This window comes from Sebastes fasciatus, chromosome 8 (genome assembly GCF_043250625.1).
Source record: "Sebastes fasciatus isolate fSebFas1 chromosome 8, fSebFas1.pri, whole genome shotgun sequence".
NCBI classification, from domain to species: Eukaryota; Metazoa; Chordata; class Actinopteri; order Perciformes; family Sebastidae; genus Sebastes; species Sebastes fasciatus.
In genome coordinates this window covers 1325796-1397884 of record NC_133802.1, presented here as the reverse complement: position 1 = coordinate 1397884, position 72089 = coordinate 1325796, and the positions used below count along the sequence as shown (strand labels likewise).

Genomic DNA, 72089 nt, shown 5'->3' with positions numbered 1-72089 from the left:
TTAGACAACAAGTACTGCAGCATGTGTCTCTGTTAAAAGAGGGGTGATGATATACTCACCCTCCTCTGTGGTGAGGATGAAGGACTCTGGGGTTCTGTCAGGAAGTGGAGGAGTCAGGCTCTCCTCAGCTGCACAACCAAAGATAATCAACTTCTATACTGGTTATGATTTTACACATTTGCACAACTTCCCTTGAAGTGGCATAGACAGAAATGTTTGTGGATTTTTCATTGAGTCTAGTGAGCTTACTCTGAAGAAGCAGCGGAGGAGTCGGTGGGTCCAGAGGTGGACAGTTAGAGGGGAGGTTTGAAGTTCGACTTGATGCAAGATCAGGGTGTGTTACTGCTACTGGAGATAGTACAAGAAAATACTATTGAAATTATCGCACACATTTAATAATTTCATAACTACTGGCAGACTGCCTGAGTCTCTCTAATTGGGTTAAAACAGGCACATAATATGGTAATGACATAAGTGTTACATCAGCAAATTTTAATACATCATCATGTAATTACTAGGGCTGTCAATCAATTGAAATATTTAATCGCGATTAATCGCACGATTGTCCATAGTTAATTTCAAAGAAATTAGTGGTGTTACTTTGACAGAGCTACATGTAGCAATCACATCATTTATCACATTGTTGGTTGGCTACATTATTAGCCAATGCATATATATATATTATCCCAGAACAGTGTGTTATAAATATCTTACCTGTGAAGGTCATTTTTGCTTTCAGACTCTGCAACAAAGAGAAAGATGTTGCTGTTACATAACTGATATGTTGAACTGTTTATTACAGGGAGACACCCCAGGTGAATAAGGTGACTAATAGATATCACCATGAAACTTCCCCAATTGATTACTGACATTAAGACAATTGTGAAAATGTATGTTTAAATATGCAAATGATGCATTTTATATAATTTGCATCAATTTAAATACATTTCCAAAAACATTAATCTGGACATCGGATAAAGCCAGGTTCAAAATTCTGGTTTCATTTTGTTGACAAATTAGAGTTTCACAGAGGGGATTTTGGATATCTCTTTTTATCACTCCATAAATCAGAAAATACTGTTAAAAGCCATAAAAAATATAAATTTTCGGCATGTTTTTAGGAATAAAATATTCTATAAATCAGGCTATGAATGATATATGAACAAACCCCTATGTAAAAATCTTTAGAATATAGAAAAGAATGAAACTGGAAAATGTGGTGGAGTGTTATTGAAGTGGAGATTTCTTTCTCAAAACTCATTTAGAGAAAACGGCCTATAAAGATATGGATTGTAAAATTCCATACATTTTGAAAACACTACAGGGTACAAAATGTTAACTGATAGATATCACCGTGAAACTCCCCCAGTTCATTACTTACATTAAGACAATTATTTTTCATATTACACTTTTTTAAAAATGTTAATGTGTGAGGCGTTATCTAATGCTAACTTTGGGTGAATTTAGGAGAAATCTACAGACGTAAATAGACAAAGTGTAGTAAAATAAACACCTAAATGTATATTTTGGATGTTTTCTTTCCACTAGTCTGAAAGAAGACATGTTATGGAACCAAAAGTTGCCCCAAATCTGAAAATTGACCAGTTCATGAAAAACTTATGTTTTTGCCTGGGTGGTCTCATCTTAAAGTATGTTTATCTTCAGAAACCCATCAGTTATGATGTAGTGAAAGAGGATTAAATCGCCTTTTATTTGAGCCACCACTGGTTCAGGTGACACATGTATCATCCACATTCATTGTTTGTCAAACAGATGCTGCAAAAAAAATGTGAATATGCATAATTCATCATTCAGTTTATCTTTCAAACTCTCATGGCACTAACTGACAGGAAGTCACACATCAGCCTTACCTTACTCCTCAGCCACGGTTTGGTCTCACTCTGAGACCCGGTGACAGCTGGCTTTGAGTCACCAGACCACTCTGAGGACATTCCTATTCTGTTCAGGTTCACTGCTGGTGTGACCTCTGACTTCTGCTCCACAGGAGCTGAAAGACAAACAAGAATAATCTATTTTGTTATTCAATTTTTATGTCAAACTTTTATACAGATTATTGTTTTTTGTTTAAAGGATTGTTGTTTATGATATTGTTAAGTCACCTTGATCAAGGGCCAACTCAAAGGATTCTGGTGTTCTCTCTGGAAGTGGGGGGACGGGTGAGGGAGGGCTGCCTGGGAAAAATTGAAAAAAGTATCATAGTTTGTTATAGATATTATACTCAACATTTCAACATCAAAGAGTCACTCCTACTTTAAAGGGTAACTTCAGTCTTTTTCAACCTGGATCCCTTTCCCCATTTAGTCCAAGTGACTAATAGAGACAACAATTTGTGAAACTGGTCCAGTTTTGAGGGAGAACGCTGAAGCCAGCAGCTGCTCACGGCCTACAGTGTGATCCTATTGGGGCAAGCTGGCACCGTCATTTACACTAAAAGCAGTGGTGGAATTAACGAATTACATTTACTCTCTTTATAGTAACAAAGTCATATGAGGAGCACAGTGGGACAAAGAGGCCGAGTCGACTGGTTAGCATATATTCTGCTTTAATAATGAAAGAGTAGAGAAGTTGAACCAGCCGCATATTGTGGAGGACTTCACAGTGCCGTTCAGACAGGTGGGTACCAACAACACACTGACTGAACTCTCCACGGGAGCGTCAACAACCAATTCATAACATAGTTGCGTGTGCTATTGGGGCAAGCTGGCACCGTCATTTACACTAAAAGCAGTGGTGGAATTAACAAATTACATTTACTCTGTTTCAGGCGCCGTGGTATCCATAGTTAGTTTTAGTTATTGTTGATCATTTTTGTTTAATTGTCTGAGTTTTGTCGCAGGTCAATTCAGTAGTACGCACAGACTGCATAGTGCTATCTCTTGGTTGGACATAAGGGGTCTTGTTGCTGATGTTGTCTGACTAGTGTAGCTTAAGATGACATTTAATACAATCTATTTCGTAGCCTAAAGATGTTAATTTAACATTAGTAAGCTATCATATATCATCATTCCCCCTCCTCCCCCTTTTAAAATGTTACGCAGTAACATTTACTCCAAATACATTTTAATTGACCTACTTTTTACTTTTACCTAAGTAAATTTTTTACACAAGTACTTTTACTTGAGTACAATATTCTAGTATTCTTTCCACCTCTGACTAAAAGTGCTTGTTTTTGCCATGACAGGCTCTGATTGTTATTATAAGTTTCTGACATTATGGAAAGAGTCAAGGACTCAAAGAGAAGTCTCGCTCTGAAATCTGGTGAGGTGACGAGTTGTGGGAAGACAACGGTGGAAAAATGGAATACATCCATGGTGGAAACGTGAGTGCCAGCCGGTCAGAGTTTGGTCAGATTTTCACCAGGCGCCGCCGTGTTGCGCACAATGGCTGCGACCGCTCTGTCCTCCGCACGGTGACCGCCTCATCAACAGTATGGTTCCCTTATAGCATTGGGGTTAAATCAGAAATATTGCCAAATTTGCAGCTCATTTCGCGGCTGCCGGTCTCAGTGCACTCCCTCAATACTGGACCAATTTAATAAATAATTTCCCCCATTAGTCCCTTAGACACACAAGCATGGAAAATAGGGTCCAGGTTGAAAAATACCAAAGTTACACTTGCAGACATTAAAATGTACATTGAAAAGATAATGGTATCAACCATCTTCAGAGATGTGGCACTGAAAGAAAAGCATAATTGAGTGTGCTATAAAAGATATTTAAGAGATTCAGATATTTTTCACTTACTTTTCTCACCTCCCAACTCCCTGACTGCCTCAGCAGCAGCATTGGGTGGAATGATAACCATTAATCTTTCACAGGGATCTGGGTGCTCTGAAAGACAAAAATCACACCATGTTATATAACATGTCTATCCTCTAAAGTCCAGGACACATTAGCACATAGCAAGATTAAAGGGATCATTTGGATGTTTTGAAGTGGGATTGTATGAGGTCAGTTTATAACCTACAGTAGATGATGGTATTTAGAATATTTTCCGACGGGGACCTGAACTGAAAGTGAAACTTATCTATACTGTTTTTGTCAACTGATTCTGGTGGCTTTAAAAAGAGAGCATAGATAATGATTGTGATTTCCCTTTCAGTTGAGTTTCCTGTCAGAAAGGGCTGTCTGATGGCAAGATAAAGTCGTAAAAATATTCTAAATATGGGTAGCTGATATCGTTTTTTTCAGGTAAGCCTTTCTTTTAGGTGGTTAAAATACGTTTTGCAGTACATTGCTTTGCTTGCTCAATGTAACTCCTATCTGCTTCTTTAAACTGGGGGCGTGCCGACCGTCATCTACTGTAGGTAATACTTCCACTTCAAAACACCTGAACTATCCCTTTAATATAATAGGAAAGCCATATGTGCTTAGTTCAATGTATACAGCACAATTGGACGATCAGAAACTGTGAAATAGGAATTAATACAACAAACGTAAGAAAGTGAGGAATATGCTCATAGAAACTAATGTTTTATGTTCCAGACTTTCTATCTACACTGAGAACACCAACCTGCATCCACCGCCATCACATAGGATTCAGGGGTTCGTTGAGGTAGGGGAGGAGGTACCTCCTCAGTTCCTACAAAATGCACATCAGTTAATGCAAATATCTACAAAATGAAATTCTACGACCCTGTAGTTTCTGTACTCTGGACTAGCATGTGCACAAATATGACCAGCTACCTGAGTTGAGCTCCAGAGTGTGGTCATTCAGACACAATGAGGGCATGCTGAAGATGGGACTAGCTGGCCATTGTTTTCCGTCTATGGTAGAGTCCATCGGTGCCTCCTCTGATGATGGGGAGCTCATTGGGGTGTCAAAGTAGGGGTCTTCCACCATCAGACAAATGGCTGCTGCCACAGCCGGTGAAGGCGGAGGGTTCAGTGACGGCACGTCGTCGCTCTCCTGTATCCTTCCCTCTACTGGAGGGGCTCTCTGGTTGGTGTGCACCAGTGTGAGGGAGGTCCTGGGTCCCTCCTGTGAGGCCTGGCTGGAGTCAGGAAGGGTCTGGAGTAGGAACCATTGCTCCTGGTCCCTCTGCACGTCCTTGGCTCTCGAGGTAATGGGATTTTCTGAAGGCAAGGGAGTGTGGAACTGAAGCAGAACATCCCTCTCCTCATCGAGCAGGTGCTGGAATTGTGGCTGCAAATCCGACTCCTCCCTCAGGTCAGAGAGCTCGCTTTCAGTGTCAGGCGTGATGGCGGACGGGACTGTCGTCACCTGGCCAGTTCAACAGGGGAGTGTGAGCCACAACAGCTTTTGATAAATGAAGAAAATGTGCATGCAAATGCATTCATGCTCGGCAAATATGTGCGTTTATTATCATGGTGTGTGCGATATTATACAGTATCTAAATAAATGATTAGGGCTGTCAAAGTTAGCGCGATAACGCAAATTCGTTTTAATGCCACTAATTTCTTTAACACAACATTTAATGCAACCATGTCATACTAGCTTGTCGGGAAGGTGGCTAAATAATTCCCCAAACTTACAATCAAAGGAGTCCCCTGACCTCTGACCTTAAGATATGTTAATGAATATGGACAGCTGTTGTTGCCTGTTGGGCTGCAGTTTGCCATGTTATGATTTGAGCATATGTTTTATGCTGAATGCAGTACCTGTGAGGGTTTCTGGACAATATCTGTCATTGTTTTGTGTTGTTAATTGATTTCCAATGATAAACATATACATACTGTACATTTACATAAAGCAGCATATTTTTCCACTCCCATGTTGATAAGAGTATTAAATACTTGACAAATCTCCCTTTAAGGTACATTTTCGACACATAAAAAAAATGTGTGATTCATTTTCGATCAATCACATTTAACTATGGACAATCATGTGATTAATCGCGATTAAATATTTTAATCGATTGGCAGCCCTTGTAAATACCGAGGAGCTTACAGTTGAACATATCACTAACTTCCTCTGTTTCGCTTCAAGTAAAGCAGTAGCCTTTTTGACACACCCTTCATAGTTCATTTGTCTGCAAATTTGATGATTTTCCACTCAGACGTGACTGCATTCTATATGATTGTTACTGAAACCACAAGCCTACCACAGCTGTTGTTGCTGATTGTGATGGTTGTGCTTGTCAGTAGGCATCGTGAAGCATGTATTATAGATTTCCACTGTATTCTTATGTACTCTGGCTCATTCACAAGGGAGGTTTCCCGGTCGCTCACCTCATTTCTGCGGCTCTGTGCATCCACGGACTGCAGATATCTCTCAAACAGCAACTTGATGGTTCTGTACACCAGCTCATATTGTTCCTGAGGTTACACAACAAAAACCTGCTCTGTTAGGTGACACAGCCCTGGAGCATGACGCACGAAAACACGAATCATCAAAAGATCTTTGATAGAAGGAAGCATGAAGAGTTTCCTGAAATGTGGTTCTGCTTGTTGGAAGATTTGTGATGCTTTGTTAAAAAAAAAACAGCAACTACCTTGGTTTGAACGATGGAGTGCCTCTGGGTTCTCATGTTTTGAACTAAGTCATAGATATTGAAATCCAGAGTGATCATCTAAAAACAAGCACACAAACAGCACAATACAGCTTGAATCTTTCCTGTTAGAATAATCTGGCTTTACATGGATAATGTGCAGAAGGTTTCGTGTAATTGCAGGAAAATCTCACCTGTTTCTTCAGGAGGTTCCAGGTATAATCAATGACACACAGGACTCCTGTTCTACCGCAGCCAGCACTACAATCACAGCAGCAAAAAGTCACATTTTAAACAATTATTAGTCGTTAGTATTTCTGGTACTCATTGTACTGCACTGTCCAAACCGCTCCCCTTCAGTACTAAGCAGGCTTAAGCAAACGCTGATTGTCATTTCTAACTCCTAATTCAACCATCTTAAAGGGGACATATCATTACTTTTTCAGTGCGTTTGGGTTATCTGGAGACCCACCAACCCACAAACTGTGAAATAAGACAACCCAGTCATTTTTTTGTGGGCTGCCTAGATCAGAAACACATGATTCAACAAGCCAATCAGATTTGGCTCCCATTCCTATGTCAATGCAGGCTCATTAGAATACACCGCCCCCATCTGAGTATCTCTACCATAGACTGTATATAAAGATGGACGACATGACAGCCCTCCAAAAGTGAAGCCAAAACATCTTGATCGCCCCGGATGGAACATGGGCCAAACTAAAGAGTCAAAGAACACGTCAAATCAATTTTTCCAGAAGATGGTTTCTGTCATTTTAAGTAGTTCTCATCACACTGATGTATGTAAATGTGTTAACTTTTCTTAAAGGTTTGGTTTTAATTAGTTATTTGATGCTATAAAAAGGGGGCTAGACATGATTGACAGCTGTGATTGACAGCTGCTCTGAGTGAAGTAGTTGAATTTGGAATTGTACGAGAGAGATGTAACTTTAACTTTCCATATCTGTCACGAGTCTGTGTCAAAGAATATTTGTCAATTTGATCGTAAATGTAGTCATAGAGATATTATAGTAAGTTTTTGTGTCTTTCTAGCCAAACGACTACCATGGTCATAATGTAGCAGCTAGGTGGCTCACGCTAACAAGCAGTGGCCGTGCTCACCTCCTGATTGGCTCGGGCGGTTGTGTGGGCGGGGCCTCGATAACGCGGCACCAGCACACCCTGATCATTATTTTCGCAGACTCTGGCTCCAAATGACGTCAAAATCTCAAGATGGCTTCTCCTGTATCCAGGATATTTTGGCTTCACTTTTGTACAGTGGGAGGAAGTGGTGACTTCTCGTCGATCTATACAGTCTATGATATCCACCCACGGCTTGAGAACTACCTTTGCAAAGGTGCACCATATTTTTCTCGCAAGCCAATCCTCTGGGCTTTTTTGGGAGGAGGGGCTTAAAGAGACTGGCATTAAAACGGAGCATTTCAGACAGAGGGTGAATACAGGTATATTGAGGCAAACAGTATTAGAAAAATAATGTGTTTTTTGAAGATTAAAGCATGTAAACATGTTCTAACAAAAACCCAGTATGAAGCTTATAATGAGCATGATATGTCCCCTTTAAAAAGGCTCATCTCAGTGGACTTCTTTGATAAATCAAAGATTTGACTCAAAACCTGATATTATACTGTATGGGTATAAGAAGTAATTTGTAGAAAAATCTAGAATTTGCTCATTCACAAAATCGCACAAGATTGTGCTCTATACAGTAATCAATGTCATCAACAAACCTGTGCCACTGTGTCAGACAGAAGTTGATTCAACTCAATGAGGCGGCAGTTAGTGGTAGGGTTGGATTGTACAATATGAGAGGTTTGTGATATGTCATTTTTCCTGTGAGTGTTGAGGAATAAAATCCCATTTTGTAGTGAAAGGTCTTTGACAGCTGTCTAATAAGTAATACAACTCAGAGGTGGGCTGATTTCCTGCTGTGTAGGTTGGATCTGCCACTGACTCAACATTCCATCTCTGACACATCATCCTCGAAGAGGTGTGGGCACGTCATGGTGTGGCATGCTTTCATACAGTGGCATGCTTTCATAATGCATTTTTCTACAGTATTTATATCCATAGTACACAGGAAAGTTAGTTAATTAGTCATCAAAACAAAAAATAACACATTTCTGGAACAGCCAGCTCAATCTATGTGTATCATCCGTATTTGCAAAATCAATTTCTGATTTTAATCCTGCTAAAAAAATATTGCATAGTTATAGTTTCCAATCAAAGGACACCAGCAAAGAAGATGAAACTCATTTTCTATATCGTTGAGATGGCACATTGAACAAATCCTTCTTCCTTTCTTCCTTTCAAGTAGCCGATTCCGTGACTAAGCTACACCTATCTTCCAGCGAACCATCCAATATCCCCCCTATAGCAACTTCATGTAAATTTGTGCACACCACAAAAATATCTAATAGCTCTGTTTGCACTGATTCACAGAAACGGAATATTTCCTTAATTTGTAAGTTTCGGTAAAAAGTAGATGTGGGTTTTAAATCAGCCAAAGTGTAAGTGCTGGAAACGCTGAGGGGAAATGATGCCCCCACATACACTTAGAAAAACCTAGTGGCTCGTTGGCTACCCGCCTACGCACACTTCCTGTCTCAAAGAAAAGGGAGGGGGTGCCTAACCTCTAAGGCCTAAAGTAGAGGACATATACATGCTGCCCACAGACAATATGTTCCCATAGTAACTACTCAGTCAGGCCCCAAAAGTGTGATCCTTCAGTGTGATCACTGCTTGCCTGCAATAAAATAAACCCTGTCCATCAGTAATAGTGATAATAGTCATTATAAACTTCTCTTAAGTCTGGAAATGTTTTTTTTTTTTATTTACAGAAGTATATTAAATATGAATTATGTAAAGGAGTGTAGAGGCAGAAACAGTCAAGTAAGTATGGAGGTGCTAAACCATTCAGGGCTTTGTAAAGGAGACAGGGAGCCAGGGAAAGATGCTAACATGGTTGTGAGGTGCTGTCTTTTAACAGCTGGGACGACCTACAGCTCACCCGGTAGAGTGAGTACTTGGCTACAGGCCAAGTACTCAGCATGTAGGCTGAGTACTTGGCCTGGGTTTGTTTCAGACCGGCAGCCCTTTGCTCAGTTAGTCCTTTAGTCCAGTTAAAAGAGCACAGCAGCCATTTTGACATAGCAGGGTAAACACAGGTGTAATTAATAACATTAATTATGGCCCAGTTCCATTTAGATGGGCCAGGCCTCTGGTATTGTGTATGCTGGCTCACTGGAATGGCTGTGACACACTAAATAGAACGGGACCATAATTCATTTCATCAATTACACCTGTGTTTACCCTGCTATGACGTGTCAAGGTGAGAGAGGGCCAAAGTGTGAATCAATGTCTTTGCATCAGAAATTGCTTTTGCTATATTTCTTAATTTGAAAGTAGTGTAAACTTAGTGACACGGAGTGCTTTCTTAAAGTTAAGTCATCATGATACTAATGATACCAAGCTTTTTGCATCTGAACCTGTAAAGTTCTGTCTTTCTTTGATTCAGCCCCAATAACTATAATCTCTCTTTGGTCCTTATTTAATTTCAGATAGTCGTTAGTCATCCAAGTTGCAAAACTCTTTAAGCAGTCAAACAACGTAGCCTGTTGGAGTTGTGAATGAACACCATTGTCTGTCGTACATTTTGTGTCATATTGTGTTGTTTTATAATTTGGCCCAGTGGAAGCATGTGAGAATAGAGGCCCAAGTATTGAGCCCTGTGGAACACCTTATAGCAGGGGTGTAAATATAGACAGTGCAGTCAGTGTGGTTGCACTGGACCCGTGGTGTGGGGGGTTGAGGGTCTAGAGAGAGTTATTCCCATCTAATTTGACTGCAAAATCCAACACATTGTTGGTAGAATATATATATACATCTAATGGTAAAGATTGCTTTTCTCAAGGAGAATTAAGTAGAGTTCCATAGGGAAGCCTGACCTGCAGTGGATGCAAAAGGGGAGGTCATCATTGGGTTCATAGGAACGCATCTCATGCAACATGTCCAGAATGGGAGGGATGGAGTCCGGTACGCCATGATCTGGCCAGTTGTAATAGTGCAGCTGTTTCAAAGTTCGGCTACACTAGAAAAAATAAAAGCATTGTAGACAATAACAATACAAGCCTCTTTCCAGAGAATAAAACATTTACCTTGCTTTTTGCTACTGTATCATTGTGAAAGCTAAAGATTAACAAATGATTTTAGTAGTCTCAAAAATGTAAAATATGACCACATTCATTTTGTGACTGCCTCTAGTCTTTGTAGCAGCTAACAACAATGTCAGCTGATAATCTTTTGCTTGTCTCAGGAGAATTAGCGGTCAGTTATTCTCACAGTCAGGGTACAATATAAACACTACTTACGTTGCGATAAGTCACCCTTAACGTCCTTGTCAGATAATCTCCTTTGTTTTCCTCAGAATCCTGTAAAAAGAAAAGCCAACAGTGCATCTTTAAGGTGAGTACTAGTTATTGCTGTTTAATAATGTGAGTTTCTTCTGTATTGTATTAATATTAGCAGAACCAAGTGTTGCATGAAACAGATGTTGTGTGAAGATAGTGTGAGATTATATTGTCAGCATGTGTTATAGAACAGTTCAACTACTGGAACCCGCTATTGAGGAAGTGCAAGAATAAAAATACTCACACAGTAAACTGTAAAAGGGTCACAAACAAATGGCGGCTCTTGTTTCTGTGGCCAGTAGCGCTCACACTTTTTCTACAAACAAAAAAAAATATACAGAGGCACATTTTACATTTCACACCTACACATCAAACCAACACAAGCAGTGACCTAGAGTAGTGGTTTATAAAACCACAGCAAGCTGACGGTAAACTGACACACAGCATGCAGAAGTAATGATGATTTACAAGCAATGGAACACAGTTTGTCTGTTGAGGAAACAATTGGAAATGTAGAAAATGGTGTTACCTTTCCCATCTCAAATTCTCGACAGGCCATCACTATGATCTAGATTCAAGGAGTTCAAAAGGGCAGTTCATGTAAGCAAGGTCAGAGCTCCTTTGATCATCTTACCTAATAGTTTTGAGAGCAACATTATGTGTTAAAAAACAGCTTGTTGTGTCCATGTGAAAGGCGGGTCATACCTTTACATTGTACTCCCAAAGCATCCTCAAGAAGTCCAGTACTGTGTGAGGCAGAGGACCCTGAGTAGCAATGTAGGCCCTTGAACCTGACGCTCCCTGGAGACAAAACACAGCTTATAGTCAAGAGTCACAGGATGTTAGTAACATCTGCACAAATTAGTTACCTACAGTATATGTACATATGCTGAAAATGCAATTTACAGGAATATAAATGATTCTCCTCTACAAGGACACTGTTAAATGTGCTAAATACCAGATTGGGAGCATTTCTATTGCCTCCGCACGGCTCTCAACATGGCGACGCCTGAGCCGGTGGCTCGCAGCTAACTGTGCTAACAGCACTAATGGTGCAGATACACCAAGTCCGGCCAGAAAAAGCAAAGACGTGACAAAACCCCAAACGGCCCAATCCGCTCAGGCCAATGGGCGGTGTTTGGTGTTGGTTTGACTGTTTTCAACATGACTAGTTTGACTGGTGGGGGAACTCGAGGGTGGGTGCTACGCTTCTGCAACGGCGCCGTTGGTCAGATTGGCGCTATGAACCTTTCACACAGAACGCGGTTTGAGCTGCGCTTGCTGCTAGGTTCAGCGCACGTCCCTGGTGAGCAGCACCATTGGTATTAATGTGTTTCAGAGCGCAGTGTTGTTTTTATCGTGTTCTGTGTGAAAGGCCCTTTATCAGCTGTAACCGTTGTATGAGCACAGTGCATTGCGGCTGCCGTGAGCTACCCAGTGGGGCACGCTCACATGCATGAACATGCACTGAAAGGCATGCACAGACAGCTGCAATGTCAACAAAGCACAGAGAAGCTCTGATTGCAACACAGGAAGAGCAACTTCATTCTCTACTTAGGTAGACATTACTCCTCTATATCTTTACAAAACAATTAGTTATTTGCTATATTAATGCTCTTTATATCGTATACAGCAGTGGTTCCCAACCTGGGCTCCAGGCCCCCCTTACAGGACACCAAAGATCTCAGGGGGTGCGCCAGGATTTGTCTGCTCTGAGGTTGTCAAAATTAGTTTTGCTCATGTATAACTAAAATCATAATAACACACTCACCAAGATATATATTTTACTACTTAGTAGCAAAATCTAAAGAAATATTCTGCTTCAATCCATATTTGTTGGCGTTTAGCCTTTCACTGCAGTCAAAAACCTATTTGCTCTCCCACTTGACACACACAAAAGGAGGCTTCAAGGGGCTTCAAGGAAAATGGGAACCACTGGTATAGAGCACCTTTAATTTACCTTGATGAAACTGGCGTTGATGTATTCCGAGTCATTTTTAGCTGTGGTGAGAGTGAGCTTTACTCTGGTGTGGTCAACTAAAAGGAGAGGAATATGTAGTTAGAATATCAATGTCGCACAACTCAGGAGTCATAACATAATTATTTATAACATTTTCTTAATTTCAGGTCGCCATACACATCAACATTAATTAATTTACGGACATAATTTGCATCGGTGTTTATGTATTTGCATCTAAATGTCATGCAACCCATAGTACTGTAAGCCTATGATTCTTTGATCCATCTACATTTAGTTTCGTCATTAATGTGTCAGAGGATTAAATATACGGAGGTTTAAAAAGTCATAGTGTCCTCGTCATATCTTATCTGAAATGCAGTGATACAGATTTTGTATATTAAGTATAAATGGCAAACCGCAATTTGCACAAATGTGCCTTGAGCAAAGCTTACAGGGAACAATGTCTTTGTATCGGTTCTTCTTGATGTTCTCCTGCTTCTCTGCTGTCTTGGTGGGGTAGGTCTTGTCAGTGCGGTACTTGGTTGACAGGCTTTTCAACCTCTGAAAAACAGGAAAGAAACTGAATCCTACTACTGTACATTCAACTACATGTAGTTCATTGTAGTCATAATTCCTTGAAGTCGTATGTGAATGTCAGAGGACTTTTTTCTCACGGTATAGCACATGAAGGGAAACGCTTTCCAGCCCAATTCTACATTTTTAAATGAAGTTTAAAAATGTGCCTGTGGTGGTTAAAATGCTGACTTTATGAAACTTAATGATCTATCTAGTTGACTATTAGATTTCTGCTGCATTAAGATTGCCTAGCATTCTAAACATGTCTGCAGCATTATGAACTTAAAACCTTGTTTTCTTTGCATGTAGTTTGGAGTCTGTTCTATTTCACAACGTCATGAAATAGAATTCAGCAGAAATAATAGTCACAGTCAAAAGCTGAGGTGGTGCTCATTGACAAAACATGACAGGTGCAAATGGGAGAAAACTGTTTCTTTAATGGAATATAATGTTGTAACATGTACTGTAACATGCTTTGGCTTATATTGAGGTATTGTATGCATGGATATAGTCAAGGGTCCAGTAAACACACCTAAATTAGGTTAACCCAACTCCTGATTAGCAAAACCAAGTTTCATAATAACTAGGGTTGTCAAAGCTAATGTGATAATAACAACTTGCGATTTTTAGGTTGTAGCGGGCTCAGTTTTAAAGCTAGAGTGAAGATACTGGCATCATATGAAACTAGAAACCCTATGGACCCTAGGAATCTGTTGGTACCAACCATGTCATACTAGCTTGTTGGAGGCTAAATAACGCTCCAAACTTGCGCTACATTTTGACGATGAAAATCTGGCATGTCCATTTTCAAAGGGGTCCCTTGACCTCTGACCTCCAGATATGTGAATGTAAATGGGTTCTGGGGGTGCCCACGAGTCTCCCCTTTACAGACATGCCCACTTTTTGATAATCACATGCAGTTTGGGGCAAGTCATAGTCAAGTTAGCACACTGACACACTGACACACTGACAGCTGTTGTTGCCTGTTGGGCTGCAGTTTGCCATGTTATGATTTGAGCATATTTTTTATGCTAAATGCAGTACCTGGACAATATCTGTCATTGTTTTGTGTTGTTAATTGATTTCCAATAATAAATATAAACATACATTTGCATAAAGCAGCATATTTGCCCACTCCCATGTTGATAAGAGTATTAAATACTTGACAAATCTCCCTTTTAGGTGCATTTTGAACAGATAAAAATCTGTGATTAATTTGCGATCTATCGCCCTATTTTTGGGGGAAGGGAGGTTACTGTACACAGTACTGTCCTTTGTTATTGTCATCTATAGTGTTTATTTGCATAAAAACACACAATTCAAATGATTATGATTATTTCAATATTTGCTTTGATTTTAAAAAATCTTGATAAGTGGTTATGAAGTTAAACAGGTCGTAATTCTCTCTAATATCTATTTTATATTGATGTGAAAACATCTCCTACAAAGAAATTGATTTATTCAAGTTTCTCGCCACAAACTTAATTTTACGAGATTACATTTGAACACATCATGATAAAGTTGTAATTTACCTTCACCCAATTGTCATTTTGCTGAGCAGACCATGAACGCCTCATAATTGTAACTCAATGGCACCTCCCTTAATGTTAATAGCTCCGCTATTTAACCAATCAGGACTGTGCTGCTAACGGCTGCTAACAGCTAACGTTACTAACTCTCCTCCTGTTGATTTAAACACAGATTTGTTGTTCACAGTGTCGCATTATCAGGGAAAAATAGGGTGCGCCACGCTGTTGAGTGCTTTTTTTAATTATTATTATTAGTAATATGAATGTAAATATATCTGGGCCAATTAGTAAATTAATGTTTTGTATTGAAAAATGTATATATCTTTTTTTATGCCTGCTGGCGACAGCCCGTGGCCAGAAGCATCATGTTTTCGGGTTGTCCGTCCGTCCGTCCCATCCATTCTCGTAAACACGATATCTCATGAACTCCTGGAGGGAATTTCTTCAAATTTGGCACAAACAGCCACTTGTACTCCAGGATGAACTGATTAGATTTTGGTGGTCAAAGGTCAAGGTCACTGTGACCTTACGTCCGTCCCATTCTTGTGATACCTTAGGAATGCCTTGAGCGAATTCCTTCAAATTTGGCACAAATGTCAACTTGGACTCAAGAATTAATTGATTAGATGTTGGTGGTCAAAGGTCACTGTGACCTCACAAAACACGTTTTTGGCCATTAATCAAGAATTCATATGCTAATTATGACAATTTTACACAAATGTCTCATAGGATAAAATGATGAAGTGATGACATTTTGGACAGACATGGATGTAAACTGCAACTTGACTGGTTGCCGGAGGTACACAACTGTAAGGAGGTAATGCTAGTTTCATATTGTTGCCTTGTGTACAATGCTTTACAGACATCTCACCACCTTACTGCTGTGACACAAATAGTGGTGGCGCATTTGTGTTATTAAAATTCAGAATTCTTTGCCTTTTTTGCAGTACTTTCATAGTTGTTCAGTCTTACAGCAGAGTCAGGAAAAAGAGGGGGCAAATGGCAAGCAGATTACATGTGACCAATCGCACATGGTCAGTTTTGATGTGATTCAACATCGGGTGACCAGAATCTATGACTCACTTTACTAGAAACTGGCACGTTTGCTCACAAACTGAGATGATTTCCATCCGGAATTTACTGTGCAGAAGGTCTGACGCTCAAATTAAAGACATGGCACGTCTGTGTTTTACAGGATTTGTTGAGACACTGCTCTTTTTGTTCGGAGGCCAGTTCCAAACAGTCTGTTAAAGGCCTCGCAGACCATCTGCGCTGCCGACACCACAGAGTGCTTTTTGTTCTTAGAGGAAGTGATGCAATAGACCCCTTCCTCTGGAGTGGTCGGGGTGGGAGCAGCATGTGAAGCACACGGTGCTGTCCTCAGGCACTGGCATGTCACTCATCACCATGGCAGCAGCCCACAGATGATGTCATCCTGGGTGTCAAGACTTCTGAAGAGGAGGTTATTTTTTTGTGTGTACATATGTGCTTCTGTGTGAATGTACACAAGACTGATAAATGAACCAATGATATGACCAACTGAATAATCTTTTGTTAGTTGTTGAGTGTTATAATGCATTTGCCTATGGGTCTTCCTTGTTCATGAGCCTTCAGCGACAAAGAGGAAGCACAAATGTGGCGTTACTATCGCAGCGTATTACTTCCCTGAACATGACTTCTTTTGTGACATTTTGGAAGCCTGGAAAACTATGAACTTTCCCTCTCACGGTACTTACTGTCAATTCATTCAGAGTAAACAATATAACACGGCTTCTGGTGATGTGATAATGAAAGCCACGGAATAAATAAGTCTACTATGTGGAGGCTTCGTCTATACTACTCACAACAGTACTTCAACAAGAGGAACATAACTGTTGACTCACCGCAAACTCCCCGGCAATGCCATTCGGTGCCTGCTCGTCCACAGCCTCCTGTCTCTCCAGCTGGGGCAGGAGGCTCCTCAGTATCCTGGCCTGCTGCTCCATGGCTGGCTGTACACTGCCTGAGATAGGGCACCTCTCACACCTGTCATGTCAGGACACCAAGGTCCTCATCCAGGGGTCATGGATTAGGGTCGCCGAGGCTTGGGTTCAGGGGTCGTGGCGCTTCTGTTTGCTGCTGCACAGAGCACTTCTCTATTGCAACTGTCACATCAAGGAACTATTGTGAGGGAACGTGTGAACTGTCTTAGAGGAAGCAAGAGTAAGCTAACAGGTTCTGTGGTCAGATTAAAAATATTGCCGCGCCCCCTGGGTGTCTCTCACTGGGTCCTAAAGTCACCCGGGTGTCTCACTGCATTGCATGACAGCGTCGCAGAGGGACTATAGGTGGGAAACACCCACAAACATAAGTGGGCCACACATTTATGCAAATAAACAATCACGAACAACTGTTGCTACCCAATGTCAGAGCGCAGTGAAGGCAGTCTAGCCTGTTGGACGACATTCAGGAGCAACAAGAGGAGTGGAGGAGGGACGTGGGTAGGGATGGAAGCAGAGGGAGTGGTGAAGAGAGAGGGTGTCTGAGAATCCTGAAAATCCTTTTGCTCTGAGTCAGCATTTATCAGCAATGCACTCAACTCTCTTCATTTATGCCTACTGTATGTCCACAGTAGCCATTTGTTTTGGTGAGGCGCCGCGCAGTGGATGAAACACTATCAAGTAAACTCTGCCATTTCTTGTAAAATGTACAGGGCCGGCTTAAGGCATAGGCCATATAGGCGGTCGCCTAGGGCACCACCCTCAGGGGGGATGCTAGCTCCCTCTAAAAAAAGAAAAAAAAAAGAATAAATCAATAGAAATATATTATAATTATATAATAATATTATATATCATAATAATATTATAATAATAATAAAATAATGTGTTGCGGTTTACGGGGCTAGAGTTAGGGTTCTGAACCCTAACTCTAACAGCCAGGACAGACAGGGAACGTCAGCAGCCTGTTTGGCGGCTGTGGAACCTGTCGTTTTTTATTTCAGCGTCCATGTTAACAGGTAAGAGCAGCTGCATGGCCCACGTGAGCAGCGCGGCTCACGCACAGCTCGGCTGCGTGTCAGCTGCGTCTCTTTTAGAGATTCGAGGTCTCGCCTATTTGAACCGCGAGTCATGCGGTTCACATCAACAACAGAGTGAAAATGTTCTTTTGACAGTATATTGACAACATACCAGCATCATTACTATAGTCTCAATGTCTGTAAGTAAAGTAAAGATTTATTTTTAACTCAAAACTTCCTGCATGTGTTTCAAAATAAAAGCCTTCAAGAGATTTTTTCTGTGGACAGAATTCCTTCTTTTGTTAACACAAGGCTTTTATTCTGAAATATTTACAGGTCAGTGTTATGCAGTGACTTGCAAGGCTCCATGAATGAATTAAGTACCAGGTTTTAATTGTGGATTATTACTACTATTTACAAATGAGCACACACTTCTTAACCTTTTCTTTCTAAAGTAAATATAAATGACATTTATAATGAAATGAAATGGCCATTATGAAAGGCAAACTCAATGTAGAAAGAAAGGGCTGACAGTGTGGACACCACACGAGTGAGAGACGCAGCAGGGGGTGGGGGGGCTCGGCATCCAAATTTCGCCTATAGGGCACCAAAAGGGCTAGAGCCGTGCCTGTGTAATTTGTTTAGTGGGTGAACAGTTTCTAATTTGACTAATGGGCTTTAAAGAGCAATTGGAGGAGCTCTGTTTGAAGGAACTATGGGCATTAAGTCACCCGTACAACTTCTCTTTTTTACACATAGCAAGCTGGATAAGAGTATGAATAAAAATGATGAAACGTATACTGTACATATATACGAATACCCTGTGCAGCTAGCATAATGATATAAAGATGCAAATACCAGTATCAAGACGTACTGAGAACATACTTACCAGAGTAACGGACATGCAGTTCATGTGAGAGGTAGTCTACTGTGCCTCAGTCGACAGGATGAAGGAAACATTGCACACTGCATTCAGCAGATGTTGCACACTACATCACTACCATGGTGACACCTAGTGGCTTTATACTAAACTAACATGGAACTAAGTGGTTCAATTTACACAGAGGTTTGTGGGATTTTATCATCATCGGATTGAATCAATCTGTTCCTGCAAATTGTGACGTCCCTCCACCTCTGCATGCTGCTGGTATGGTTGGTTTCACTTCCTGGCTCAGGAACCGATGAGCAGAGTAAGGAAGAACGTCAGGAAGCTGCCTGCATCTGAGTAAATTGGGCCTCAGTCTATTTAAGTGGCTTCATCTCTAACATCTCTCTTCTCTCTTCCTCCCACCAGCTGGTTTGGTGAAGGTTAATGAATTATTTGCAGCCATCATAGTTAGGTCCAGAACCTCAAATTAAAATCTTTTACCCCCAGGTCCCATCCAAACATCCTGGGATTTTTTGCCAGAGGGCCAAACAGCACTTAGAATCACGTATGAAGACCCTTTTTCGTGTAAATCGACCACGGGGATTACAATTTTAACATCAGTTTGACGTTATGACATACTTTTGACTCAGAAATCCAAGATGGCTGCCATCCAGTAGAGTGACTGTGTTGAATGGGAAGGGATGATGTTTTTCAGTGAAAATTGTCTACAGAAGACACCTTCTAATGTACATTTTACTTCTTAAACTACATTTGATCATTTATTCTGGTGGATCATGACGTTACATTAGTAGAATATGGCCAGATCTGGGTAAAAGATGGCTATCACACTACGCTGGATTAATTACTGACCTACCTGATTAACATAATTAGTGATATTTTACCTTAAGTTTACAATAAACTTAACTTATTTAAAGTTTATTTACTGCGTGAATCTGTGTTTTTGTCACTGACTTTAGGCTAGTTTGTGACAAAATAGAAACACAGTCTAACGACAATCTAAGTGACCGAGTGGAATGATTATCTCAAAGGTGGAAGAACGAGTAACACTGCAATGTGTGTTGCCGTATTCAAAATGCAGTTTTCCCAGTTATGAAACTAGTGTTTCAAGGGGCTTTTCAATGACACAACCTAATTTGTGCAGTATGACGTACAGTATGTGTGTTCAGGGCATACATAGCAGCACACGAAAGCATCTCTTTAAACCACAATGCACCTACAGGAAGCTGCAAGCACCACAGTCCACTTCTACAGCTTCCTGTGTGCCGATTACAGTCAGTGAGATTGCACAGACTTACTTTAAACATCAAAATGAGGACACTGTGTCTGATTTGGCTTTTTCATGGTGAGTGGGCTACTTGTATTAATAATTATAATACTCAAAATACTAAAAAGGAAACTAGTTTCTATGCATTTTGAATGAAAAACTGGATTAGAATGTCCATTTAATGGGCAGTTTTTTTTAAAAACATCTGTTTCAATAACAAAGTTATTAGTGACTGTAATTTTATTATTCATCCAATACCTGTGTATATATGTACATATTTGTATGTATATAAATACATACTGTATATATGTATGTATGTATGTATGTATATGTATGTATGTATATGTGTGTGTGTGTGTGTGTGTGTGTGTGTGTGTGTGTGTGTGTGTGTGTGTGTGTGTGTATATGTATATGTATGTATAGATGTATGCATGTATGTATGTATGTATATAAGTTCATGATTTTTGGATATGTTTATGATAACCATTTTATCATGTTATATTCTCACAACATGCAGTCTTCTTAATATGTGAAATTTGTGTGATCTGCCCAACGTGGAAATATTTTTTACACACAAAAAAAACCTTTCACATGCACAGAAAGTATTTATAAATGCAATTGTAATTTCACTTTTAACGTAACCACCTGAAAACCAACATGTGCTGCCAACCCACTTGAATTGACATTAGGAATTTTTGTGTGACCTATTGATGCTTTTGCATGTTTTTGCAAAATGAAAATGAAAATGTGGGCAAAAAAATGAAAATGAAATGAGTTAAAGCAGCAGTGGGTGGAAATGGAACAAATATGACAAAAAAATATATAAATACAAATATAAATAAAAATATCACTGTATCCTGACAGTAGTGCATGAGACAGGTAATTTGAAAAAATGTGTCTCTGTGTCCTACGGTGTCCTCCGGTGCTCCAAACGGCATCTGCAAGATTTCACAGACCGGAGGAAAACAACCAAACAGAGCCGAGCCTTGCCATCTCTGAGCAGCTGTCAATCACTCACCAACTCTGATCAAACGGTCAAACTAGGCAGCGCTGATCAAATATGAATCAATATTCTGTTACTGTAATGCCTATTTCTCTCCTCAGATGTTTTCAGAACCATCTTGTAGTGCACTGTTTAGCTGTAAAATGAGAAAGTTTGTGACCCGGCCGCCATGTTGAGATCAGTTGAGGAAATACCAAGCTATAAACTTTCTAATTTTACAGCTAAACAGTACACTACAAGATGTTTCTGAAAACATCTGAGGAGAGAAATAGGCATTACAGTAACAGAATATAGATTCATATTTGATCAGCACCGCCTAGTTTGACCATTTGATTGGAGTTTGTGTGTGATTGACAGCTGCCTTCGTTGAATGAACAGCCAATAGGAACGCTCTCTCTCTGAAATGACCTGTGATTGGCCAAAGTCTCCCATCACAGGAGCCTGTAAACAGAGCCATGAGGAGGTGCAGAAGTCTAGTTTTCTTTCAGAACACTTGAATTACAATATGCTGAAAGGTTATTATGGAATTTTTGCCCAAAGATGCCAAAAACGTTCTGCCTACTGCCACTTTAATATCAAAATTTGTGTCAAAAAGGAAATTAATTAAATAGAAAGCTGAATATATTGTGGAACAACCAGAAACAAGAGTATTTATCTGATTGCTGTGAGCAGTTTCAGTCTGATTGGACTTTTGTCTTTCAGCAAGTCTTCAGCTCAAGTGTGATAAAAGGGACATCAGAGCACATATTGGAGGTGAGCTCCTTCTTAAGTGCGAGTATGAAGCAAACCGATTCTTGTACAGTAAAAAGTACTGGTGCCGTGGGGACTCTAGAAGCACCTGTGAGATTTTGGTAGATTCGGATGGCAGTCCCAGAAAAACACACAGGTCTCAAATAGTAGATACAGGAAGAAGAGGCCTGTTTGTGAAAGTCACTAATCTCCAATTTGACGACGCTGGAGTGTACTGGGTTGGGATTGACAAAATATATGCTGACATCATGACTTCAGTTAAAGTGGTTATCACTGAAGGTAAGAATAAAACACAATGTTATAAACATTTATGGATTGCTTTTGGACATTTACTCCTATATACTATCAAGCTGAATTCCAATATATTGCTTTCTTCTTGTGCCAGTTCCAGTATCTAAACCCAGACTTTGGCCCTTGAGCTCTCTTGTGGACAGGCCGACATGTTGGGGTCAGCCAGTGACCGTGCGCTGTGGTTGTACAAAGGGCACTGGTGTCCGTTACGCCTGGTACCAACACACACACCATGAGGATTTTCTGCTTCACAACTCGTCAGACTTATACCTACACTGCGGCACTGTGCAAAAGGACGGCGATTATTACTGTATAGCCAGTAATGACATAAGCAGTCATGAGAGTGATATCCTCTCTGTGCGGGTTCTGACGCCTGCAGACCACAGCTGTATCTATGCCGTTTCTATGCAGGGTAAGAACGGATGTCATGTCGTATTCTCTCCAAAGCAAGAACACTTTATAAGAAGCCTGTGTTTAGAATGTTTTATATCGATACCTTCACAGAATGCTTCATAACACATGCAGAATTATTTATAAGAAATGCTATAATGCATCATAGTCAGCATCATTTTCTTTATAGCAGAAGTATTAATACAACAAAAGGACATCAGACATTACAAGTAAAGATTTTAAATAGGGCTGTCAATCGATTAAAATATTAAATTGCTATTAATCGTAAATTAATTGCACATTTTTTATCTGTTCAAAATGTACCGGAAAATGGAGATTTGTCAAGTATTTAATACTCTGATCAAGATGTGAGTGGGCAAATATGCTGCTTTATGCAAATGTATATATTTATTATTGGAAATCAATTAACAACACAAAACAATGACAGATATAAACCCCCACAGGTCCTGCATTTAGCATTAAAAATCATAACATGGCAAACTGCAGCCCAACAGGCAACAATAGCTGTCAGTGTGTCAGTGTGTCAGTGTGCTGACTTGACTATGACTTGCCCCAAACTGCATGTGATTATCATAAAGTGGGCATGTCTGTAAAGGGGAGACTCGTGGGTACACATAGAACTCATTTACATTCACATATCTTGGGTCAGAGGTCAAGGGACCCCTTTGAACATGGACATGCCAGTTCTTCCTCACCAAAATTTAGCGCAAGTTCAGAGTGTTATTTAGCCTCCTTCATGACAAGCTAGTATGACGTTGTTGGTACCGATGGATTGATTGATTTAAAGGAATTAGTGGTGTTAAAAGGAATTTGCGTTAACACGTTATTATCGCGTTAACTTTGACAGCCCTGGTTTTAAGACATTACCTCACGAGAATAATTCTCAGAATCTCTCATAATGCTTTGCTCTATCGGTTATGTATGAATGTTCATGAACTCTAAAGCAAAGTTGGTAAACTTAAGAAACTAGCAAGAGTAGGCTACGGTAGATTTTTAACATTATCCAACCAAAAACCCAGCCCAGTGTTGCCAATTCTTTTCCAATGAAAGTAGCTAGCAGCATTAGCTCCAAAAATCCCTAAATCTAGAGAGGAAGTCGGCAACACTGACAGCCCGTCCCTTCAGGCCTCCCTCAAAAGCCACTCCACTTGAATTATCATTATGAACGTAAACATCTCATAATGAACTTAAACCATGAACATGGCTATTGTTAGTACTCACAGCTGTCAAGCTAGCAGAAGACTCAGGCAGGCAGGCAGGCGATAGCCCGTCCAATCATTTCATTTGGGCCGAATTAAATTATTGTACGGGTTTATTACAGTCATGCGACAGTCACAGATACCGTTTTTTTTTTGTGAGAGCCAGTGGGCAACCTCTGGTTCTGAAAAGTGAAGCCAATGAGGAAGTGCCTTAAAATGTCATTCTTTCTAACAGCCAGCAGGGGGCGACTCCTCTGGTTGTATAGAAGTCTATGAGAAAATTAGCCTACTTCTCTCTTGATTTATCACCTCAGTAAACATTGTAAACATGAGTTTATGTTCTCAATCACTAGTTTCAAGTCTTCTTCAATACAGCATGATGTTCATTTAGTAAATGATGGTCCCATTTAGAGTCAGATAGACCATAAAGCAGGGGATGCTTTAGGGCGGGCTACCTTGTGATTGACAGGTCTCTACCACGGCATTGTCCGGTCTGGGAGTTGTCTGTGTTTTCCTCTTAAAACTTTAACCCTTGTCACAGTGTGTTTTCAGTTCATAAAAGTTAATTGTAACATATTGGTCGCCTAAAAATGTCTTGTTCAGCATTCAGTTGTACTTAGCTCCACCCTCGCGTATCACTTCTGGTAGCAAAAACACAAGATGGCTACGACCAAAATGCAGAACTCAAAGCTTCAAAACAGCAGTCCACAAAGCAATGAGTACCGTCACAGTGACTAAGGCCGCTTCTTATATCCAGTCTGGTCAGAGCATTTGATTTATTTATTGTTGTAGGGATGCTAAGAAAATTTCAACTAATATAACAAAAAATGTTTTTGAAGATTACCAACTCTAGCTTTAATGTGTTTTCTGCAACCATAATAAATGGTGAGTGTGGTTATGGCATATAATTATGCTTTTATGACACCTCGCGGTTTGTTTAAAGTAAAGTCAAAGGTGTATTGATATTAATAAGTGCATATATTGTAGGTGCTTTTATACAGTGCTTATCCAGTATGTACAATATAACCTTTTAATAAGGTTTGTGTCATTATGAATGCTTATTGCTTCCAGATAACATTTCATCAGCTGTTTTGAAGTTTTACTGTATAGTTTTATAGATCAAGGCTAAACAAAGCAACCTAGCTTTATGCTTTTCAACTTTAAAACTTTACATAGTACAAGTGGAGGATAAAAGTTAACAGGAAGCCAAGAATCAGTTATTTATGGGTCTATGAGTCAGTTTTGCTCTTCTGGTAAGGCTGTGGCTCTGCTTCCTCTGTGCTAACACACTTTTCACAATTTGTTCTTGCGGTTCTGATGTCAGGATCAACACATGGCAATGGTTGCCATCCAAATACATCCTTCATTTATAGAATAGGAAATCACTACCATGAAAGCATATTAAAAAACTCCACCTCATGAAAAATTGGTGATTGGGATATTGTAAATTATTGATATTGATATGCCTCATCATCATGAATATAGTTAACATTATTTTTATTATGACTATGGTTAGGCTATAATGGATTCAAGCCCTGGTGTGTAGGATTTGACTTTGGCGACTCCTAGTGGCCGTATTAAAAAAGAAACTTGCAAGGACACATACAGTATACTGCACCAGTTTTCAATTGGATTGTCTTATTTTTCTATAAACAAACATTCTATAAAAATCACACACAAAGGGGAATATGAATAGGAATATATAATACATTATAAACAATGGCTTTATAGAATGGACTGATAGGGTCTGATTTGTTTTGGGGCTGTTGTGAAATCCTTATTGCACAAAGTACAAGCTCATAAAAGAAGGCCATTGTAATGTCTTTCTTTTTAATCATCAGGCCAACCCTTTTATGACTGTGACAACAGAATGAGCACCTGCCAAACCACCGTGAAAATCCAGCAAACCACCGTGAAAATCCACTCTGACACAAGAAACCGGTCTTTACTAATCAATCAAACTGATCAAGATCTGTTTTTTAGCAGGTGACGATACTATATCATACTATACTACACTGTACTGTACTATACTATACTATACTATACTATACTATACTATACTATACTATACTATACTATACTATACTATACTATACTATACTGTACTGTACTATACTGTACTATACTATACTATACTATATCATACTATACTATACTGTACTGCACTATACTATACTATATCATACTATACTATACTATACTATACTATACTATACTATACTGTACTATACTATATCATACTATACTATACTATACTGCACTATACTATACTATATCATACTATACTATACTGTACTGTACTGTACTATACTATACTATACTATACTATATCATACTATACTATACTATACTATACTGTACTATACTATATCATACTATACTATACTGTACTGTACTGTACTGTACTGTACTATACTATACTATACTATACTGTATTGCACTATACTATACTATATCATACTATACTATACTATACGTACTATACTCTATCATACTATACTATACTGTACTATACTATATCATACTATAATATACTATACTATACTATACTGTACTGTACTATACTATATCATACTATACTATACTATATTATACTGTACTATACTATATCATACTATACTATACTGTACTGTACTGTACTGTACTGTACTATACTATACTATACTATACTGTACTATACTATAGCCTATTATAATATATCATACTATACTATACTGTACTATACTATAGCAGCATACTATACTATACTGTACAATGCTATACTATATCATACTATACTATACTATACTGTACTGTACTATACTATACTATACTATACTATACTATACTATACTATACTATACTATACTGTACTGTACTGTACTATACTATACTATACTATATCATACTATACTATACTGTACTGCACTATACTATACTATATCATACTATACTATACTGTACTATACTATATCATACTATACTATACTATACTGTACTGCACTATACTATACTATATCATACTATACTGTACTGTACTATACTATACTTTACTATACTATACTGTACTGTACTGTACTATACTATACTATACTATACTATACTATACTATACTATACTATACTGTACTATACTATATCATACTATACTATACTGTACTGCACTATACTATACTATATCATACTATACTATACTGTTCTGTACTGTACTATACTATACTATACTATATCATACTATACTATACTATACTATACTGTACTATACTATATCATACTATACTGTACTGTACTGTACTGTACTATACTATACTATACTGTATTGCACTATACTATACTATATCATACTATACTATACTATACTATACTATACTGTACTATACTCTATCATACTATACTATACTGTACTGTACTGTACTATACTATACTATACTGTACTGTACTGTACTGTACTGCACTATACTATACTATATCATATTATACTATACTATATCATATTATACTATACTATACTATACTATACTATACTATACTATACTATACTATACTGTACTGCACTATACTATATCATACTATACTATACTGTACTATACTATATCATACTATAATATACTATACTATACTGTACTGTACTATACTATATCATACTATACTATACTATACTATACTGTACTGCACTATACTATACTATATCATACTATACTATACTATACTGTACTATACTATATCATACTATACTATACTATACTATACTATACTGTACTGTACTGTACTATACTATACTATACTATACTATACTATACTATAGCCTATTATAATATATCATACTATACTATACTGTACTATACTATAGCAGCATACTATACTATACTGTACAATGCTATACTATATCATACTATACTATACTATACTGTACTATAGCCTACTATACTAAAGCATGCTATACTATACTATACTATACTATACTATACTATACTATACTATACTATACTTTTTAGATTCATTCATTAATATATCTAAAAATGGATCCACAAAGTGTTTGTTGTCTAAAAATCAGTCTTTTATCAAAAATCTTTGTCTTTACAGGGCATGGACAGGAGTGCCATTTTGGTATACATTGCTGCGTTGGGGTGCTTTTGCGGCCTTACTGATATTTCTGTGCATAGTACTCAAATGTACAAAAGCAAGACAGAAACGTGCCCAGAGGAAGAGGAGGGTTCGCGTCAGGCGACTGCCCCAGTTGGCTCACTGACCTGCAGTTTACAGTGGTAGTTCTTTGGAAGTCGTATGTTAATGATTTGTAAAGAGTCTGAGTCATAACGTACACGTCAGCGTGTTTATCAGTGTCTCATTGCAGCATTTATCAAACTGATCAGCGTTGTATTCTATTTCAAGTGATAGCTTTCCAATACCAACACATACACATACAAGTTATGTGAGGTATTTGCTTGCCTTACCAAGAGGTGAAAAAAAGAGGAATGATCTGTCACCATGTTTGCTAAAATAATAGGCTACTATAATAACATTGCATTTGTTACATTTTATATTAAAATGAAATAGTTTTAACCCTCTGAGACCTGCCGACTTTACTGTCTTTTAGAGGCTCCAGTAGGTTCATGTCATGTTAGCTTCTTGCGAAGGAGGCTAAATAACGCTCCAAAGTTAGGGTAATTTTTAGAGAGGAAAAACCGGCATGGCCATTTACAAAAGGGTCTCTTGACCTCTGACCTCAAGATATGTGAATGAATGGTTCTATGGGTACCCATGAGTCTCCCCTTGACAGACATGCCCACTTTATGATAATCACATGCAGTTTGGGACAGAAAACGTGCAGTTTTTTGAAAGTAGTATAAAAGTGTTATTTTTATTACCCATATACAATTTATTTTAAATAATTAATTAATTAATACATGTTTATTTCTGATTCATGACTAGAACAATTTGACACACACTGCATCTCAAATTAATCTTCAGGTTGCCAGCTTTCAGATGATGTACACCACTTCTATGAGATATCTACTGCTGACCTGCTATCTCCCCTATCACCATGACTAATGACTATTTCCATTCCATTCTTCCATGTAAACCGGTCATACAACAGAATATCAGGAAACAGTGGGCGTGTTTCAGGCCCTGGACTTAATTTTACAACAGAAAGCCGAACCCACGGATCCTGCCCACAAACAGCATGACTCTCATCTCCATCATGTTCCAAAAGATGCCTTAACGAAGCCCTCGCATTAGCACCGACTTCTAATACTGTATATTGGCTTTATTTTGATATATAAGTATGATTTGAGAGACAATTAAACAAAGGAGTGTGTGTAAATAAAACTAAATAAAGCTTGCTGTTGTTGCAGATTCTGTTTCAGTGAGTGTAAAGCAGTTACAGGTACAACTGTAAATTTTATGATGAGTGATGCAGGCCTATGTACACAAGGATAGTTTCTTCGGAACATAAAGAAATGCAAATACCTCATCCCACATATTTGGAAACTAATCTCTTGAACAAACAATGAATCAGCGGTGAGGTGTTTTATAGCATGGAAATATTGTCTATGTTGGTTTGATAAAAAATTCCAAGTGTTGGCAGAGGAATATGTTCAGTGCTCGATACAGAATACAACATCTATGACAGCATTCCCATCAGAAGCTAGAAAGCATGAGATCTAATCCTTGAACATCTGATGAACAGTAACTGCCGTGTAAAACTGGGCAGTGGTGTCGAGTCTCGACCCATGCTGTTCTCCATTTGTTCTCAGTGCGAGAAGCTGCTCCCTGATTCAGTACGACTCACATTAAAACATTGTCAAAATAATTAAAGAGGACCTATTATGCTTATTTTCAAGCAATGGGGAATTATTCCCAAGTCAATGAGGCAAACTTTCTAGTATTAACGTTACCAGTTAGCTAACGTTAGACTGTCTGATGTTAAAGGGACCGTTTCTAACTTCTTACACTCTTAGAAATCATTGCGGGTCGGTGTCTTATGCGCGCTCCCGTGTGGCTACGCTGTTCCAACACAAACTACACGGAAGCACCAAAACAGTTGTATCTAGTGAAGCCCGTCTGTTAAACAGTGTCAACTCTTCCTGCTCCACCCCCGACCACTGCCAGAAGACACAGGGGAGACCGTAGCTTTGGTCTCCAGGGCCGGAGTCTCTGCTGTACTCTGCTCCTCTGCTCCTCTGCATGCCTACATCACACACCGCGCTCGTTCTCACACGCTCTCTCGCTCCACCTCTCACGTGCATGCGCGCACACTCCACACTGCAGGAGAGTTAGTTTAGCTCTGAGAATATCTAGTGAATGGACGTTTGTGCAGAAATAATGCTGCAGCTCCTCCAGACCAACAGAGGTGTCCCGTGTCGTTTCCTGCTGCTGACTGAATAGACTGTGCACCGCAGCGAGTAACGTTATCGTCTCTGACCAAAACTCCGGTGTCTCCCCTGTTCCCTGCGGCCGCGGTCGGGAGTCTGAAGCAGGAAACACAGGATCAGCATCGATTCATGGAGAGACCTTTGTCTGGTTAGCTAACATTACTGCCAAGCAGGTGAAATATAAAGTGATATTGTGGTTTTAGCTGACGTGTGATGCCTCACTGTTTTGACCGATGTTCATTCATGTCTATGTAGAGCGAGCACAAGTGCGAGCAACAGGACGCTGACTTTAGTTAACTTAACAGCCACAGGTGTCGCTGTTAAGCAATTTCTGATTCTTAGATTGAGTCCCTTTAACGGTAACGTTACAGTTAACGCTCCCTAACGAGCCGGCAGCCGTCGTGAGCTGAAGATAACGTTACGTTAACGAGGAGTAAAAACTCCGCAACAGCTCAAATCATGTTACTAATGTTAACCACTTATTTATTTACTTCCTCCTCTCTTCGTCCTCAATGGATAATAAGGCTGCAATGAAGGAATTTAGTCCGTACCAACATGCTGCATCTCTCCCCATGACAGGAGCATCTCCAGCAGCTCCTCCAACTTTAGGAGCGCAGCTAGCAGGGCCGGTTCCAGCTAGCGGTTCCAAGCAGGGCCGGTCCTAACTTTTTGGGGGCCCTATGCAAAATCTTGTTTTTCGACCAAATGCTATTTTGTTCACAGCAATATAAAATAGATAATAGAAAGGGAATTATGACCTGATTATAAATATTATATTTAAATAATCATAATCTTTTTAATTGTGTGTTTTTATGCAAATAACCACAACAGATGGTAATAACAAAGTACAGCACTGTGTACAGTACCCTCCCGACCCCCAAAAACAGGGCTCCTCCGGAAGCTACGGTGTAATTTGAACACTGTAATTTACCATGTATATAATGTTTTTCATGTAAAATATATTAAACATTGAATTACATCAGATCTAAAATGTTATTCCTTCATTTAGCGCAGAGAGATTTCAAAAGTGGCAGATAAAATATCTGATTGGCAGACAAAAAAAAATACTTACCTGCCACAGTGGCAGGAAGTGAAAAAAGTTCATTTCGGACCCTGTTTGCAGACCTTTTACATCCACAAAAACTATATAACACACTAAAGGAAAGGGAAGAGGCACAAAAGCATAATAGGTCCCCTTTAAAAATAAAACTTTCCATTCCAAAAATTCCAAAAACTTCCTTACATAAGTCAACCTGTATTATTTTTAAGAGCTTGGAAGTGACATAAGAGGGAAATGGGCTATGTGATTCAGGGGCACGAGAGAAAAATAGTGAAAGAGGAACATTTCATATAAAAAGACCAATAGCTTGAGCTCAGTGGGAAGTACATCACTTCCTCATATTGACCCTGCCTGGGTTGGGTCCATTACATCACGCTCTATGAATGTCTTGTGTAATGGTCTCCATCGTTACCATTGAAATTATGGTAAATTGCGACTCGCCTCAAGGAGACACATCAGGCATCTAACCATGTGTGGTTTACAGGAGAGGTCAAAGGAGCAGCATTCACATTAGAGATCTGTACATTTTCTGTTTGTCCCCTCAGGTTTTCTATATGATGTTTAGGTCTAGTCCTCTGTATTGAACACATGGACCCTGCAGCTCTTGGGAGGGGGACTGCTAGGTACTGAGCCCAGTTGCCCATGGCCTCATAAACCCTATCTTGGAATATGGCCATACACAACAGCTAAAAAGGCTTTTCTTGGTGTAGCATTGATTTCATGTTTGTTTGGAAATAAGTTGGAGCATACAGGGCAGTTTTTACAGGCTTAAATGATGATTAGAATATTTTTTTTGCTTAAATCAGCAGTGGTGGAATGTTACTAAGTGGGCTGAATTTATTCAAATACTGTAGCTTACTTAAAGTTATATTGATAACATTTTATGTAGACCAATATTTAAAAAAAATACATCCACAGATCCTTGGCTTTACCTGAAAAAAACAAAACATTATGATTGTGAATTAATCATTTAAAAAATGTTGGCGGGTCCAAAACGAATGTTTTGTTTATTTCTGTGGAAGATATCTGACGTTTGGTTCACACTTCTAACAAGGCTTGTGAGCCAATAGTAAAACGACGTTGGTATCACGTGGTATCTCTGGGTCGTCAGTTAGTGTGGAAAAAACAGATAAACGGCAGAGGTTGGCGGTAAGTGCCTGGCAACAACTTACGGGGAGGGAGAATGCGACCTAATGGCTGAATGTTATCAATGTTATTAATAGCACCTTTAAGTACAATGTATTTCACTTGAGTAGGCTTCAATTTCATGCTATTTTCTACTTCGACTCCACATGTCAGAGGGAAATATTGTACTTTTTCTTACTACATTTTTTTATTATTATTTTAGTTACTAGTTACTTTGCAGATTTAGATTGAATACAAGCAATAAATTAACTAATATTATATTATATTATTATTAATGGTTAAGCTACCCAATAGTAGCCTATGGAAAGTAGGTCTAGGCTAGTTCATATTTGCATCACCTTTAGGTGTAACTTTAAATATACACATCAATGCATCAATAATATATATTTTCATAATAATTTATTGGGAGTAACATTAGGGGTACAGAAACATACAAAAAGAGCACACAATGATTGTTCTTCCATATTTTGGTATTTTTTCCTCTCCATTATTTATTTCATCCAAAGCCCCCTCCCACCCAACCCTCACCCATTGCAGATGCAAAAAGGATAAAGAACAATAAGCAAAGTTTAATTCATATTTTTTAAAAAGAAGAAAAAAAGAAAGAAAATAAGATTACAAAAATAATAAATGAAGATAAAATAAATAATGTACATATTGACAGTAACAATAATAGGATGAATCTCAAACTACAGATGAAAATAGGCTGATCAACTTTACCATGTTGAAATTAATTCAGTCATTTCTGTTTACATAAATCAAACTTGCATCAATAATTATAATCCAGTCATGTGATATACTATATAGCTTATTATTCAGAAATGGGCCATTCTGCATCATTTTTGGTGTTTGAATGAAGGACTTTTACTTGTAATCGAGTATTTTTACCCAGTAAACCAGTTATCATTTGATCAGTATTCAGGTTTCAGTGGTTAACAGCAGCATGGTTAACAGCATGTTGGACAGCATGGTTAACAGCAGCATGGCTAACAGCATGTTGGACAGTATGGTTAACAGCATAGTTAACAGCATGGTTAACAGCATGTTGGACAGTATGTTGGACAGTATGGTTGGACAGTATGTTGGACAGTATGGTTAACAGCATGGTTAACAGCATGTTGGACAGTATGTTGGACAGTATGGTTAACAGCATGGTTAACGGCATGTTGTACAGTATGTTGGACAGTATGGTTAACAGCATGGTTAACAGCATGGTTAACAGCATGTTGGACAGTATGTTGGACAGTATGGTTAACAGCATGGTTAACAGCATGTTGGACAGCATGTTGGACAGTATGGTTAACAGCATGGTTAACAGCATGTTGGACAGTATGTTGGACAGTATGGTTAACAGCATGTTGGACATTATGTTGGACAGTATGGTTGACAGCATAGTTAACAGCATGGTTAACAGCATGTTGGACAGTATGTTGGACAGTATGGTTAACAGCATGTTTAACAGCATGGTTAACATCATGGTTAACAGCATGTTGGACAGTATGGTTAACAGCATGTTGGACATTATGTTGGACAGTATGGTTGACAGCATGTTGGACAGTATGTTGGACAGTATGGTTGACAGCATAGTTAACAGCATGGTTAACCATGGATGTATGGTTAACAGTGTGTTGTAAAGTTGGTGATTTCAGGACAAGATGTGCGTCACTGACTAAAAGGCCACGCCTGTTTCTTGTTTCCTGTTTCCGGTAGAATTCAGGCATTAGTCAAGAACAAGAACAAAAAGCAACTCTCGTCACCTCTGTGGATCAGTGGATCAGCAGGGACCAAAGTGATTCTTCACATTAGTTTGGTAAGTCAAAAACCTGATCCGAACAAACTCCACTATCACAACTAACCGAGAACAGAAGGGTGACACCATAACCAACCTAACGGGACTAAAACTAGGTCTTATTGACGTGTGTTGATGTTTGGTTGGCTAACTGCTAGCTAGCTAGCTAGCTTCGCCCAGCCAGTGTTGACAGGCGACTTCACGGATTGAATCATGTGTTGATAATGAGCTCATTCAATTGAACACAATTGAACGCTCTCCCCCAGCCCGAGGATCTACTGGTACATTCGGCATATGTGGTGTAGAAGTGGAGGTTCGATTTCGGTTTCCAGCGTTAGTTGAAGCTGAGCAGCGTCACCGCCCACCCCGTGTTCTGATGGAGGGAGACGGAGGGAGCAACATGCGTGAGCTAGTAGTTTTACGCGCTGAAATTGTACTGCTAAATTGTCATATGTGTAATTCTCTTGTTGAAACATATGCCGAATTAGCTAGTCGAAGCTGTTGCTACAGAGAAGTTGTGAACTAGCTCGGTGAGATCAGGTACATCAGCAGTGTCACGCTAATCAGCTAATATTGATCTATTTTGAATGGAGTCTGGCGTGATGATTTCTTTATAAGGCAACAAAAGGACAATTCTAAGCAAATATGTATCAACATTTGTGATACTGGGCATTCTATATTGATATTTGAGTTCGATGTAAGTAGCCTACAGTCACTTGTTGTTAGATTGCATGTCTGTAATGTGATGTGTTCCTTAGAGACTGCTCTGCTTGACTGGAATCAGCACTAGTATGAACAATGTTAATCAAGTTAATAAGTTACTGTACTCTGATGGGTTTGCTTACATTTGCGTTTATCTTTGCCAGAAAGCTCATTGACTTCAGACAGACTGGCCAGATCCCGTCATGTGTGTCACTTCCCTCCTTCTGCTGAGCAGTCTTGGCCTTGCCATTACAGCTCAAGGTGAGTGGCAGAGCAGATAAGCTTGTGACTTACTGTATGTGTGATTATGCACAAGCTGGTGTTTGGTCTTAAGTTATCTTGTCCTCACGTCTGGTGTTCTTTCTCTGTCCGTCTTTTTCATTATAGCTCAAGACTGCTCCAGACCCGTTGGAGGAGGCAACATGACATTGAACGACGACTTACCAACATACCCAGATGGGACAAGAGTCACTTTTGCCTGTAATGCTGGCTACGTGCCAGCAGGGTCTGCGGCCATCACTTGCACTGCTGGCAGTTGGAGTACTCTGCGGCTGAGATGCGATAGTGAATATTTGCACTTCATTTTTACATTCAAATTTGTAATAGTAGCAGTATTTCACAACTAGTCTAAACTGGCAATATTCTCTGGTTTTTGCACCATTTAGTAAATGCTGAATGAATAGATGAGTGACTGATAATATCTAGTAACCAGTCTGGTGAATCATTTGTGTATAATAAAAACGTAAAATCCCGCCCCTTCCGGTGGACCACCATGGGACCTTATTTTGGAAGAAATATGATCAGTAGTCAACCATAGATGTATAAAGAGAACTGGATACAGCGTTGAATGTGGGCACCCGTTCATTCCTATGAGAGTTGCTCAGTTGAATCCAAAATGGCTCGACTGTCGTGTGATAAAGTACCCGGATCATCCGGTGATTTTCCGCATCCATTGGGCCCATAGAGCAGGAGCAGTAGTGTTTCCTGTAACTCTGCCCCCAGCCTTGGTCCGAGTCTCATTCACATAAACGGAGGAAGGAAAATAACTCTGGATTCAGCTATTAGTGCATTTTACACTTTTAGGACCTAATGATTTAAATAAGGGCTATTCATGTGTTCGTACTGGGAAGTTGGTTTACCTCAAAAAAAGATCCTCTGAGTTACAGACATCTCTTTCCCAATGTAAGTCTATGGGGAAAAGTCTTTTTTGGCCCAATGGCATCACGTGACCGACACAGAAGTTGTAGTAACGCCGTTTGGCCACTACGAAAATTTGCATCAACGCCTGCCGCTCTTCCTGGGGCTTATAGTCAACGGCGAGAAACAAATATTTTTTGATCCCGTTTGAACTGCGCATTGAATCACACATATAATGTTTGTCAATTTAAAAGATAATTTTGCAAGTCAAGAAAGTTGCAGTTTGATGTGAAACTGTTGAAGTATCAGACTGTGAAGATACGTAATTAGAAAGACTACTCGCCCAAAAGTCCCGTAGTGACGTCTCTGTCGCTGAAGCAATGATGCCGGTGTGTTTCCTACTGGGATGAACTCACACCAGCAATGGGTCTTGCTCGTTCTTTCTCTTCCCGTCTGATAAAAAGAGCAGGAGTCACTGACAAAATACATCAGGTCAAATAACGTTACAGTGTGCATGGAACATAGCTAAATTAGCTAGCTAGCTAGTGATGGTGACGTATATTGTGCGAGACGAGAGATGTAGTTCACTGAGCGGTTTCACACAAAATGAAATGATACTACCACAAACCTGCAAAAAACGGTGACTTTCTTGACTTGCAAAATGATGCTTTAAATTGACAAACATCGTATGTGTGATTCTTTGCGCAATTCAAACGGGATCAAATAAATATTTGTTTCTTGCCGTTGACTACTGTTCATATCTTTTCCGAAATAAGGTCCCATGGGGGTCCACTGGAAGGGACGGGACCTCGCCTCTCTATCATATCCAGACATTTTTAAGGGAGGAATTTAATCCGTACGAGGTTTTTTTTTTTTTCAGGGAGTAACTGTGGCTCTGCTGGAGATGTGGAATATGGGAATATCGATTACCCTGAAGGGACAGAGTTCGGCGATAGACTAAAGGTGACTTGCAGAACTGGGTAAGTAATTAACTGGTAACTCTGATGGTTAATGTTCCGAGATTTAGTTTTAAATATGTAATTGCCAGAAGCGTATTTAATTGTAAAATGTCAGCACCCAATATGTTCTAAATCAAAAAACTTATTCTAATCAATGTGGGTGTTCAGTAGGGCTAACCAGTCAGTGCTGTCATGTGAAATGAAAGGGCTAATACAGATCCTTCTTGAAATTTGTTGTCCCTTATTCTTGGAAAATCACCACCTGAGTTAACGCAGGAAACAGACCGGTATTTACCGGTAACTACTGGTTAAAACTCTTAAGTCCATCGATTCAAAGATGGAAGGAAACAATCCAGGAAATCTCAGAAATGGAGAGAATAATTTATAGAGTCAGAGGTTAAGAGACAATATAAGAGGTGTTGGTCAAAGTGGAGGAGTTATAACAAATCAAATCAAATCAAATCAATTTATTTTTGTATAGCGTCAAATCACAACAGAAGTTATCTCAAGACGCTTTATATGTAGAGCTGGTCTATGACCGTACACCATAGTTTTGAGACCCAACAGGATCCACCAAGCGCACTGTGGCCAGGAAAAACTCCCCGATTACTGGGAAGAAACCTGGAGCAGAACCGGGCGCATGGCGGGCGGCCATCTGCCGAGACCGGCTGGGGGGATAGATAGATAGAGTGAGAGAGAGAGAGAGAGAGATAGAGAGAGAGAGATATAGAAGCAGCCACAATAGCAGTCTAGCAGCTGTAATAAATAATACAAGTAGGGCTGATAACACAAAACCAATAGTGGTGGATGGAAAGAGTGATAATACAACTATCGGAAAGCCAGCACTGTCCAGCATCTCTCCTCATCTCTCCTCATAACACAATGATTTAATGTAGGAAATTACCCAGATTAAATAGAGTTAGAAATGAATAATCAAAGTACAAAAGACGCTGGTTTAAGTGGATGAAATATGAGGCCAGACACTTTTTTTATTACTATTATAGAAAAGAAAAGTCAAATAATTAATATCTTTTTGATCCCCTAAATAGTTACAGAAGGGTTGGCCAAGATCAACTCTATTGTGGAGCCCAAGGGTGGCTGGGCAGGTTGCCTGTATGTGAAGGTTGGTAATCTCTGTGTGTTAATACAAGGCACATGACTACATTTGTGTCTATTTCCATTTTAATAGATGTCACTTTTATTTTGCAGTGGTGAGTTGTAATCCGCCACCTGCGCCAAACAATGTCACTGTCAGGCCAAACAAAGAAACCTACACCTACGGAGAAGTTGTACAGTACACATGTCAAAACGATGTGACACTCTCTGGATCAAGTGAATCATCATGTTCAGTTAATGGGATGTTTGAGCCTGCTCCTCCAGCATGTATCTGTAAGTGTTTTTTTTCCAACCTTTCTCAACATTTTCCCAGTGTAAACTCAGCTGTGACAGATAGTCTCGCATACTCTGGACCGGAGAAGGACATTTTGGACAATTCTATTAATTTCCATTTTAAATGTTCTTTGCCTGCAGATGTTGAATGTCCAGAGCCTAATATTCCAGATGCGCACTGGGTTGGGGGTTCTCGACCCCCTTATAGATACCAGGCTACGGTGACGTACATGTGCAATTCCGGGTTTGCTATGATAGGACAGCCCACCCTGACATGTGGAATAGGCCGTCAGTGGTCACCTGAATTTCCAAAATGTCAAGGTAAGTCATAAATGAAAGTTACTACTTGGTTTAGGTCTGTAAAGAAAAGTCCACCTGTTATGTTTGAACATGATGAAAACATGATTTTATAATTATCCAGATACCATCGCATTCTTGCAAGTGATGAGCTTAATGGCATAACTTTCTATATATGTAGCTGTCTGTGGTTTCCCTTTTAGATTAAATTAGAACAGATATTTCCCCTTTGCTCTGTAGTTAAATTAAGTTTTATTTCCAAGATTTTTTTTTCTCACACTCAAATGCCCCTTTTACGTATGTTAGGAAATTACTACATAAAAAAACATAAAATAAAATGGCAAATTTAAAATGAATCCATAAAATGAACAGCAAGTCTTCTACCATACATCCTCTGATTGCTAAGATATGAAGGAGAAGGTTTGAAGTATCATTTAGAGCCATGGACTTAAAGGGTAACTTTGGTATTTTTCAACCTGGACCCTTATTTTCCCATGTTCTTGTGTCTAAGTGACAAATGGGGAAAAGAATGTTTGAAATTGGTCCAGTGTTGAGGGATAACGCTGTAACCGGCAACCGCTAAACGGGCTGTAATGTAATCGTTCGGGGCAACTCCTCATCGTCAATTTACAAAGCGTCTGACAACATTATTGAAAGGACCCGACAGAGAAATTAAAGGTTTTTCTTACCTTTTGCTTGATCCGGTCCGTTTGTTACGTTGTGTGATGAAGTCTTATCAATTCTCGTGTCAAATCCATATTGTTGAAATCAGCTAAACATTCAGCCATTTCATTGAAAATCTTTTAGATCGGTCTTTCCCAAACGTTTTTTCTGAGGTCCCACTTTTTATAAATGACAAACCATCCCGACCCAAATTCACAATAGGCCTTGTCTATAAATCGTGATAAGAGTGAATTTGTGGGTAAATGAATGTTCCTGATCACTTTTACTGCCATTTCTGTATCACCTCATATTATCTTGAATAGATAAACCAGCCAATTTGAAGCTGTGTATGTTTGAGAAATTACAACTTTGTTTCATGCACGTGTTATTGAAAACATATACACATGTTAAATACTTGAAATACTTAAATTAAACTAAATATATGCATTTAGGCAGTGTTAACAGGCCCTTGTGTTTTTCCTTTCATTAGTAAAACAAACAGAATGTACGCTGCCTTTCACACTAGATTCAATGTTATAAGTAGGCTACAATTATCAGAAAATACGAATATTCAGGTTCCCTCATGTGACTCAAAGGCGTACGGAAATTCTGCAAATTGATTTGACGACCCAACTAAAATCTTCTCTTTGGGAATCATTGTTTTAGATAACACTAAGCTACACTTTCTGTACTCCAACACAACAAACTCTGACAACACCGGTGTGCCATGGCACTCCTCTCTCCACTCTTAATCACGTTTCCACCGTTGTCTTCCTGCAACAAGTCACATGACACCGTAACAAACAGAAAGAGAAAGGTAAGAAAAAGGTTTAATTTCTCTGTAGGGTCCTTTTAATAATGTTGTCAGACACTTTTAATGAAAATCTGAGCCCATCAGTGGCAAAAACAAGCACTTTTAGTGGAAGTATATAGAGTGCTAACGGAATGAGTCCTAAAACCCAGAAATGAGTTATCATTTTAGCACTTCTGGTTCCGTCGTCTGGAAGTCAATGGGTTTTTAGTTAGATGCCTGAAATAAGGTCTGTGGTTAACACAAGCTGAAGAGACTTTAACGTTTTGTTCTACAGTATAAAATAAGTCAGTAAATATTCCACTCAGGAATTTTGAAGCCTTTATGTGTCTTTATAAAAGGCGGTTCCTAACAAGTGGCTAAATGAGACTACCAAACGTCATCACGCCGACTCGTCCGTCTTTACAGTCTCGTTGCTTATAATCGCGCTCATGCGACCGTGGTGTTGTTTTTTTTTATAGCTGAACGTTAGCTTTTTACTTCTCTCGATTGCATTTATGCTCCAAAAATCATAAAAGTGGTGTGCATTTATTTTAAGAATCATAAACGTGTGTTTGCCACAGAGCTTATTTTCTGCAATAATCCAAAAGCCAATGGAAAAATTCCATTGGCTTTTTGTCGAGGGATACCAGGCAGATGCTAACTTCCTGGTTGGCCTACTAAACTCCGTCATCCCTGCAGCGCTCTATTGACGGTGAGGAGTTGCCCCGAGCGATTACATTCCAGTTCAATTAGCAGCTGTCGTTTGCAACGTTCTCCCTCAATACTGGACCAATTTAAAAAATGGTTGTCCCCATTATTCACTTACACACAAAAACATGGGAAAATAAGGTCCAGGTTGAAAAATACCAAAATGACCACTTAATAATTTCAACAAGGCTGCAGTGCATCAAATATTTCTCACAGTTGGATGTGCATTTTGGATGGTTTCGTTATGCTCATACAGAATACTGATAACACAAAAATCAGGATTTACTATTGCACCATCATCAGAAATATTGCATCCATTTTTTAGCGTACCTTTTGGATGAGGCCCTGCTGCTGTGTAATACTTACTTACTGCTTTTGTGAAAACTTTTCTTTTGTTCATGGGCAGAAGTTTTTGAAAGTGAGTAAGGTCCCGGTCACTTAATATAACACCTTTCTATATGCAAGTATGTATGTGCTTTGTGTGTGTCTTTTGTATGTGCCTTCCACACAATGCTGGAACAATCCAGTACAGTTAAATTAGCTTACTCCTACATGTTTTCAACATAAAATAGCAGCACGAATTGGTAATAGAAACTGCAAATTAATGGAAAGATATGGAAGTTACTGTAATAGTACAGGTAATTAAAAAAATACTCTTTTGTTTAAAAGTCAGTGTGTGTGAAATGCACTTTAGCTAGTTTCTGCAGGCTCTTAATTATGAATCAATAACATGATTAAAGTGAATGTGTATCTATGTGATATTAGCACATACCTGACATGCTGCAAAATCTATGTTTTTGCAGCAATTACACCCCAACCTAAACCGTCCACCACCCCCACCACCACCACCACCACTATACGTCCTATTGTCACCGTCAAACCAACAGGTATAGTCCGTGTAAATGCTTACAGTATGAACCATCTATAGTCCTTCAGTGTTGTCACCTGATAAAATGTTGCAATTTCTTTGGGCCAAAAAAGCCTTGTTGGGGTGATTGACTCCAAAGGACTTCAAATTAATGGAAAGATATGGAAGTTACTGTAATAGTACAGGTAATTAAAAAAATACTCTTGTTTAAAAGTCAGTGTGTGTGAAATGCACTTTAGCTAGTTTCTGCAGGCTCTTAATTATGAATCAATAACATGATTAAAGTGAATGTGTATCTATGTGATATTAGCACATACCTGACATGCTGCAAAATCTATGTTTTTGCAGCAATTCCACCCCAACCTAAACCGTTCACCACCACCACCACCCCCACCACCACCACTACTACTACCACTACTACAGGTATAGTCCGTGTAAATGCTTACAGTAGGAACCATCTATAGTCCTTCAGTGTTGTCACCTGATAAAATGTTGCAATTTCTTTGGGCCAAAAAAGCCTTGTTGGGGTGATTGACTCCAAAGGACTGAACTATTTTACAGTATCAAAGCATATCAATGTATCTTGGATCCAACAGCTATCATTGTGTTTGTGTTAAGGAATTACAGTTGAATGATCCTATTTGATGGTATATTGTTACAGTTGAATGATTCTAGTGAAGTATGAACAAGCCTTTATAGTTTAGTCTCTGCTCATATTGCTCACTCCGAATTTGAAATAATTACAGAATTTTGCTTTAGTAAGAAATCTGTCTAACACTCATGCTTTTATACTTCTGTTTATACTAGGGCTGAGCAAAGTCAGTATTTTCACACTTTGACCTCACAGGAAATTGCAACTTGCAGTGCACACACTCAAGAGTTGCAAAGGGTTGGAACATTTCTGTTAGCTTGAGAATTTTCCACAATTTCAATATAAAAAGCCATACCTTTTTTAATAGTGAACTTATTTTGGGGGGAAAATATACATAAAAAAGCAATACTAGGTCTTATGGCATATTTGGGGTTAAAACTATGCCCATTTAATTGAATTGTAACCATGCACTGCGTTCAGCAACACGCTCTCCCATCACGTGCGCAGCCCACACTAGGGCCAGCTCTACTGCACTCTGCAGTCATGTATGTCTTGATTATATTACTGGAGTGAATATATTTTGAATTAAAAAAACAAAACGATATTTCAGTTAACCAGCAGATAGTAGCCTAAAGCAAAGTACACAGTTTATAAATTGTTAACACCTTCTGTTAGTTTTTGCCAGCTAGCTGTTACCATGTGGCAAGGCCTATTGAAGGAGGCTGTGACACGGGCGGACACGGGTCATGCGCAGTGTAACTGAAGCTGCAGTCGTGCGTTGTGATTGGCTCCATTTCGGCGAGTTCAGACCAGATTTGACTGCGTATGTGTTGTACCCCCAAAGATATGAGGTGTTGATGAAGTGTGAGCCAGCCTCTTTCAACAGGCCTTGCCATGTGGGATGTAGCTTGATTGAGCATGCTAATGCTAACTGAGGAGTTTTAATGAATCCGTTACCATTCATTCTTTAATGTTAAACATTTCTTTTATAAATAAGTTGTTCACTTTAAACCCTAGGTTGGCACACAGCCCACATTGTTGGCTCAAATTTCACTTCACCCCAGACATTGTGCTATACCTCCATATTAGTTAACTTGCTAGCAAGCTAACTCGACACATTTCACATTGTATGTACAGTATTTTACAAATTAAGGGATTTGTTTGGCAAAATAACAAACAAATAACAAACAAACAGATGACCACTATATTCCCATTTTATTGATGTTTTTTTCCCATTAATTCCTGTTAATTTCCATGGAATGCTTCTACCTTGAATATTCCTGGAATTTTGCAACCCTAAACACGTTCCACTTGGCTCAAACAATATGCCAACTGAAAAACTCACTTTAAATAAATGTAACAATATAATCTACTTTTGTTAAGGCTTTTTCATGAGAAAATCTTTACTTAACAGTGGTGATAGAATCTTCTCAATACGTGTAAAGCAATCATCCGGTCATACCTTCTTAAATCACATCGGGCACAACACACTAGCCATTCCTCAACACTTTATCTCATCATTATGTCCTTCACCTTAATGTTTCCTCAAAACATTGCTGAGCCCTAGTTGATCTGTCTTTGTAAGATACAGTAGATGAACTTGATTTTTTAAAATGTTTTATCTTTACACTTTTGTTTCAGATGGAACTAGCAATGATGGACACACTGTATGGTTGGGTGTTGGTTTGGCGGGTAAGTTTCAACTTCATCCTTGAACAGTAGATCAAGAATGTAAAGAGGTAATGTTAACCCAAATAAAAGCATGATGGCCTCAGAAGAACAGCTTGGTTATATTACAGTAGAGTTCTGGAGAGGCCATCATGTTCTTATTTGGGTCAACAAATAACAGAGTGACACATTCAGCCATTACTACATACTCATGTAGTAATGGCTGGATGTGTGTCACTTTACTGTGGTTGGTGTTTGATAAATGGTTTGCATTTTGGTATGGAAGGTGCATTTAAACAATCATTTTTGAGTTGGTATTCTAACAAAGAGCAAAAGACATAATTTCATTTAAAAAAAAGAAGCTTTTTGGGATTACCAATCGAACCTTTTTCATATCAGAAAAGTAAATGGCACTACATTTGTTGGCTTTATGACCCCATCATCTTCAAACATCTCTATTTGTTTCTCATCAAAATAGTCCTCATTGTTAGTGTCCTCACTGCCTGTGGATGCTATTTCTGTGGAGTCCCAGCAATCATCAAGGAGAAGCGACGGTAACATGTTGTTTTATTCCACTCCGCCGACTAACCCTTACAATTACTTTCTCCATGTTCAGGCATGCAAACTCTTCCCCTTTCTGCAAAATAGGGGGGTGTAAATGGCTGCAAGTGCTCAGTCTACAGACGGATTTCTGTCGAAAGTGAATTATCGAATTAATATTAAATTCACAAGTGCAAGTTCCGATCGGAAACTTATAGCCGTACGCTGCAAGCAAGAAGTGCTGAGGTTAGCACAACAAGAGGATTGGCGTGAAAGTCAGTCACACTATGACTTTATTTATTTATTTAAAAAGGATCCCCGTTAGCTGATACCAATGGCACCAGCTAGTCCTCCTGGGGTCCGATAATGAGCAAATGAAACGCTGGAGCTGGAAGACCAGCCAGCAGGTTCCAGGTCAGCTACTACAGCAACAGAGAGAGGGTTGTGTATTAAACGAGGATGTTGTGTCAGCGTCGCTCCACCGTAGTAGGGCATGTGAATGACAGTTCAATTTTACAGCATCACCCAGGGGTGCCGATCACCGGTACTAGGAAAAAAACAACCCGGAGCCCAACTCCTTATCCCTGTTGCTTTAAAGCAGCCTTTAGACGCAAGAACGGGACAAAACAATTACAGAAGTAATTGACTTTTGACATATAGCCAATGTGGAACCCTCCCTAGGAACCCTCACAGGTACTGCATTTAGCATAAAACAATATGCTCAACAGTCTGTAAAGGGGAGACTCGTGGATACCCATAGAACCCATTTTCATTCACATATATGGAGGTCAGAGGTCAAGGGACTCCTTTTGAAAATGGCCATGCAAGTTTTTCAACGCCAAACTTTTGCGTAAATTTGGAGCGTTATTTAACCTCCTGTGCGACAAGCTAGTATGACATGGTTGGTACAGATGGATTCTAGTTTCTGTCAGTATCTTCACTCTGGCTTTTAAAGTCCACCCGCACAACCTCTGACAGCTCGATTGCGTCAATGTTAATGCGTTAAAGAAATTAGTGGCATTAAAATGATTTTGCGTTGACGCGTTACGATACTTTGACAGCCCTGTTTTTTTTCTTTTGACTAATGTACTGTAGATTCTGGTTGCCTTTTAAAGTTGATAAAGATAATAAGTACAGATGTTATAACAGATGTTTCTGTTATTTTTATTGTAAAATATAGTTGGATAGTTAAATAAGTACAAGTTTTGTGCAGTGAAGAGGGAAATAGGACTACATCATTACCAGCATACTTTTCTGAAGGTCAAATGTTTTATTTGATACTTTTCATAGATAAATTGGTGTATTTGCCAGAGACCAACTCATGGCCAGAATGCACCAAATTGCAGGTTTTAAAAAAACAACCCAGGAGGGTTGCATCACCTTTTCCTCCTCCTCGCTTCCACCCTGATGAGTTTGCATGCCTGCATGTTTTTTATTGACATCTCAGACATTAAAGGCGCTTTATCCCTGTCAAGGCTTTTCCAACCTTTTTTTATGTCAGTGCTTTGTATTTAGTCAGCTTCCTCATGCTGTTGAAGCTCTCTCTGTCTGTCAAGTGTTGCATGTTGAAGTCGTGTGCATTGTAAGGGCTTTTGGACTAAGGTTTTTCTCTACCACACAGTGTCAGTGTTGTCATAAGGGGTCACTCTCCTACACAGAGCTGGAGGTCACTCAGTGGACAGAGCTCCGCCCCAAAGGGCCTTATGGTGGTTTTAATCAGCAAAATGCAACAAAGATGATAAAGCATGTTTAAGTATTAAGTGTGCAGGTTTTTTGTTAATACTCTACTGCGTTTATTGTTTCCTATTCTTTTTTCATGGATGCCATACATTTACATGACCAAAGAGGAAAAACAGGTTCTAGTAACAGAATGGCGCACATCTCCCACATCTAAAAATAGAAGGGATTAGCCTTTATTGTCTCCCTTGGGAGAAATTTGTCTTGGTCATTGGAGAGAACACAGGTAACGTCGCAGCACACAGCCTCTCCATGTACACACAATCTGTGCGTTCCAATAACCATAAAACCACACTATTTAGTATGCCAGAAAAAGCTGTAGTGTGTGTTCCAATACATAGTGTGTCAAATGCAGTATGCCAAAATACCAGGAAGTCCTACTACATCCGGTCACATTTTGTAGTCTGCAAGCCAGCACGCTTTTCTAGCTATTCTGACCCACAATCCTCTGCACAAGGGTCTGCTAGTGCAATTTGCAAACTTGATCTGGATTAAACCGTAGGAACATAATGCCATTTAAAGGAATCTTAGATTCAACCAAAGCACTGGTCAGTTGAAGTGCGACCGGAAGTTTCTGTTTGAAATAGCCTTTCCGGTTCATTCAAGTTTTACATTGACTAATTTTATCTCTGCAAAATAGGAAGTTGTGGCTGCTGGTATGTCACATTTCTGCTAATCTTTGTGATGAAACCGCTTTAGTTCCCTGTTGGGGTGGAGGTGTTCATGTGTAATGCCAAACTCACTGAGCTGTAGGAGTGTCTCTACAACATAAACCGTCACACCTCTTTGTATAAAGTTTTGATACTTACACATGCTTCCAAGTTTCACAACTTGGGCCCTCAAGGCAACTGAATTGGTTGGTTATCCTTGTGAATAAAAAGATGGAGGCCATGTCAATGAAATATGCTCAAAATGTGACAACAGAGCGTTTGTTGGTACAACAGTCCTATTTGCGGTGGGTGGGTGTGCTATTCTTTGAACATGGCTGATCTGTAGTCTTGTGAGTGAAGAGGGTGTTTTTCTGGACTTCCTTAAAGTCTCCTCGCTTCTTGTCTGCCTGGTCGTGCATAAGCAGTAACGTTGACCGGTCATTATTGGGTTACAGCTCTCGGAGAGGCTTACCTGACAATGTGGTTCCAAAAGATGGAGAGGAGGTAGCACTCTCGGTAAGAAGATGGACCGCCAAGCACACTTGAACTCATTTCTACCAAATGAACAGATAATGATACGTTGACGAAGAGTAATATGTGAAAATGTTGCTTTAATAATTCATACTGTATGTCCATGATGTATCACTAATGTTTTCTTCCTTCTTCTATATTATCCTGGGCTGCTAACTAACCTGTTACTTCTCTAAAAACCCTTCACATTTGTTCCTCTTTCACAAGACTGTAGGGTTTTTTATAATTTGTCTAAAATGTCTAATTGGATTATTTTTCTTTGCGTCTTTTTCCCTGCAGTAAGCGGAACAGTCCTGTTGGTCCAGCATTGCTTAATGTAAAGATGAGCGGTTGAGAAGAGGACGTCACTGGAAGAGTCTTTGAATGTAATTGTGCCGTCCATGTGCACGTGGATGGCGCAGGCTTATGAAACCCCCAAAATGAGTTTCTGAATGCCAGTCTGAGATTCACAAACTTCATCCAATGGAGCTCAAACCTGTACCTAGACTCCTCTATTAGTTGACAATAATTTCAATCTTTGATAGACCACTCATAACCACGTTTTCCTATTCTGCATAACTCAATTCAGTGATGTTTGAGATGCCTTCCCTTTCCTTTACAACATCACAGCAGCATTTCTACGCTGTAACCATGAAGAAACTAGATTTCCTGTTTATCAGAGAGGCTTGAACTCCATGTTGATTTAAAATGTTTGCACTATAGCTCAGAGCACAGCTCAGCCGGAACTTTGTAGCTCCTTTACACTGTCAGCTTCAAACAAGCAAAATCAGTAAAGACAGTTTGCATGCTTGACCTTAAATACAGCTGTTAGGATTAAACACTTTTTGTTTAAACTTCAGAAACATTCAAAAAAATCTAAATTTAGTTTGATGCTTAAATGGTAACTTTGGTATTATTCGACCCTATTTCTCCATGTTTTTGTGTCTACGTGACTAACGGGGACAACACTTTTTGAAACTGGTCCAGTATCGAGGGAAAATGCTGCAGCCGCTAAACGGGCTGGAAAGGTGCTGGAAAGGACCCGACAGAGAAATGAAACCTTTTTCTTACTTTTCGCTCGACCCGGTCTGTTTGTTATTGTGTGTCTCGCTCGGAGAAGTCTCGTTCGGAACCCTCCCATTGCATCCACATTGGCAAAATCCGCTAATTATCCGCCATGATATTGAAAATCTTTTAGATAATACTAAGCTACACTTTCTGTAGTCCAACACAACAAACTCTGACAACACCGGTGTTCCATGGCACTCCTCTCCAACTCTCACTCACGTTTCCACCGTTGTCTTCCAGCATCAAGTCACATGACATAGTAATAAACAGATAGAGAGAGGTAAAGAAAAAGGTTTGATTTCTCTGTAGGGTCCTTTCCATAATGTTGTCAGACACTTATAATACCAATCTGATCCTCTCAGTGGCAAAATCGAGCACTTTTAGTGGACATAAACTGACGGTACCGGGTTGCCCCAAATGATTACATTACAGCCCATTTAGCAGCTGCAGTGGACTCCCTCAATACTGGACCAATTTCAAAAATCGTTGCCCTCAGTCATTTAGGCCCTATTTACTTCTATCAGAAATTACACCATTTGTATAAGTGAAATGGAAATAGTTTATTCACCATAAAAATCACTTGTGTAAAAGACAGGTTCCTAGCCGATAAACCGGTCCTCCGGGTTCAATCTGTCTAGGGATGACAATGGGATCTGTGAAACAGTCCCGAGCATAGTGCCTGAATATAAGGCACGTTCCATATGCCTTAATGCAAAAAGCCAAGTGTTTGAGCTTTTGTGTCAGTTGTTGTATGTTCGTTAATTGTGGGCCTACCTTAGCTTCATGTTTATGCTAAATAATTAGCCATGTTTAATGGCATGTTTGGTATGTTTTTTGTGTGCCCTGTAGCTTCACCAAATTAAGTTAGAAACATTCCCCTGACAAAGAGAAATAAAAAAGAATTAAATTAATTTAAAAATATATTTTTTCCTCTCCAAATTTTTGGTATTGAAGACATCTCTCTTCCAGAGTGTCAGTTTAATATGTGTTGACCCCCCCCCCCCCACCAATCAGAAGAAGGCTGAAGAAGAAGCATACTTAAAGAGTATTAGGACACAGGTGTTGTGTCTGGTTACATAAAGATGGATAGACTGTGATCTCTGAAATTTTTGCACTTGCGTGGCTTATCTGTATTTATTGAACTAAAATGTGTGTCAGAACATGTCAGTAAAAGTTTTGTATTATTTTGAGGCATGCTTTTATTTGGCACTACCTTTTGTAATCAGCTGATTAAATTAAACAATAACAGACAATGGCATTGTACAATTTTTGCCTGTAATTCTCCCACTGAGTCCTACACTGACACAGGCAGTGGCTAGGTGTGGCTAACCATCGGGGGTAATTTGGAACACGCTTCGACACATGGACTGTGGGGATGGAACCACCAACCCTGCGGTCAGTGGATGACCTGCTCTACCTCCTGCTCCACAGCCAACCACACTATATGTGTTCACATTGTACTCTTAATGTGCATACAATACATACAGAAGCGTTGTTATCATTACTAAGTCTTGTTTGACCCAGGTGCAGTAAAATATTCACTTTATGATGTATACACCTTCAAAATGAAACATTGTTGACAGCGGTGCACTGGTTAGTGCTGTAAGCTCACAGCTAGAGGGTTCAAGGGGAGTTTGAACACAGAGACAGACAATCAGTCACACAATGAAACGCTTCTATGAGATTGACTAGCAACCTGTCCCGGGTTGGAGACATCCGAAATGTCTTAAGCAAGTTGTAAGAACTAATTAAAGTGGAAACTGTCTATAGCTATTCTAAACATAATTGAAATACCAACCGTGGGTACAGAGACTACTCCAAAAACAGAATCCCTCTAATATTTTATATTGCAGTGCCACCTTGTGGATTTCACTAGAAAGTTGTTCAAATGATCCTTTGATCAAGTTGGCAGACAAACACCCAGCTGTGGAATGTCACATCTCAAGTACAGTACCCAGGTACAATTGTAAGGTACCTTTACTGATCCACTGTTATTTTCATTTAATGCTTCTTTGTACTTATATCACTACATATCAATGGAAATATTGTCTTTTTTACGTGACTACATGTATTTGACCGTTTCGTTACTTTGCGGATTATAGTTTTCCATACAAAACAATACATTTAGCTTATAATACTTGTAATATTTATGCACTTTTACTCACAATGTGAAGAGAGTTTTTATAGTGTGGTATTATGACTTTTTACTTACAGTCAATCCAAAGTCCGTAAAATAAAGAGCACAGCTTAGGCCTCCTCAAGGTGAAATGACATCTGTCCTTCACTGTAACCGATTTCAAATGGTGCTAGAAACAAAAGCAGACTCTGAACACCAAAAGTAATCGGTCAAACTTGGACACCTCTGGCGACACTTCACAGCTGCCCGTTGCTGGCCAGGGACATCTACTTCCCACCCCAAGAACACTGATTTCAAATGGTGCTAGATAGATGACAGTACTCTAAGCCACCATCTGAAACCAGCTTCCAAGGAGGGCACTTCCGCCAAAAAGCATCCTTCTGTGGCGTAAAACACCCTTTAATCTAAAAAAAAAAAGAAAGGAAAATAACAGTTGTTGAACGTTTTTTAATGGACATTTAATTGTGGGTCAACCTTAGCTTAATGTTTATGCTAAATAATTAGCCATGTTTAATGTCATGTTTGGCACATCCCTCCTCCAGAGTGTCAGTTTGATATTTGACCCCCACACTACTCTGAAGAAGAAGTAAGGCTTTTATATTAGTTTGGCACTACTATTTGTAATCAATTGAGCCACAGCCACAGTATGTGTCCACGTTGTACTCTTAATGTGCATATAGCCTGTACAATATAACCCTTATGACTAAATCTAAAGGTGTGGCTATCCTTGAATAAACTACTGTATAATATAGAGTAGTAATCTGTAATCCCTTTACTATCTATTTAATATGAGCAATAGAACAAATACTCACTTTAAGGTCTTGAAAAGTAGTGCTGCCTCACAGCAGCAGGGCTGTGGTGGCTAGTGACCTGTCCTGGGACTAGTGACCTGTCCTGGGAGTAGTGACCTGTCCTGGGACTAGTGACCTGTCCTGGGAGTAGTGACCTGTCCTGGGACTAGTGACCTGTCCTGGGACTAGTGACCTGTCCTGGGTCTACCTCATGATCAAGGGGACATCATTCCTCTCTTTGTTATGTTACAGTGACACCTTGTGGATTTGACTAGAACATTATCCCAAACATCCAGTGGTGGAATGTCACAAATCCATTTACTCAAGTACAGTAGGTAACTACAGTTGTAAGGTACTTGTACTGACCTCCCTGTATTTCCATGTAATGCTTCTTTATACTTACATTACTACAAGTTGATGGAAATATTGTACTTTTTATGGAACTATATATATGTGACTCTTTTGTTTCTTTGCAGATTTAAGTCTTACATACAAAACAATACAATTTAGCTAATAATACGTACTCACCATGTATAGAGTATTTTTACAGTGTGGGATTGTGACTTAATTAAAGGATCTGAAAAGAGGAAAAGTCCCGTCCCTTCCAGTTGACCACCATGGGACCTTATTTTGGGGAAAAATGAATGTAGTCAATGGCAAGAGACAAAAAGTTATTTGATCCCGTTTTAATTGCGACACGAATCACATATGATGTTTATCAATTTAAAACAAAAATTCAAGTCAACAAAGTGGCAGTTTGTCGTAGGTTTGTCACAGTGTCATTTAGTTTAGTGTGTAACGGCTCAGTGAACTACATCTCTCGTCTCGCACAATATACATCACCAACACTAGCTGGCTAGCTAACTTAACTCGGTTCAACATACCCAGGGTATCTTCTCCTTATCTGGTTTCACTAACCCGAACAACCGCTATCCTGGGACGGGGGTTATCAACTCAGTAAATCAATCATTCATCTGACTATGAGCTGTTCACGTGAAAGGGGCGGGATTTGCACCATATGACCAATCACAGACATGGACAAGTCTACTGTCAGCAGAGCGGCACATCTTTTACAAAGGAAGAGCAAATAATAATATTAGACAAATACGAAGGAGTTAAACACATAATTCAGACTAAAAGTAACACAGTTGAAGCTGCCAGATGCAGGAAGAACAGCTGGAGAAAGAAAAAAATCACGACATGTGAATATGTAAATTAACAGACTTAATAATTTAACGGAACACTCAAAAGTCAGATATAGACGTCTAGATGGGGCAGTGATATATAACTAGTTTTCAGAAGAGTATGGATGAATAGATTACAGTAGCCTACATTTGGTTATTATTAATAACATGGCGTGTAGAACTATTTCAGCCTTCTTTCAGCTGCGTCCCCGTCTCCGGCGGTGTGAAACGGACTTGAGAGCAAGTAAAAAAATAAATATAAAAATATAAATCAAAGCGGTGAACACCCACAGCATACAGCCAGCTGTCCTTCCTGGTTCTGTCAGTTTAAACTGTGTTGTTTTTAGTCTGATTATGACTGTAACTTTTTTGTATTCGTGAAATATTATCATATGATCGGCTCACAGAGCTCTGATTGGTCAGTACAGTCGGCAGTGCTTTCATACGAGTTGACCTCTTTTCTGGAGCATAACCTGCTTCGGAGCAGGTCAGCTCATCATCAGTTACCATGGTGATCCATCCCGGTAAGAAGTGAACCACCGTCGTAAGACTGAAAACCCTGAACGGTTAACCCTAAAGTTACCTCGCTAACCACAAATCCTGCTTCGTAGTACAGGCCTCTGGTCTTTTTCTCAGACAGGAAGTGAGAGAACGAGCGAGACCCGTTGCTCATGTGAGTCCATCCCAGAGCAAAACACACAGCATTGTAGCTTCAGCGAGAGACGTCACTTACGCGACTTTTGGGTGTGTCGTCTTTCTAATGACATATTTTCACAGTCTGATACTTCAACAGTTTTACAACAAACTGATTTTCTTGCCTTTCAAAATGATGTTTTAAATTATCAAACATTGTATGTGTGATTCATGGCGCAATTCAAATGGGATCAAAAAACTATTTGTCTCTCGCCGTTGACTACATTCATATTTTTACTAAAATAAGGTCCCATGGTGGTCCACCGGAAGGGACGGGACTTCGCCGCTCTATACCTCTTCCTCCAAATATCAATTTAGATATCAATGAAAGATCCAGGGGAGTGTCATTTTGTTTAATTTATAATTAAACACAGTAATTTGTAATTTCACTACAGTCAATCCACAGTCTGTAAAATAAAGAGCACAGCTTACTTGCAAAATCCTCCTCAAGGTAAGATGACATGTGTCCTTCACTGTAACCGATTTCAAATGGTGCTAGAAACAAAAGCATACTCTGAACACCAAAAGTAATCAGTCAACCTTGGAGAGAGGACAAAGAGCTTGAGCTGTCAGAACGTCACTGTAGAGTAGTGCTTCAGGGGGTGATACCTTTATCCCTCTGGCGACACTTCACAGTTGCCTGTTGCTGGCCAGTGAAATCCACTTCCCACCCCAAGAACACTGATTTCAAATGGTGCTAGATAGATGACAATATTCTAAGCCACCATCTGAAGCCAGCTTCCAAGGGGGGCTCATCTGCCAAAAAGCATCCTTCTGTGGCGTAAAACAACCTCGAATCTAAAAAAGAATGGAAATTGACATTAATGAGATTAGAAAACAGTGGAAAACAATTAGTAAAATGAGTTGTTAGCTTAACACAAGAAAGAAGTCATTCTCCATTATAATGGAGAATATACGACCAGAACTCCTTTTAGGGGATTTCAGACACATTTCAGTTAGATTCATTGAAACAGAAAGATATCTGAGAGAACAAAAGAGTGATTCAGATGCTGCAGACACACATTGCTTGATATCTGCATGTACTGTAATTAAAATAGAGCCTAAAAGAAAGATAGTGTAGATGTGAAGCAGGTACTGATATGGTAGTAGCCAGAGAGAAGGCCCACACTTAGGAGTTGCGATACATAAAACTGTTTAGTTTGGAATATTTTCATTATATTTTCAAGGGGGAAAAGTGTGTTATGGAAGACAAATTGCTCTTACCGTACATAACATCTTAGCATCTAGCCTGTGACGGGAGACTTTGGCCAATCACAGGTCATTTCAATTCAGTTCAATTCAATTTATTTTTGTATAGTGTCAAATCACAACAGAAGTTATCTCAAGACGCTTTATATATAGAGCAGGTCTATGACCGTACACCATAGTTTAGAGACCCAACAAGATCCACCAAGCACGCTGTGGCCAGGAAAAACTCCCCGATTACTGGGAAGAAACCTGGAGCAGAACCGGGCTCTGGGTGGGAGGCCATCTGCCGAGACCGGATGGGGGGATAAATAGATAGATAGATCGAGAGAGAGTGAGAGAGAGAGAGAGAGAGAATAGTAGCGTAGCAGCTGTAATAGCTAATACAAGTAGGACTAATAACACAAAACCAATAGTGGTGGATGGAAAGAGTGATAATACAACTATCGGAATTGATGTAATTTGGTCGTCCCCAGACGGGCTTTCAAGAGGAGCTTCCAGCTGTCTCAGTCCACCATACATCTGGCTAGCTCGCCAGCACTGTCCAGCATCTCTCCTCAGTACGTCCATGTGTGTTGGTGTGGGACGTCCCTGTGATCGATGCCCGTGCGTTGGTTCCCACAGCATCAGCATGCTTGCTGGGAGTTCTTGATGTCTTTGGCAGTGACCGAGAAGTGTTATTCTCCAGGCTGCCACATTGTCACTAAGTGTTGATAATCCCTCGTTAGCATCTCTCATTTCAGAGAGAAAACGTTCCTATTGGCTGTTCATTCAACAAGGTAGCTGTCAATCACTCGTGAACTCGGGTCCAACTAGGCAGCGCTGATCAAATATGAATCTATATTCTGTTATACTTCTGTTACTGTAAAATGAGAAAGTGTGCCCCGGCTGGTGGGTGGTAGGGATGCACCGATACAGACTCAAATAGCTGGATCGGGGCCGATCTATGCAATTCAGCTCTATGTTTATATGATATATACATTATATACTGGAATTATATTTGCTGTTTAAGTTTTGACCAATTTGTTGCTACATTAAAAAAGTTTATATTTGAATTATAATTCCTGTTAATTTTACCAAGTTACTGGTGTATGTTTTATTATTAAAATAATAAATAATTCAATAAATGTATATCTATGTATTTATTGGTCATATTTTGGTTTACAAAGTTAGGAAAGCAATGTTTAAGTCCAGCCTGATGTTGCCGTACACATAACAGAATGATCCCAGTCACTTCCACACAGTGAGGCCTACAGCTTATTAATTAAACACTGGTATCGGGTCAGTACTCGGTATCAGCTGATACCTAAAGCCCAGGTATCGCTATCGGTATCGAGACTGAAAAAGTCGGATCGGTTCATCCCTAGCGGGCGGTGCTTGGTATTTCCTCAACTGATCTCAACATGGCGGCCGAGTCACACTCATTTTACAGCTAAACAGTACACTACAAGATGTTTCTGAAAACATCTGAGGAGAGAAATAGGCATTACACTAACAGAATATTGATTCATATTTGATCAGCGCTGCCTAGTTTGATCTTCATTTGGAGTTTGTGAGTGATTGACAGCTGATGAGAGACGGCGAGGCTCCAGCTGATACCATTAGGAGCACCTGAGGACACAGAGGAACATGATTTTTTTTTCAGATTACCTGTTTTATGCACTACTGTCAGGATATAGTGACCGTTTTATAAAAATGACTTTTTTAAAATCCTATTTGCTCCAATTCTTCCTACTGCTGCTTTCACCAAACACTCACAATAATGACACAAATACACATCGCATTTAATCACAATAGACTCGTTCCTTCTTTCAGTTGGGAAAGTTGACTTAAAGCAGCAGTGGGTAGAAATGGAGCAAATATGATAAAAAAAATAGATTTTTATAAAACAGTCACTATATCCTGACAGTAGTGCATGAGACAGGTAATCTGAAAAAAATCATGTACCAGTGTCCTCTTTTGCCCAGTGATGCCGAAACCTTGTTGCCTACTGAAGCTTTAAAGGGATAGTTCAGGTGTTATGAAGTTGGGTTGAGGTACTTATCCATAGTCCATAGTGTATTACCTACAGTAGATGACGGTCGGCACAAACTCAGTTTGGAGAAGCTAACAGGAGTTATCGCATGGAAGCAAAGCGATCTACTGCTGTGGACAGGGTCAGCAGCAAAGCCTATTATATCAACCTAAAAGAATCAGTAAGGGTTTATTATTTTCCCTGGTTACCTTGCCGTGAGATAGCCATTTCCGATGGGGAACTTAAGCCATGGTATACATCTATGCTCTCGCCAAAAGCCTCCAGACTACATTGAAAAAAAAATTAAATGTTCTCACTGAACACGGGGGTTGCTGGTCTACAGTACCGTTGCCTCAATCGGTTTGTTATGGTGTGACTTTGCTGAATTTGAACTAACCAGTCACACAATAACACAAACAAACTAACCAATCGAGGCAGTGGTAGACCAGCAAGTCTCGTGTTCTCTGAAGTAAAATGACTGTTTTTTCCCCAATGGAGCCTGGTGGCTTTGGGGAGAGCATAGAGAATGGCTTAATTTCTCAGATGGAAACATAGGCTGTATTTGAAAACGCATTCTATAAAAGCAGTACGTACTGATTTGGCCAAAATGTAGCTTGAAATGTAGTATGCAGTATGCAAAAAAAAAGCAAAATCTATTCAAAGTAAAAAAAATTCAAAGTTCAATAAGCTGCATTTTTCAATAATATTGCAATGGTGGTATGAGTTTCTTTTTTTTGTCCAGAATTTTAAGAGCTGGTTTAAAGGTTAAAGCCTGGTCTAGCATACTGCAAAATGAATACATTTAACAGTTTCATACTGTATACTACTAAGGAACGCAATACGCATTATGAACTGTATACTGCATACATCAGTATGTTAGTATGTAGTAGGCGGTTTCAAATACAGCCACAGACTGTATAGCTGTCTGACAGCAAGGTTAACTGACAAAAGTAAATATAGTAGTGATGTGACGAAATATCGTGCCATGAGTACTACGTACATACGTGCTCCGGGTCTAAAGCTGCAGCCTCTTCCTGCTGCTGTTCAAGGCCTCTGGAAGGACGCTGAGTACGCGTCATATCTTCAGGGTACAACACATGCGCAGTAAAATCTGGTCTGCCCTCGCCGAAATTGAACCAATCGCAACGCTTCAGTCTCACTGCGCATGTGTCATACCCCGAGAGCCATGTCCGCCCGTGTCCCAGCCTCCTTTCATAGGTCCACACACATCAACACACACAGCGCAGTCAGTGAACAGCTGATCAGAGGCCGCGGTGGAGACGAGCTGAAAACTATGCCCGTTGCTGTAAGTGCAATAAAACTTTGCAAGTGTAAAGCCAAGATATTACATTATTATTATATTAGTAATATTATACGTTATTACACCTGTTCAACAAGCATAAACACGATGAAGCGGTTAAACATGAAGGAAAGCGACGTTTCAATCTGCTCTGTCTGCTGTCTCTCATCCACCGCTGCTGTTTACACAAGCAGAGCACGTTAGCTCGGCGGCTAACAGCTAACTGTTAACACGTGTTAGTTATTTAGTTGAGTTGTGAATGACTTAAGTTCCTCTAGTAAGCCGTGTTTCAGTGTATGTGTCCGGGGAGTTTATTGTGAAGGGAGGAACGGAAGACGTTAAGCGGTGATGCGCTGCAGACTACGGAGGCTCCGTGGTATTCATTTATTATCTTCATAAAGTATCGGAGCAGCGTAACCCTCGGCTACACAAGACTGAAACTAAAGCTGGCAGTAGGCTGTGTAGTCTCACTGTTTAGGTTAGTTTGTCATGTATCTCACTGGTAGACAAACTAGCCCCCCCTCCCACCCCCACCAGCCCTAACATCACCTGCAGCAGTGAGTGACATCAGCAGAGGACAGAAGGAAGGAATATTTAGCCTCCTTCATGACCAGCTAGTATGATAAACTGAGTCCACTACAACCTAAAAATTGCAAGTTGTGTTAAAGAAATTAGTGGCGTTAAAACAAATTTGTGTCAACTTGACAGCCTAAACTAAACTAAACTAAATGTTGCTGCTGCCCCCGTCCACAGCAGTACATTGCTTTGCTCCCGTGCCGGTACTCCTATCTGCTTCTCCAAACTGGGGGCGTGCCGACCGTCATCTACTCTGGGTACAACCCCACTTCAAAACACCCAAACCACCCCTTTAAATAAGATGTGTGAGGGGACACTGAAGAGATAACAGCTGTTAGATACACTGCTGTGTTAAGTCTTGGTTCATCTGGAGGCCTTGCCATTTGCAAGCAGTTAATTAATTTTTTAAACAATGCCTCAGTGGTCTCCATTACACTGATGTAATAAGACATAGTAAGCTTTAAATTGTGTCTTTCTCTACCTTGTTTTTCACAGGACCAAGAGTAGGTTCCAGGGAATCCTGACAGCATCTTGGGAGACTGTCAATCAGAGACCTCAAGTGTGATGCACTCTGGGATGGATTCGGATCATGCTCGTGCCCTGCCCTGGTTTGGGACAGAAAGCAGAGGAGGGAAGTAGATGAAGTGAGAAAGAGAGAGAGTGATGAAATGGAAAACCACTGAGAAAGCACCCCCCCCCCCCCCTCCTCTCTCTCTGTCCATTTGTCTCTAACACGCCCACATGACTGATCTGATACTTGATCCAAGCTTCACGGATGTGTGAAGGGCCAAACAAGAACAGACGCACAAAACACTGCCACTGTCTTTCAGACTCACCTGCAGCTCTGCACACACAGATCTCCATGAGTCCTCTTCTCTCTGTTTCTCGGTGGAACAGTGGGGATGACGGTGCGTCACTCTCCAGCCACTACAAGGGAAAAAGCAAGGAAGTGGCAGTCAATCGCTGGCAATGAGAGCCATGACGCAGACACGCAGCTACCAAACACTGAGAGGGTGGGGCAAGGACAGGTAGTGGCCAGTTCACTGACCTGTTGCCAAGTGTTCTCAACAAAGTACAAAACTACCCAACCGTTTCTAATATCTGGTTTTACCCTCCTGCTGTTTTTACTCTTTGCATGCAGGTGAAAGGACCAATAACAATTCATTGTCTTGCTCCAAACCCCCCTTGTCTCTCCAGAACACACACCCACACACAGTCTGCCTTCATTTCTTCATGTTTACAATGACAACTCGCACAAATAGCACTTTTCTCGAAACTGACAAAAGCAAAATCAGAGAAGCCTGGCCCCAGCCTCAAAACATCAGATGCAATTTACTTTGATTTTCACAATAAGAGGAAGGACAAAATCCCCACGGCCCTTACAAGTCCTTATCAGGCTTCAGATAGACTGAGCCAAGCCTTTTTTGTTTTTTGTCAGGGCCTTTTGTGTGTAAAGCTATGTGTGTGTGTGTGTGTGTGTGTGTGTGTGTGTGTGTGTGTGTGTGTGTGTGTGTGTGTGTGTGTGTGTTTACACTGTAGCCACAGTGATGGCTCTGATCAGAGGGCCTGTCTGTCCGTAGGTGTCTGGTTCCTTCGCCTGGCTAGCTCAACCCAACCCTGTCAGTTTTCTTTTTCGGGGTTGTTTGTGGCTTGTGTGCCACTGGACCTGTTGTGTAACGCTTATAAAAGATTTAAAGGGACAGGAGGCCTTCAGAGAGCGGTCACCGACACAATCAGGATGGAACTGTGAAGCACCCTGGGGAAGCCCATGGGGGTGAAAGTCTTCACAGTGGTCCATATTTACAGAGTAATAGGATTATAATAGCAACAGTAAATCACTGAGTGAGTAAACCGCAGTGAAACAACCCCCAACAAGAAAGAAAATCCAACATTTTTGATTTTTTTAGTAAATAACATCCAGGGTTGCATCATTCAATTATTTCAGAAACGAAAAAGGGAGAACAGTTTTCAGGTTTACATGTTTTTAACATTTTCTTGGTAAAAGGAGGGAGTGAAATAATCGCAATTTGTTAGCTTACAGTCGTACTTGTTAACACGTACAAAATATGATCAGGTTAATATACAGCTCATTGTTAAAAAGATATACATATCTGGAGCTGGAATAGTGTACTTCTATCTCTGACTGTCAGGGTTAGGCTTTGTGTTGATGTGAAACCTACACAGACTAACTAACCGTAATGTTAACTTATTCATAAGGAATGACCCCCCCATAGTGATGGGGTGAGTACCAGCTTCAGCGCTGATGCTAAGAATCATCATTTTCTTTACGGTCATCTTTATAAAGAAAAAATAAACAGGCAGCGATAGTATACAGTATGTCAGCACATTTAGAGGAGAGAGAGTGAGAGAGAGAGAAAGACGCTGACTGGAGAGGCTGGAGCTGCAATGCAGACCACGGGCAGCCACACGCTCTTGCATCATCTCAGGAATGTGGCATCTTTTGGACGTTGGACTACGAGCCAGGAGAACGAGAAGCCCTCTCTTGTCTAGGGATTTAAATCCTTCCTCCTCACCGGTATCAGAGTGTCAGGCTATGCAGAAGATGCTGAGCAGCTCTCTTTTACTGACAGTTCAGAGTGAACAGGAAGGCCTGGGTAACACTTTACTTTACAGGCCCCTTAGTTTCCATCATTTCCTAGAAAGGAGCTGATGGGTCATTGTAAATTTGTAGGAAGGTTCCTGGGAGGGACTATGTCATTTGGTAGATGGAGGTTGCGTCCGAAATTCCATACTATCTATCTATTTCTAGCTCTATATCTATCTCTAGCTCTATATCTGATGTAGCAACTAATCCAAAATCAATTTATTTATCTATATCTATCTCTAGCTCTATATCTGATGTAGCAACTAATACAAAATCAATCTATTTATCTATCTCTAACTCTATATCTATCTCTAGCTCTATATCTGACGTAGCAACTAATCCAAAATCAATCAATCCATCTCTCTATATCTCTGACATTTCTATATCTATCTATCTCTCTCTCTCTATATATGTCTATCTCTATATATCTATATCCATATATATCAATATCTATCCATTAATATCAATATCTATCTATATCTGCCTGTCTATATCTATATATCTCTTGCTCACTCGCACTGGACACTACGGCAAAATAAATATCCCACAATGAGGGAATGATATGAGCGCCTGCTCAGGGTCAATGTTGGCTGTGGCAGGTCAAAATGTCAGGTCACATATTTTTCTTAATATAAGGAAAAACTATTTAAAAAAAAAAGAAGCAATTCTTAAATTAAACATAGTCAGGAATTAAGGTTACATGATATATTCCATATTTGTAATGTCTGCTAACACTGACTCAGTGTTTTCAATTCTAAAGCATTCTACATAGATATCAGAGGTGAGGAAGAATTTCAGACACTGCCCACAATGCGATGCGGTGGTGACGACAACATTCATAACGGACAAAAGACGGACAGCGACTAAAGCGGTAGCTCTGCTGTAACGTCAATAACTCTTCAATCTAAGTGCAAGTATGAGATTTCACTTTGCTAGGCGTAATATGTTTTTAAAATTAGGATTGCAGATGCCGGTAAAGCTGATTATTGGCACGGGTTGCCATGGTTACGCCTCTCCAACCGGCAAGAAGGCTCTCAGGAAGTGATGTGGTAATTACAGTTCAGTGCGTCCGAAAAGATACATACTACTGTTAATTCACACACAGTAGTAGTACACAGTAGTGCATAGCATGCGATTTCACACGCAGACCGTGTCTATTGATACATTTCCAATTAATTAACTCTGATTAATTGCTGGTGCAGCCTAGACACTGTCACTGCACAGCAGGCTACTGGTTACATGCAAGAATATGAAATGTGTCAACAGGCAAGAATATGGAGAATAAAATGTTGTCATCAAATAAACATATTTACTCTGGTTTAAATGGACCGTTTGTAACTTTCAGAAATGCTTGTTAGCAGCAACACCTGTGGCCGTTAAGTCAACGAAAGTCAGCACCGGGCTCGCTCTACATAGACATGAAGGAGCATCGCTCAACACAGTGAGGAGACACACGTCAGCTAAAACCACAATATCACTCTATATTTCAGCTGCTTGGCAGTAATGTTAGCTGACCAGACGAAAGTCTGAGCGCGCATGGGAAACCGACCCGGTAGATTTATACATGTAAAAAGTTACAAACAGTCCCTTTAAATGGATCTCTGTCAGTATTTCCAGTCATTCATATTTTAGCAGTTCTTTCAAGGAAATTTGTCTGGAAATTAACACCTGCTTAAAGGGATGGTTCAGTGTATTTTGAAGTGGGGTTGTATGAGGTACTTATCCATAGTCTACCTACAGTAGATGACGGTCGGCACGCCCCCAGCTTGGAGAAGCAGATGGGAGTCACAGAAGCAAAGCAATGTACTGCTGTGGACGGGGCCGGCAGCAAAAAGTATTTTAGACACCTAAATGAAAGGCCCAGCTAAAAAAAAAAAAATCAATATTAGTGTGCGCTGTGTTTAGAATATTTTCACCCCTTTACCTTGCCTTAGACAGCCCTTTCCGACAGTGAACTTAAGCCATTGTATCTATACTCTCGCCAAAGCCACCAGACTCCATTGAAAAAAACTGTAATTTTACCTCGCAGAACACGAGGGTGGGCTGGGTTACCGCTGCTTCAATTGGTTAGTTTGTTTGTGCTTTTTTGTTTGGTGAATGCAAACTTCAAATGAAATTGTAGAACTAACCAAAGTCACACAATAACACAAACAAACTAACCAATCAAGGCAACAGTAGACCAGCAACTTCTGTGTTCCGCAAGGTAAATTTACAGTTTTTTTTCTCAATGGAGTCTGGTTGCTTTGGCGAGATAACCGCTTCAGTTCCCTGTCAGAAACATCATCTGTATAGCTGTCTGGAGGCAAGGTAAACCAGCAAAAATATTGTAAATATAGTGTACACCTAAACTGATATTGATTTTTTTAGGTGGCTAAAATACATTCTGCTGCCGGCCCCGTCCACAGCAGTACATTGCTTTGGTTCCGTGCGGGTTCCTGTCTTCTTCTCTAAGCTGGGCGCATGCTGACCGTCATCTACTGTAGGTGATACACTGACTATGGATAAGTACCTCATACAACCATCAACTATCAAAGAAATTATTAGGAAATTACGGCACCAACTAGACAATGTGTTATCACGGCGATAGAAATGTCAGCATAGGCTAGACAATAGATGTATGATAATGACTTCACAAAAAAACACAGGCAGTGATCTGATACATCACCTACCAGCTTTCTACATTTACAAAGGAAACAAATGTTTTACCATTAACAATATATGAACAGGTCAACCCATATAAACATACACGGTACTTGTGTATCCATGGAAAAGTGTATCTGCAACTGCAAAGCCTTTGTATAAGAGAACAGTGCTTTTTAACCAATCAGATGTTGAACTCCAGCTGTCTGCTTGCAATAAGCCAATAGAGCACTGCTGTGCAGCTTGTGGAGCTCCTCCCACCCAATGAGAATCCAGCTTTGGCACGATGGCCTGTGATGCAGCAGCTTTAGGAAGTCCAGTGCATGTCAACTGGAGAGAAGCCAAAGCAGGTAAACAAGTTCTCTCTCTTTCTCGGTCTCGGTTTCTCTCTCCTTCTCTCCTTCTCTCCTTCTCTTTCTCTCTCTCTGATCCGTGACATTTAGCCCCTTCTGCTGCTCCCTTTCTCCGAGAGAGACAGATGAACAGATAAGAGAGAGAAAGGGAGAGATATGAGCTGTGTACTTGGTTGAAGAGAGGTCCAGCCAAAAAAAAAAATGACTGCGTCACCATCTCTGTCTCTCCTAACTACGCAGAAACAAATGTGTCTTGGGAAGGGTTTTGCGAATCCCGGTGGCCCTGGAGGGTGAAAACAAATCACATGACAAAAGTGCCACTAGCCACAGACACCAAGCTGATCTGCTGTCTGACAGCAACATACGGCTGGATCCCAACCAGCCTTCATACATGCCTGCCTCTCCATGCTCATTCTTAACTTCAACTCCATCAAGAGTTAACCACAACAAGTAGGCCAGCAATTCCAACACAGACACGTATATGTACACATCTAGTGACATCAAAATTGACTGAATTCAACGAACTTATCCTGTCGTTTCTGAAGGCTGCTGTAATGTCCACCTGGCTGCGTCTGCGCACACTCCCATATAATGGTGTATTCAATGTCTGATACTGTTTCATAATAGGTCAGACGGCACCATGCATGGTTGTATTCAGCTATTTTCACCAATGTATTCATCCGTATTCCTTAAGGTGATGGCGGCAAAAAAAAACGATGTTCGAATGCCTTGATAATTCTCAGCAAAACATTCCTGACCGAGCTTCGCTGTGATATTAAGAACCCTCCAGAATATTCTTTTGTTAACCCTTTTGTCGCACCTCTGCCCACCCAAACCACACACACACACACACACACACACACACACACACACACACACACACACACACACACACACACACACACACACACACACACACCTTACCATGCTATCACAACAAGACCTAGAGAAACTGTCACATCTTCAGCATCCATGTTGAAACTCCCCGATACCAGCTCGCAGGACCTACAGTGCACACAGACGCGCACACACACACACACACACACACACACACACACACGCAGACGGGTAGAGCAGATCAAAACTACCAAGGAGGAAGAGGAAGAGGAGGAGAAAGCCGAGGTTGTCCGAAACCATTGTGACGACTTCAGGTGGAAAACTCGATGACTCTGGGCTTCTGTTATCACAGCTTCAGTTTCTCCTGACATGAAAAAGTGACGTAGCAACTAATCCAAAATCTCTCTCTCTCTCTCTTTCACTCTCTGACTTGCTCTCCCTCCCTCCCTGTATCTCCCTCTCTCTCCCTTTCTGCTCGCCTCTCAAACACACGCACTCTTTATTTTCATCTTGTTGCAACAGCAGAACTGCTATTAAGACTGCTACTTCTAGCTAACACACATTCAGAGCAAGAACCCACACGAATGTACGTGCGCATGCGTGCACGCACGCGCACGCATCACGCTATTCCTCACCCCCAGTGTGACGCAGCACTTAATTCTCTGTGCTTTTATATCACTGTTGTGGCTACACAACGCAACTTCTTGATCAGGCTGAGCCAGAACCACACTAGCTTAGCTGCCACACAAGGCAAGTGAGCATGAGCAGACTGCAGTTAAAGGGACCCTACCACCATGGCTCCCTGTCCCCCACTCTGTGACGCTGCTGTGTCCCCATTTCCCCCCATGTCCCCTTATAATTGGGTCTCACTCTCCGCTGCCCTCCTCTCTGGCGCACTCCTCTCTGCTCTCGGCTAGAGACGCACTGGCTGCTCTGTCTGTGAGGGTGAGCTGACTGAGCCTCCTCGATCACCTGACAACCCACTGTTTTTAAAGGCACATCACCAGCTTGTGTATCAGTTGCATAAGCACTCCGATGGTCTTTTGGCTTTTTTTAAATAGGGGAAGGAGGGATACCACTCATCTCTGAATCTGCACCGAAGGGAATATTTGTGTTGTAATGTGATGCTATTGTAATACCCATATGTTGGTTACTACAGTGATTTCTGACGTAAAATACACGTCGTTCCTTATTCAATGATGCTTCTTTTTACCTCCAGAGTGGAGCAAACGTTGAAAAATAGTACACAGTGTGAGGTGATTGACTGTCACAACCCCACTGACACTTTACCATGAACAGGCCTACCACACTTGTACTTCCTTTTTTCAGTTCTTGGTGCTTCCTACCACAATAAAGGAAACGGTTTTATCCGCTGCTTCTATTCAAAATACTAATCCTGAATCTTGTAAAATGACTGTGTATTGTATTGAATGAAAACCAGAAATGTAGCTGTTCCTTTAAATGGACTGCGTTCCTGTCTTATTTATAGTCTGTTTTGGTTCAGTCAAACATTAGCAGAGTGTATTTTAAGAACTTGAGTCGTTGCAGTTTTATCTGATTGTTCACATACCTTGATCAGATGATTCTTCGTTTGGAGTGGAAATCAGACGGATGGAGCTGTGGGGAGATAAAAGGAGGAAAACACTTTTTAGAGTGTAAAATAATGCCCTAAAAATCAACAATTTGACTTTATTTTACTTTTAACATTGATAGGAGTCAAGGCAAATACAGCCTTGGGAATGCTACAGTAGCCAGCCAACCAATGCCACATGAACAACAATGGGACCCAATTATACTAGTATTCTATTATATACAACAGTGATTCTCAAAGTGGGGTCCAGGGACAAAATAATTTGCTATAAATGATAAAATTGTGCTCTATTTACAGATGGGGACAATATGCACCAATAAAACTCCCCCCCACGTTAGCTTTGGGCCAATAGAAACTCTGATATGACTGTGACACATCACGTTAATCTGCCATGAATCAGTCTCTTCACTCTGGGCACAACCAACCGTTCCTGCTAGTGCTTAGCTTATTAGCCAGCTAGCTAGCTGGCGAGCATGGAGAAAAATTAGAGATAGTCCATATCGTCAAGGGGCGTTAAAACCAAACTAGCTAAATTGAGAGAATATGACGAGGGTTATATCAAGCGACAGCAATGGGAGACTAAAATGCGTCATGTGTCTTCAGGTACTAGTGAACGAAGCCATGAAGCCGGCCAAGCTACAGAGACATCTGATTACAATGCAGCCGGAATATCAGGGCAAAACAAAGTGGTATTAACATGATTCAAATTGAAATGGGTTTCTGTTTATCACTATATTTATAACTGGTAGTAAGCATTATGCTTATTCGGTGTTACAATGAGGAGGGGGTCTTTCTGGGGAAAGCAAGTCCAATGAAAAATAATGTTTATATCTATCATGGTAGTAATTAGCCAAATTTGTGATAGTGTAGCTACAAAAAATTGCCAATTTTTGTGATAGTGCAAATAAGAGGACCCAGCTTAGTTAGGTCTCTTTTTATGAGCTTTTCTGTTCTCAACAAGGCTGCTATTAGATCTGTCCACATTTGTGAAGCATAAAATCCCCTTTAGCTGAAATAAAAGCTTTGTTTCAGTTAACAAAAAGCTAAACTAATTGTGTCAACTGACCACCAATAATTCATTTGTTTTACAAACTTGGAAAAATACTTCCACTGGGCACAATGTGCATTCCTAACATCACAACTGTGTGCTAGAACTCTAGTACTACGCTGCAGTGCAGACTCACTGACCACCTAAACTTTGTAGTTTACACAAGGCATAAACCATCCCTCTATTTTAATGTCTCGTCTTTTCCATTATCCTCCAGTTACAGGTCAAGAGTTCCATGTGGCTGTAAACATTTTCTTCCCTAAAGCACTTGTAGCTCGGGCTGTCCTAATTCCCCACTGGAGCCAGAGGATATGGAGCCTACAGCTTCACCTTACAGGACTGAGAAAGGAGAGCATCGCCAAACAAATCAGCTTTCACTCTCGGGCTATATGGGATCTGAGGGATCAGGGCATGTTTGCTCTGAGCAGGCTGGTAGATGCTGAGGGTATTGATCTGAGGATTGAGGTCTATCTTCTGTTCTAGGGTGAAGATGTATGTATGCAAGATAATAAAACTGAGGAATATGAATGCAAGTTGAACACTTGGTTTGGTGCCACATTTCCTGCTAAGAAGATACTGTAGATATTTTTAATACTGCTGTCAAAGTTAATGCGATAACATCGTGTTAACGCAAAATCGTTTTAATGCCACTTGTGATTTTTAGTTACTGTTTTAGAGCTAGTGAAGGTCCAGAAATCATGTAAAACTAGAGAAACCTAAGGAATCTAATGGTACCAACCATGTCATACTAGCGTGTCGCGAAGGAGGTTAAATAACGCTCCAAACTATCGCTAAATTTTGCCGAGGAAAAACTGGCCTCAAGATATGTGAATGAAAATGGGGTCTATGGGTACCCACGAGTCTCCCACTGTTGGGCTTGAGTTTGCCATGTTTGAGCATATTGTTTTATGCTAAATGCAGTACCTGTGAGGGTTTCTGGACAATATCTGTCATTGTTTTGTGTTGCTAATTGATTTCCAATAATAAATATAAACATACATTTGCATAAAGCAAGCACTCCCTTGTTGATAAGAGTATTAAATACTTGACAAATCTCCCTTTAAGGTATATATATATATATATTTTTTTTTAAGATCATTTTTTGGGCATTTTCAAGCCTTCATTGATAGGACAGCGGACAGTTTAGAGAGCGTGAGAGGGAGAGGAGGTGACATGCGGAAATGGCTGCCGCGCTAAGGACTCAGCATTGATATAAGGATGCCCGCTCTACCAACTGAGCTATCGGGCGCCCCCTTTAAAATACATTTTGGACAGATAAAAAAAGTGTGATTCATTTTTAATTTAATCATGGACAATCATGCAATTAATTGCAATGAAATAATTTAATCAATTGACAGCCCTAATTTTTTATTATTTTATTGTATTTAAGTTGCAAAAGTGTTTGTATTTTATTAATCATGTAATTTTAGTGTTATTTTAGTGTTATTCTATTAATCTAGTTTTTATTTTACATTGTTTTATTACAATTACTGTTATTATAGCTTTTAATACTATTCTATCACATTGTTATCATCTTGCGTGCATTGGCCTCATATTGTCAAATGGCTGAATAGTTTTTGTCTTTTCTGTTGTTTTCACGTCCACACTTGATCTGCCTTATTTACGGCTTGTCAGTCATCTGTGGAGCACTTTGAACTGCACTAACCTGATATGAAAGGTGCTATACAAATAAAGTTTGATTGATTGATAAAATAGTTGCATTTCTAAAACGCATTACTTTTCACTCTATATCAAATAACTGATGAATTTAGTGTCTCTTATATTGAATGCTGTCATGTGCCCGTGGCAGTTCGATGTTGATAACTTGGGAATGATTGCTTTTCCCAACATCCTGCAGCCTCTAACGAGAACAGGAGGTTTCACTGTGACAGTGGTTTGTGTTTATGCTGACAGAGACACGCTACGGCTTTAAAGATGCATTCAAGTGCCGGCCCTTCCTGTCTGCTATTTATGCTCCTCATCCAGTGGGCAGTGTGTTAATTTTAGCCATGTCATCTATCAGCCATGCCTGTTCCACTTCCTAAACCTTAATCTCTCCCTTGGAAAGGTGCCCAGTCAGCTCCATTGATATTGCTTTTGGCTGTATTGGGAACAATGGACTCCTAAATGCACACACACACACACATTTAGGCAAAAAAAAAAAATATTCTTACAGTGTTTTATTCAAAGTAAACAGTGTAATCTTTTTTCTGTTATTACCTGGTTACCACTGAAGAATGCAGACAGGCTCTCTCTGAGGATGTCAGCACGTGTTCCAGCATCATTCCCTGTATGATGAACAAGAAGAGCCTTGTCCTCGGCAGGTCATGAGGAAATCCCAGACATTATTTCGAGACATGTCAAACATACAACACAGTGAATTCAAATGTTTCCCCTTAGCTCAGCGGTTTCTGGCATCACAGTGTTAGACAAAGTCAGAGAAAAATTACCTTTGTACAGATATAATGTGACATTTGATGCTGTGCAATTGTAGGCTTTTATAATTTTGTGCAACTGGCCAACTGTTATTCAGCTATGACAATAATTAATATAAACAGTGCAGTGTTGTGCCATTCATCCTTGATGCTGCTGGCTGTGTTTGCTGTGAAGTGTACTGGCTCTTACCTTTCACATGAAGTTCAAAAGTAATACCTGCTTTCCCTCTGTGGAAAGAGAAATAGCAATATTTATCTGGAAGGCAAGCAATTTCTAAGCTTATCTTTGTTGTGATGTTCTATTCTCCAACATATTTATTTCCTTAGAGCCCAGTCTATCACACCATGAAACAACATTTTCTCTTACTGTGACTGTGAAGCAGTCAGCAAATCAATCGGTGAGCCGACTGCAGTCGGTTTGGGGTTCTGACGTCAGGAGATGTCGGGCCATTTTTTTTCCAAAGCACTAGTCCTCCTGTCAACAAAGATACAAAGCACAAAATGGATAAAAACATTAATACCCTTGCTCTCATGTAAATGTGCAAAATGCTGTTTTACCCTCACTCTGTAGTGTTGCATGAATACTTCAAATATCTGACTCATTCCAAGAACTGATAACTTCATGCTCTGTAAAAGCCTGCACAAATACGCCACCCTGTGTTAAAGTGAGGGTATTGCTTCTGGAGGGTTTGTTTACATCAGGAATAAAAAGTGCGTATGACATAGAAACCTCTGGATGGTTGGAGCTGAGTCAAGGCACTGGCACAGCAGGCACACGCACTTTAGGTTCACAAACAACACAAATATATCCCGAAATAATCAATAATACGTTATTTAAATAAAAAAAAAAATCATTGAAGAAAATCTATTTCTGCAAATGAACAATGAAAAAAACAAACTTATATAATGTCAACTTTATGCCTATATGCAACAAAATGCTGTTGAATGAAGTAGTAACTCATTTTACATTTCTTGACATATGGTATAAATGAAATACAGTATGCTCAGCTGGAAATGGTGCTAACTACGCACAACATGACACACTGACAGGTGACACAATTCAAAGTCAGTGGACTATAATTAAAATTTTGTGAAAAAGTAGCAACAATATAGATTTTGTTTTTCCAAAACATTAGTTTAAAGTAATTCCCCGTCCTCTTTAACTTTAAATTAAACTCCTGCTACTTAGAATTCCGACATTAGGGATATAATAAGTTGAATCAATTGTATTCAAGTGTAAACTACTACTAGCAAACAAAAAATAATATAGACATAGACAATAACAACATCTACCATCACAAAATGAAATCATTACGCAGTACCGCACGGATGCAAAGAGCACTCACTCCGGAGGTAAATTGAAGTGCGCAACATCCTCCTGCAGCAGCAAGCATCCAGCACACACCTCTCCATCCCACAATCCCACCCTGCTCCTCTTCATCCCACCCTGCTCCCCTCCATCTCTCCATCCCACCATCCCACCCTGCTCCTCTCCACCCCACCCTGCTCCTCTCCATCTCTCCATCCCACCCTGCTCCTTTCCATCCCAACCTGCTCCTCTCCATCCCACCCTCCATCCCACCCTGCTCCTCTCCATCCCACCCTCCATCCCACCCTGCTCCTCTCCATCCCACCCTACTCCTCTCCATCCCACCATCCATCCCACCCTGCTCCTCTCCCAGCCAAATGTAAATAAACAGTCTCGATGACTTACCGACAGCGCCTCTTCCGCAACACTTCCGCTCTCTTTACTACGCATTACTAGTCCGTCACCGCTGCCATTACCTCCCATCAACCTCCCAGTTAGGATCAAACCCAGAGTGGTCCCTCGCATTCATGAAAACTCCTGTCCATCGACATTTTCACAGCAACACAAACAAACCACGCCCACCCAACACACCCCCGTTTTCTGATTGGACGTCGCGCAGAATGGCGTCAACAGGATCACGTGCTTTTGACGCAGGTTTAGGCGCAGAGAGAGAGAACAGAGCGTTCTCTTCTCCATCCACGGTACAGAGCAGGGAGCGCAGGCGGAACAAGAGCATACACTGCTCCAAACTTCCGCTTTAGCTTCAATTCCCTTTCTTTCCTCTTTTAGGGAACGCGAGCGCAACGGCATGGATAACATGTTGTAGAATTAAGGACATTATTTGAGGGATTAAGGAAAACACATTCAGACAATATAAATATTGAATTGATAATTATTTCAAGCCTATACGTGTTTTTATTACTTTATTTGCATAATATAAGATACAATGGGACCTCAGCTCAAAGTTATTGATCTT

At 40.0% G+C, this 72089-nt stretch overlaps 3 protein-coding genes and 1 long non-coding RNA gene across 22 annotated transcripts in view; 2 read left to right on the top strand and 2 right to left on the bottom strand.

The window, feature by feature from the left end:
- Positions 1-17684, bottom strand: part of ptpn22 (protein tyrosine phosphatase non-receptor type 22) — a 23296-nt gene extending 5612 nt beyond the window's left edge. The window contains exons 1-19 of one of the 3 annotated variants that reach the window (XM_074642415.1): positions 16845-17684; positions 13309-13417; positions 12857-12933; positions 11602-11697; positions 11426-11464; positions 11141-11212; positions 10858-10917; positions 10435-10577; positions 6667-6733; positions 6476-6553; positions 6213-6299; positions 4707-5244; positions 4534-4602; positions 3765-3851; positions 2121-2192; positions 1872-2008; positions 715-742; positions 250-348; positions 60-128 (exon numbers count right to left, since the gene is read on the bottom strand). In XM_074642415.1, coding sequence (XP_074498516.1) covers positions 60-128; positions 250-348; positions 715-742; positions 1872-2008; positions 2121-2192; positions 3765-3851; positions 4534-4602; positions 4707-5244; positions 6213-6299; positions 6476-6553; positions 6667-6733; positions 10435-10577; positions 10858-10917; positions 11141-11212; positions 11426-11464; positions 11602-11697; positions 12857-12933; positions 13309-13417; positions 16845-16946 — 2029 coding nt within the window. In that variant the 5' untranslated portion in view covers positions 16947-17684. The remainder of the gene's footprint in view (positions 1-59; positions 129-249; positions 349-714; positions 743-1871; positions 2009-2120; positions 2193-3764; positions 3852-4533; positions 4603-4706; positions 5245-6212; positions 6300-6475; positions 6554-6666; positions 6734-10434; positions 10578-10857; positions 10918-11140; positions 11213-11425; positions 11465-11601; positions 11698-12856; positions 12934-13308; positions 13418-16844) is intronic. The other 2 variants (XM_074642414.1, XM_074642413.1) reach the window with 2 other exon arrangements.
- A 4126-nt stretch (positions 17685-21810) lies between these two features.
- LOC141771924 (uncharacterized) lies at positions 21811-30608 on the top strand (the record flags this gene model as incomplete). The annotated part of the gene is made up of 4 exons (XM_074642435.1): positions 21811-22141; positions 22248-22565; positions 25605-25749; positions 27825-30608. Coding segments are annotated over 4 exons (960 nt in total), but the record flags the coding sequence as incomplete, so codon positions are not given.
- A 3367-nt stretch (positions 30609-33975) lies between these two features.
- LOC141771921 (membrane cofactor protein-like) lies at positions 33976-49647 on the top strand. 17 transcript variants are annotated; one of them, XM_074642417.1, is made up of 13 exons: positions 33976-34134; positions 34980-35076; positions 35203-35379; positions 36833-36932; positions 37961-38034; positions 38121-38300; positions 38442-38621; positions 41565-41648; positions 41978-42052; positions 43863-43913; positions 44368-44443; positions 47272-47332; positions 47627-49647. In XM_074642417.1, exons 2-13 carry the CDS (start codon positions 35019-35021, stop codon positions 47627-47629), a joined length of 1119 nt encoding a protein of 372 aa, XP_074498518.1. In that variant the 5' UTR covers positions 33976-34134; positions 34980-35018; the 3' UTR covers positions 47630-49647. The 17 variants fall into 17 exon arrangements, with proteins under 17 accessions (XP_074498518.1, XP_074498526.1, XP_074498527.1 ...); XM_074642418.1 differs by having other exon boundaries at positions 33979-34134; positions 34984-35076; XM_074642425.1 differs by lacking the exon at positions 41565-41648.
- Positions 49648-53538: 3891 nt separating this feature from the next.
- Positions 53539-72089, bottom strand: part of LOC141771925 (uncharacterized) — an 18593-nt gene continuing 42 nt past the window's right edge. The window contains exons 1-7 of the long non-coding RNA XR_012594798.1: positions 71519-72089; positions 70172-70279; positions 69590-70032; positions 66301-66347; positions 59132-59222; positions 58777-58900; positions 53539-53997 (exon numbers count right to left, since the gene is read on the bottom strand). The exon at positions 71519-72089 is cut by the window's right edge and continues 42 nt beyond it. This is a non-coding gene — a long non-coding RNA (uncharacterized LOC141771925). The remainder of the gene's footprint in view (positions 53998-58776; positions 58901-59131; positions 59223-66300; positions 66348-69589; positions 70033-70171; positions 70280-71518) is intronic.

Bases quoted from the DNA above. Each gene is read 5' to 3' on its own strand.
- LOC141771921 (XM_074642417.1), top strand. From the start codon at position 35,019: ATGTGTGTCACTTCCCTCCTTCTGCTGAGCAGTCTTGGCCTTGCCATT. The intron at 35,380-36,832 runs GTGAATATTTGC...TTTTTTTTTCAG, and splicing joins TCTGCGGCTGAGATGCGATA to GGAGTAACTGTGGCTCTGCT. The intron at 36,933-37,960 runs GTAAGTAATTAA...TCCCCTAAATAG, and splicing joins AAGGTGACTTGCAGAACTGG to TTACAGAAGGGTTGGCCAAG.